Source organism: Humulus lupulus, chromosome 5 (genome assembly GCF_963169125.1).
Source record: "Humulus lupulus chromosome 5, drHumLupu1.1, whole genome shotgun sequence".
NCBI classification, from domain to species: domain Eukaryota; kingdom Viridiplantae; phylum Streptophyta; class Magnoliopsida; order Rosales; family Cannabaceae; genus Humulus; species Humulus lupulus.
This window is the reverse complement of record NC_084797.1, coordinates 243,207,038-243,267,985: the sequence shown is the minus strand read 5'-3', so window position 1 is coordinate 243,267,985 and position 60,948 is coordinate 243,207,038. Positions and strand designations below refer to the sequence as shown.

At 34.7% G+C, this 60,948-nt stretch overlaps 2 protein-coding genes across 2 annotated transcripts; one reads left to right on the top strand and one right to left on the bottom strand.

Annotated features, from left to right (window-relative positions):
- Positions 1 to 1,249: 1,249 nt before the first annotated feature.
- LOC133778676 (uncharacterized) lies at positions 1,250 to 5,668 on the bottom strand. The gene is made up of 9 exons (XM_062218680.1): positions 5,459 to 5,668; positions 5,217 to 5,356; positions 3,667 to 4,884; positions 3,442 to 3,532; positions 3,194 to 3,351; positions 3,052 to 3,103; positions 2,777 to 2,856; positions 2,577 to 2,670; positions 1,250 to 2,486 (listed from the first exon to the last, which is right to left on the bottom strand). Exons 2-9 carry the CDS (start codon positions 5,226 to 5,228, stop codon positions 1,903 to 1,905), a joined length of 2,289 nt encoding a protein of 762 aa, XP_062074664.1. The 5' UTR covers positions 5,229 to 5,356; positions 5,459 to 5,668; the 3' UTR covers positions 1,250 to 1,902.
- Positions 5,669 to 25,621: 19,953 nt separating this feature from the next.
- On the top strand, positions 25,622 to 27,882 carry LOC133778675 (dof zinc finger protein DOF4.6). The gene is made up of 2 exons (XM_062218679.1): positions 25,622 to 25,858; positions 26,319 to 27,882. The coding sequence occupies exons 1-2, from the start codon at positions 25,835 to 25,837 to the stop codon at positions 27,276 to 27,278; spliced, it is 984 nt and encodes a 327-aa protein (XP_062074663.1). The 5' UTR covers positions 25,622 to 25,834; the 3' UTR covers positions 27,279 to 27,882.
- The last annotated feature ends 33,066 nt before the right edge of the window (positions 27,883 to 60,948 follow it).

Here is a 60,948-nt window from a genome sequence, read left to right as displayed (position 1 = left end):
CCTATATGATTGTGTAGTAGGGCGCAGTCCTTTGATTGAGTTTATTCATGTCTAGTATGTGCTTTATTATGCTATGCATGCATATGTGTAAATGTTCGGCAAGAGCCGGGAACGGCAAGGGGCCGAGAACGGCGTTAGGCACGTGGAATGCAAGGCCGAGTGCGGCAAAGGGTCGGAAGCAGCATTTAGCACGCGGAGTGCGAGTTGCTAGGGCGAGACCCTAAAGGATACCTGGGATATCCTCACAGTGTGGACCATGAACCTAGGGCCTGGTAAAGTGCTTGGGACGGCATGGCCGTATGTGTTCAGCCTATTGATGGCTTGTTTATATGTTAAGTGTTTGATATGCATGTGTTATCTGCCTGTGAAGGTTTTCTTGCTGGGCTTCGGCTCACAGGTGCTCTGTGGTGCAGGTAAGGACAAGGGTAAAGTCGATCAACCGTGAGTATGGAGAGCGTGAAGCGGCGCGTACATGTTTGGCCTGCCTGACTGCTACGGTCAGAAGTATTTTGGGAGATGATTGTACTAAACCTAGATTTTGTCGTTTAGTCGACTGTAATCATATTTTTGAATTGTAAATATTTCTAAAACTGTATTTTGGGATCCCCAATGTTAAACACTTATGATTTTCAATGAAATAGAATTATTTTCAAATATTATAACTCTGATTATGATTTAATTACACTTTTATCTTAAAAACCTCGATTAGTGAGTTGATTACACGTTGTTAAACTCACTTAGTAACAACTAAGATAGTAGGGCGTTACATATAAGGTCTCTATTTTATGATAATTTAGATTTTGCAACAAATCCCTAGGCTGCATTGTATTCTTGTTCTTATTTTTCTTTTAAAATTACCCCAAAAAAAGGCTAAAAGTTTAAGTAACATTAGTAGCATACATTCAGTCTAGAAACTTTTATGTATTACTACAAAAACCACATATTACAGAATCAATAATCCAACACAAACTAAAATTTATATGAAGCAATAACATGGTAGGTAGGTAGGTTCTTGTTTGGACTTTCTCAAGAAGAGAGGAGCTCCTACCTGTTCTTGTCAAAAATTTGACTAGAATTAAGTCAAAGATTATTTATGATCTATTATGGTAAGTATAGGATTTGTTCTGGAATTTAAAAAATAACAAAGTTATATAATGATATTCAGTTCAAATTCAAAGGCATAAAATGGTACATACCCTTACAAAAAAGAGTGCTTTCACAGTTCACATTAATAATAACTAAACCAAAATATTATAATATTAAATATGTCATATAAATAATGTGTCTGTTGAGATCAGAACAGATGCCCCATCTCACAAAAGAAGTTTGCTTTCATAAAAGAAAGTTCAAACCCAAAAATTACAATCTTTTCTGGATATAGGCTCTGAGGACAAGCCCCACAGACAACCTCTATTATACACAACTTTTTCTCCTTTCTTCTTTTTTATACAAATTACAAATCAAAAGGGGCCATTGCCACATGAAACTCACCTAATATGGGCCAACAGTCCTTAAGAATAAATCAAAGAATTGTATAATTGACCTGTATATATTATATCAGTTCAAACCAATGCATACAAATCAAAAGCAATCCCCAGCCACTGAATCAATTTGATACTGTATGGGTGACTGCAGTTGAATTGGCCAAACTCTTGCTTTCTGCTGTGACCGTACTGAACTATATAAATAAATATTATGCCCTGAAATCTCTAGGGGTCCTCCAAAAGAAAACCCCTATATTCCAACAAATTGTTATATATATTTGCATATTATGCATACATACAGCGCAATTTGATCCTAAACTAACCTGTTTTTGCAGCAGTGTGAGAGCAACTGCTGCTGTTCAAGAAATGACGATTCTGAGGGTGACCAGTGTGCGTGTGTGTGTCGCTGTACAAGGTTTCAAACACGGAGAGGGAGCCCGTAATTAAGGAAGGTCCTGATCCGTCCGTCCCAACCAGCAGTTACTATCACACTACCCCACATGTGAGGAGAGCCAGACATACTCTGCAAAGCGCTCCTCAAGAACTTGAACTTGGATGAACGCATTGATGGAGAAGAAACAGCCATTGGACTCGAGCTGACAAGTTTTTCTTCGGGCCAAGTTGCTGATCCCTTTGGCAAGGACTCCAAAAACCCACTTAAGGAGAAACAATCAGGCGACGAGAGAGACAATTTCTGTCCTGAATGGTCATCGAAATTGTTATGCTTTTGACCATTCTCAAATCCGTTTCTTCTCGCATCACCATTTTGTGTAGGGGATGGGATTATTTCTTGAATACCTTTTGAACCACACCATGGTATTGCAATTGATGCATTGTGGGATGGGAAACTTTCAGAAGACCAATTGCTTTTCGTACGTGAAGAAGTCTTGTCCTGGCTAGTGTAATTCCATACGTAAACATTTGAATCCTCGGTTGCTGCGACTATGTGCTTCCCATCTGAGGTGAAAGATGCAGACATCTGGCTTGCTCCATTTCGAATACCTAATGATTCGAAAACAAAACGGTTTTACATACATCTTGATTGCACGTAAACAAAAATTAGAATCCCGAATAGGCGAATTTGGCACATACCTTTAAATTTGCAGATTACATTGTTCTTGCAGAGTATACGGACTAATGAATCAGCAGATGTGACCATGACTTTGCTTGGATCACTAGGAGTGAACTGATCAAAAGGCAAAAGATTAGTATATGGAAATACACCATAAAGGTGCAAAAAATTACTAACTTACTTAGCATAACAAAGGTTTATATGAATATATTCAACTTACCTTAAAGCCAGTTATTCTCTTTCCTGGAGATTTCCTTTTCCCTTGTAAGCAAATTTGAGTATCGAATTCCAGCCGATTATCTACAAATAAAGTTAACATCTTAGTCATATCTTATCAACTTATCATTTCAAAAAATCTTTTTCAACAAGTTCAGAATATTGTCTTTAAAAATCAGAATCCAGATAGAAGAAACAATGTCTGTTCACAAACCATATGCAACTATTCAAAATTTCTAATATTAATAAATTTTGGCTTTGGACTCTGTATATTCATACCTATGATATTATAGAAAAGACAGGTGCCAGACATGGAGCCTACAATTCCTCCCTGCAAGAGTTTCAGTGACAATTTTAGATGATCAAAATCCATAAAAATTGTAGCTTAAATTATTACTGGCAACCAAAAAGCTTATCGTACCTTTCCATCGGGACAATAAGACACAGCAGTGACTATTTCTCGAATATCAATGTAATCAACAACCCGACAGCGACGGACTTCCCAGATTCGAACTTTCCCATCTATTGAACCACTGATGAAATAGTTATCATCTAGTGGGTTGAAATCAACACAGGTGACTGCATCAAAGACAGCAGTTAAATAAATAATCAATGAGAAACCAAAGCAATATTGATCAACCAAAAGTCCTAAGGCAGCAAAAATCTCACCAAAATTATTATGACAAAAAACTCTAAGACATCTGTTGCATCCCAGTTGCCACAATCGAACGGTCTTATCAGTTGAGGACGATAGAAGAAACTGTGGAGTAAATAAGATGAAAACGACATCAGAATCGAAAAGCTCAGCAACTGACTTGAATTGAAAAACAGCTATTCAAGTTACAGAAGTGAAAAGGATTTCACGTATAAATGAACCCAGAACAAGATACTAACCCCTTGGCTTGACCATGAAAGATCCAAGATGTCACCACTATGTCCTCGGAATTCATGCAGAGGCTTGTCCACTAAATTGAATATTTTTGGTGGGAAAATGGCACATGCTGAATCAGATGATTTCCTCAATTCGTTTACTTTACCATGTTTCCCATTATCAACATCCAGAGGACATAGCTTTGAAACGTTCTCAATAGCGAAACATTGGGAAGAACAATCGCCAACAATGTCAAATTTGTTTGATCTCTCATCTTCACTCACCTTCCACACACGCACAATACCATCTTCACCGGCACTTGCCAAGTACTTTCCATCAAGACTGAACTTCATCGTCAATATCGAACCTTCATGTGCTTGAAACTCTTGTCCAGCAAAGAGGGAAGAGAGTTCCTTGCTTCGTTTTCGATACAGATGAACCTGAACTTTTTGCATCCCCATTTCCATTGTAGCTGTCGTTCCAAGAGGACGGGGATTCACAACTCCATTTTTATCAACAACACACATTCCAACACCAAATCTTCTTAGCCAACCTCTCTTAATAATCTTTTTAACATGGAAAAAGTATCTAGCATCCTCAACCTCTCTTGGCCTCAATGGCTGAACCTGAACCAAAGGGGAAGGTCTGTGATTTCCCTGAAACTCCTTAGAACTAATCAGTTGACTGGAATTGGCCACACAAAATCTGCCAAGCATTCTATTTTTAGCTAGTTCCCCCTGAAGAAACTCAGATCCATAATTTGAGTTCCGCGCTTCGCAGATGAAACTTTCAAGCAAAGCACCATTTTCTAGTGACTCGGGAGTTTCATTCAACGAGGAAGACATGCTCGACTCGCTCGAAGAGAGCCCTTCTTCGGAACCCAAGCTTCCCAGAACTGCCCCACTGTTTTCTGTAATCCTATCCATATCTAGTTCAATTTTATCATGAAGAACATTTTTTTTATCGACCATCAATGTCAAATCCCGATCCAAACCCGTACTCATCCATTTCAAGAACTTACTGCGTCGTTCAAAGACATCACCCAGGTTCTCAGCCCAAACCTCGTACCTTAACCTACCGGAAATACTAGAACTACAATCCTCAGCTGCACTATCCGAATCCCAATCCGAAACAGAAGAAAGGTCCTCACGAGCATCATAAAATTGATCTTCTCGCTCATCACTGAAATGGTTCATCTTTTCACTTGATAATTTTGCTCTCATCCCATGAGATCGGATATTCTGACTCATATAATTTGAGACCACAGTTAATTAAAAAAGCTAATATCTTCTAAAAATCTAGAAAAAATGGATAAAAGGGTTCTCGTTTATTTCCTCTTTTAATAATCCAAAACTAAAATAGCAAAAAAAGCAAAAATCCCAAATAAAGATCTTGCCCAAAAACCACTCCTAAGAACAATCTAATGACTTTCCTAAAAGGGGTTTCATATCAAATCAAACATAGAAACAAAAACAAAAAAATGAACCACAACAGCTTGAACCCAAAACAAAAACATCAGAAGATATGGTAATTAGAGTAAAAAGAAAAACCATAAAGGTGCAGTTTTTCTCACCTGGGTCACCATGAAATTTTGGTCAAAACCCAGAAATCCACTCCCCGCATAGGGATTTTCGCTTCTTCTTCTTCGTCGTCTTCTTCTTCTTCTTCTCTCTCTTTCTCTATATGTTTACTCACATCTACAGAAGCATCCCACTTGTGGAGGCAAGCAAAGAATATTATTATTATTATTATAATTATCATTACAAAAACTCTAAAAATAAATAATAAATCATTAAAAAAAAAGCAAAAAATTACCTGGATATCCGTGTCAGAAGTCACAGGAAGAAAGAGAGTGAAAAGTGGTACTTGGTTATGTTGTGTCTCTCTAGGAGTTCGAAACTCATTTTCCTATGGTGTCTGATTCGACCATCTACCGGTTGGTACTGAAATGTTGGTTTTTTTTTTCCTTTTTTTTTAATAATAATAATTTAAAAATTGGTTCTTTGCTGTTCTAATTTGGGTTCTGAGCTTCGAATGAATTTCCATAGTCACAAAGCTCCAACGTAGAAATTTCTACTTTAGTCTAGTGTTTATATAAATATATATTATATTTTTTTTTTAATTCGACTCTTTTTTTTTTCTTATTATAATTGAAAAGCCGTTTATTACTACTAAATCAAAGTTAACCTTAATATATTTTTCTTAGTTAAAATCGCCAAAATATAAAATTATTTTATTTCAATTTATAATAACTCACCTTAATAAGATTTTATTATTTCTTTAATTATTTAATATATGTACAATGATCCTACTATTTTTTTTTTTTAACATTTTAGTATAATATAATTTTTTTTAAATTAAATATATATGGACCCTTCCTATAATATTGTGAAAAGAAGAAATCGAGTTTAAGAATTAATAAATGGAAAATTGGTGAAAATTGCTTCTTTCTTTAATTGATTTTGTATTATGATTTACTTTTAATAATATTTTATAAAATATTATCTGTCTAAAATTCGATCGGATGTCTAAAATATTTAACTGGTTATTTGAATTTTTTAATTATTTATCTAAATTTTCGACTTATTATCTAAATTATGAAAAATAATTTTGCAAAAAATTAGTAAAATTAAGCTAGAATGTAAAATGACTTTAAAAAATAAGTCATTTTATCCATGGATAAATTTAATATTTATATTTATCTCATAATCTATTTTTAAGTATATTATGTAATTGAGATTAAAGGTTCCTAGTCATTTTTTAAGTATAGGTGATCCAAATGAAGGTTTTTTTTTTGGTAAAAATATTTGATAAATGGTTTGACAAAAAAATGAATTTGAGAAATATTTTACCTTTTTTTTTTTACATGATTAATCATGACTTTTCTTCTTTTCACCCATTTTTAAAATAAAATAATAAAAAAACTATTTAGAATTAATTTCCATAAATTAGATCAAACTAAAAATAAGTAGTTATGTCACAATTTTAATAAATTTAACAAAAAAGGATTATGTAACACATGATTTTTTTTGTCTTTGTTATTAATTTTTGGAAAGCTACCAAATATATCTTAAAATTTTGGACGGTGGTTCGTTGTTATCATCAATACAAATTTCATATCATGACAACTACACCAAAAATATATAATATATATAAATAAATAAAAATAATAATCAAAACAAAATTACAATTTTTTCTACTCTCCAGCTTGGACTTTGAGAGTTCCCCAATAAAATCCATCCATTTTTGTCTTTTATATACTTTCTTTTTTTTACAGCTAGGGTTATTCGAGTATTTACTCCCATTCGTAACAAATGTAAGAAGTTAACCCGCTCGATATTCTTATATTTATTATATGGGACACTGTACTCCAATATTTCTGGTGACTATTTTTTTGGAGAATTGCTAAGGGGTATTATTATTGGCGTAATCCAATATCGGGTCTAATTTATTTGAATTTAATAAGTATTATGAGATATCGCTAACTAATCATGAGTTGTCACCTCATGTGGTGTTGGACACCTTAAGGTGTCAAATAGCAGCACTCATTTTTTTGCTCACCAATCTTGAATCACTGGATCACAAGTAGTCTTTTTCAGCTCACTTATTTTTTTAGATCGCAAGTATCTTTTTGCACTATGTAAATTTCATGTAGCTTAACTTACTATTTGTATTTGGATCTCAAGTGTTTTGTTGCACTATGCGGATCTCATGCAGCTTACTTTTATTTATTATTATTTTTTTAATTCGGACTATTTGAATCATAAAATTTCAACTAAAAATCAATTAGTAATCAGCAAAATTTATTGTATTCTTATTAATGACCTAATATTCTTACATTTGTTCATCGGGGAAAAATATACTACAATAAAGGTGTCTTGTTAATTTATAATATTATAAAATTAAATTATTAATTACTATACAAGGTTACTTGTTGATTTATATGTCACATATATAATTTTTAATTATAATTAGGACAATTTACAGGCAAATCGTTAGAGTCGATGGCCGGTTACATTGTTTTAACTTTATCATGTGGTATGATCAATTGTCAAATATATGAAATTTTTTAAGTACAAACAAAAATAAAATATATTTCCAAAATTAAAATAAATAAAAAATAAGTGGAGAGAAAACGTAGTTGACCCGCGAAAAAAAGAGTTATATAGAAAATTACAATTAGGTGAGTTAAAGAGAGAAGTAATTTAACGAGTCAACCTACGAACCTCTTTAACTATTGACTTTCTAAACCAACGCGCTTTTATAACGTAATAATAGGGATTGAAATTTTTCATTTTTTATTTTATTGTGTGCTGTCCCATTAATTTTTTTTTTCATTATTTTAGAGAAAATAACACTTTGGGTCTTATATTTTGTTTGTTTCATATATTTTTTTCCTAGTAGGTGATCGGTGAATGTGTTTTGTTAAATGTTATTTTGTGTTTTATAAAATAGATCGAAATAGTACTTTAGATTTGATTTTAGTTAAAATACTTTCGTATATAATCTTTCATTCTGAGTTATTCAACTATCTTATCTATTACTGTGAACTTATCTCATTTAATCTCAAAAGACTCAATAATTGATATTATAATTAAAAATATTTAAACAAAAATTAGATATTGGTATTATTTTGACTTATTTTGTAAAACGTGAATCGTCATTTAATATAATATATAAGTCGGTTACGGGATAAACATAAGGGTCAATATTTTATTATATGTATATATATTGTATTTAATATTGCATTTTATTTTTTATTTTTATATAATATATATTATAATTTAAAATTGTGATTTGGCTAATATATATATTTATTGTATTAGTTTTAGTTTTAAATAAATCTCTTTATTTTTTCTTTCTATTTTACACAAATGAATCATTCTTAGCATGAGTGAACATGGGTGAGATTTTTGGGTTTCAAGTGCATCGGGTTCGGATTTTGCAGATTTCGGGTAAGGAAATGTGGTACCAAACCCGCATGAATTTTTCACATTTTTGGGTAATTTCATGTTTCAGGTGGGGCCGGGTCGGTGGGAATAGGTTTTGGGTTGGATTGGGCCAAAAATGGATTTTGGGTCGTTTATGGGTCTTGGTAAAAGTTTTTCAAAAATACCATTTTTTGACACATCTTTTTACTTTTGACGTGCTTTCTTACTAAAAAAAGATAGAAAAAAATTACAAATAAAAATATCAATTGTTTTTTGACAAGCTTTTTTATTTCATTCAAAAATTATGAAAAATGCATAATTTGTAGTCTAAATTCTAAAGGCTTGATAGTAGATTTAAAAAAAATCACGAAACATAAGTTATAAAAAAGAAATATTGTGATTTTAATGCATTTCAATAAACAAACTACAAAAGAAATATAGTTAAAAGTGTTAAAACTTAAACTTAAACATACTAATTAATTTTAGGGTTTCACACGTTTTATATTCATTTATTTTTAAAATTATTATTATTATTTAAATATATATGTTAGGGTTCGACTGTATTCCTTACATTTTAGAATTCGACCCCAACCTGACATATGTCGGGTTCAGATCAAGTTAGACTTGAATTGGGCGGGTTTTGTGAAAAAATGGGTCATCAAGTTGCAGGTCGGGCGTGTTGTGCGGGTTTTATTGGGGACGCGGACGGGGACAATGAAGGTATTCTCCGTACAATCTTCACCCTGTTGTCATCCCTAAATCATTATATACATTTTTAATTTTCAATTTATATTGCAAGTTAAATACGGCTTAACCACCATAACAATTTCACAGTAGGTATAAGGTTTTAAGATAATATAACTTAATCATGTTGATACTACGTAAAGCTAGAAACCAAATTAAAAAAAAAAAAAGACAAAAAGATACCAACTTCTATTTCGTCATTAATAACTTTCAAACGTACGTACGTTATTAATTAAAGAAAATACCATTAAAGTAAAATTATATATGTACTGTATTTGATTCACTAGCAACAAAAAAAAACCCCAATTAATATTGTCTAACATAAACTACTTTATGATTATATATTCTTTTAATAATTAATTTTTTCTAATAATATAATCATATTATATACATACAATATGACTTGAAGAAGCTTATGAACAGGTAATATTAAATACTTTGTAATATTCCTATTATAAATGATGAATATTTTTTAGCACATTAAGAGAATAAAAACAATTATAAGTGGAAAAATTATCAAATGTCATCGCCAACTTTCATCGGTCAAGTGCGATTTTTATGTCACGACGATGATGAAGGAGTATTGGTTTAGCGAAACGACTATCTGATTGCTAACTACTAATGTAAGTATATTTGAACTTTTTAACCAAATTAATATATTTTTTTAAATTCTGATATTTTTTATAGAATTTGTGTAGTTTGATAAGAAGACTAAGAAATAAATGGCCAGAAATTATTCTTCTTAAGTGGATGACACAAGTTAGCTATATGTTAAGAATATATTTTAGTTATTACAAGTTACTTAGATTATGTGGCTAAACTCAAAAGTCGATTTATTATGTAAATTAACTTAGAACTTAGTTTGAAATTAAGTTTTTGTATCATGATTTTACTTGATTTTATTGGTTGCAATTTGTATAAAAGTAATATTTTGAGAAAATATTGATTTAAAAAAGAGGGAAAAAAATTCTCTATTTTCTATGCAAGCGTCCTATATGAATCGTCGGTCGACCTAAAATCGAGTCTCATGTTATTTTTCTAATAACGATGGAATGGAATGAAATCTATTAATTTTATTTCGTTATTTTGTATAGAAGTTAATTCTCGAAAATTCCAATGTGTTTTTGTTTGTCATAACATGTATTAGAGACTATTTTAACCAATCTGTCATTTTAGGAAGCTTGTACTTAGATTTCGAGTAAAAGAAATCAAAGGTCTGGTTGGCACCGATTTTACTTATGCGTTTTACTTGTAGAAAAAACACTTTGAGAAAAATCACTATTAGAAGAGCTTTTAACTCAAAAGCTTTGTGGATTCAGTTAAGAACTGTTAGAAGAATCCTTCTAGAAAGTATTATTAACTCTTTCTATTTTTATATAAAAGAAAGATTCTCTAATCTTGTTTATGAGAGCTTTTCATGTCAAATTTTCCTTTTTTTTTTGTTTGTATGAAGCTTATATTTATATAGGTTTTCCTTTTCTTTATAGCAAGCATGGTCATATTGTTTTCTTTAACTAATTAATTTAATACAAATTTGAAGAGAAATGAATTCTATATAATTAATTATCTTTTTCCTAATTTGAATAACACTGTTAGAATATGTGTCATTTTAACTTTCAGAGGTAGAGTTTTCTATCTTCTTTGTACATAACCCGATTTTTTTTTATATATAAAAAAGTGTATATTGTAGTTATAAAAATTATTTCACTAGTTTTCGAGAAATTCCAGAATTCAACTAATAAACTAAATATGTGTCTTTTTGTATACGTGTGTAAAATATATTGTTTTAACATTGATTCTGACACCATAAATTATTTAAAAAAATTTAAAAACTGGTAAATTTTTTGTTATAAGTGCAATATACACTATTGTATATATATAAATATTATAACTTGTCTAAATATCAAATTTAGAAAATATTCTACTAATAAAAGTTGACGTACAATTCTTCTATAGGGGCTTTACTTTAAGCCTTATCGTTGAGGCTCTCAGTGTTTCTCGACTTGTGAACAGTTTTCGGCGCGAATTTTTTTATGACTGTGTATATTGTAGCTATTTAGAGCATCCTGCAAAATTTTCAGAAAATTTTGAATAGTTTACAGTACCGAAAACTAGGTTAAAAAATGTTGCTTTCCACGCGTATAAAAGAAATTAGTCACGCGTGCAACAACATGTTTGAACTTAGTTTTCGGTACTGTAAACTATTCGGAATTTTATGAAAATTTGCAGGATGCTTTAAATAGCTACAATATACAGGGTCATAAAAAAAATCGCGTCGAAAACTGTTATTGGGTCGAGAACACTGAGAATCTCACCAGTAAAGTTTAAAGTGAAAACCTATCAGAGAATTTCCCAAAAGTTGACTCCTTTAATATAAAATTGCCTTATATATAAATATACTATACTAGACTTGGAGTACTCTATACATATAGTAGATAGGGATATATTGGTCACCACCACCAAACACTACTACGTCAGCTCCAACCACTACTTACTAAGGTCGACTTTGAATTTGAATACGCCACACTCAAATCACATTTTCCATTTTTTTTAAAACAAAATTGCCTTGAAACTCACCTCAATCTTCATCATCTTCTACATACAATTTCTTTGCTTTTCTTTGCAAATATCCATGTATTGGACTAAGTTGACCTTTGACCCTGCATTTGGCTTGGCAACACAAAACACTACACAATATTTTTATATATATAAGAAGAAAAATCCCATGAGCATGCTAGCTAGGGTTTTCTATTCTATAAACATATACATATTTATTATTTAAATGAATTGATAGATACTAAACAATTTGGTGGGATTTAAAGATGAGATGGTGACTATTGAGAAATTTTCTTGGTACAACTTATTCAAAGTACCACGGCTACTGATATTTTTTAATAGTAATTATCTCAGTGGAGGAATCGTGACACTAATGTGACACTGTATTTTACAAGAGTGGGCTTCGTCTGAAATAAATATGATTAGTTAAAAGAAGTTATCACGTCAGTTGTTATAATGTTTTGGTACATAATTTTAGTGTACATATCATTACTATTTTTATTTAGGGTTTATGTTTTTTTAGATATTGTGTTTTGTCTCATTATCTGTTTGGACTCTGTCTTTTGACAAATTACTTTTTGGACCATATGTTTTCTAAAATAATTCAAATAAACCCCTAAATCTAATTTTGATCAAAGTTTTTTGAACTAAAATCACAAATAATTCATCAAACTAACAAATCAGAATAAAAATACAGTCATTCTGACTAAGAACTGTGTTGCTATATTTAATTTTTTGTTTATCAAAATCAAGTTTAGAATCATATTTGAATCATTTTACAAAATACAAAGTCTAAACAGGTAATGAATCAAAATACAAAATCTAAAAATATATAATCCCTTTTTATTTATACATGTAAATTTATATATGTATATATATATATCATATAATTAGTAGCTAAGGTTTGAAATTGAAAGCTGTTTTTGACATCTTTAAAGGCAAACAACTATAAAGGTGGTGGTGCCATGGTGGACCATAAATTTGATGCCCTATTGCTTCTGTCTCCCAAGCACTACCTTTTTAGTATGGGCAACCATTGTGGCTTTAATTTTATTTTTTTGGCCTTTATATAAACAAATGCATATGCACACACACACACATATATATATATATATATATATAAAATAATCAAAACCTTTCCAGTCAATCATATATATAAATACAACAAACACAATATTTTAACTAATAATAATATGGCAACCGATTTTGTCAATTTTGTAAAACACATAATTCATTTATTTAAATGAAAATTTAATAAATTCTCAGCTTATTAACAATCGTTCGATGAATTCAATTATTGATTTGAGAGTTATGGGTGAACATAATGCATCTGTTGACGAGACAAAATTAACTCTCACAATAATAATATAGGTCTCATGGCAAAATGACTTATTTTTTAAAATCACTTAGTATTCTAGCATAGTTTTAATAATTATTTATAAAATGATCTCTCATAATTTAGACAGCTAGTCAAAAAATTCAAACAGCCGATTGAAAATTTTAGACAGCTAATCAAAAAAATTAGACAACTAATTGAATTTTAGACAATGATCATTTTACAAAATATTATCAAAAATAAACTAAAATACAAAATTACTTAAAAAAAAATGTCATTTTTATAGAATTCTCTAATAATATATAATTATAGATGACAGAATATTTTTTTATCAAAAAGCAAAAGTTCATATTATAATATATTATTAAGTAATGGGCCTTAGCCTAACTTATATGGGGTGTGTATGGTGACCTATACAAACTATATATTATTATATTTTTTAATTAAAAGATTTTTATTTGAGATAGATCTTGTTACATTTGGCATATATAGTAAGATGACTTGAACTTATTGAAACCCATTATTAATTATTTAGTGAAGAATTCAAGTGCCTTACCACCTTACCTAAATCCTTATCTATTACTTATAATAACTAATCCATTGAATTCCCACCACTAATACTTATCTCATTAGTATTATATAATATATTGCAAAACATATTTAGATTAACAACTACTACATTAATATTTTTTTTGTTTAAAATGTGGCTTATCATGAGTTTCTAAATTGACATTTGGAATCTAGTTAGAAGTCTTAGATTGTTTTTTTTTTCAATGATATTAATAGTTATTGTTATGAACTAATGTGTTTTGTGTTTTGTACATTCCGAAATAACAAAAATAAATCATAATTTTTTTTTGAGTGGACATAAAATGACAAGATGATCATCACCAAATTAGATTATATGGATGTGTATATAATTTATAATACAGTCTTTTGGATTATACATTAATTGAACAAAAAAGAGTTTCACAGTTGGACCGGGCCCCAATTTCAAAAAGTTTCGGGCCCAACTTGATTGACAATGGGCCAGACAAGAGGCCCATACAAAACCAATTCAAGCCCCTATCTCTTTGTCATTTTCAACCTCATGTATATTCTTTTTCTTTAGACAATTTAAGAGGACCAATTGTGATATATTTTTTTTTTTCTAAAGAGAAACCCTAGTTAGAGCTTTAGTCATATCTGTGCCCTGTTTGGGAAGACTATGGGGTTCAATAAATTTGGCCTAAGTGTTGTGGTGAGGCCCTCTTAGGGTTAGGGACCAACCTTGTGGCTATGCTTTCTTTTGTATGATTGCTCATTCATTGGTTGCAGAGTCCACATCTCTAATGACCTTTCGTTGCCTCTAGTAGTCTTGTATCTTCACTTCACTTTCTCATCTTTTTTCTTTTATTGCTAATTTTTGTTCTCAATATATCCAAACAAAAACTAAATTTTTTGAGTTTTTAGTGTCACAGGTCATGAACTATAAGGGTGTTCATCGGTCAGTTTGATCGGGTTATAACATATATGAATTAACCTAATGTAAAAATTTGATTGCAAAAATCCAATTTTAACACGTCAAATTAAGAAGAAAAAAAAGTTTAACTCGTCCAATATTTAAGGCAGTTTGGTAGGTTAACTCGCCCTAACCAATCTTAAGTTTTTTCAGAAAAATGTTCAAATAATTAGATTCAACAGACTAAAAGTATAGTTCTTAAATTATAAACTGCAGTAATTAAGTCTCAAATTTTATTAATCAATGACGACTATGTTCTTATATGAGAGTTTTTTTCGTCTAATTATTCATGAAAAAAGTAATGATATGGAGATTTTGGGTTCATCATTTTGTTTATGATGCTTTGGTTGATATGCACAATTTTTTTATTTTTTAGAAAGAAAGATTATGATGTTAATTAATTGAGACAATGAATTTTATGTTTTGGCCTTTCTATATTGCCACTTTGGCACTAAGATGTCAACTTTTCCATAAAAAAATTAGAGATATAAAAATGTAATTGCTACTATTTAATGAAATTAGAGACTTAATTGTTATATTTTATAGTGCAGGCACCAGTTTGATAAACCACGTATAGTTCATTAGGGTTGTGTAAAAGTTTTTACAAACCGCCCAACCTGAATAAATCGTCCAAACTAAATTAAAAAAAAACTGACAAAAAATACAACACGAACAGTTTAGGAATTATACTAACCCACTCAATATAACTCGAATAAACTGATTAAAAGTATTTTTTTTTTTCATTTATACATACATATACTACGTACATTATTATATATAATGTAATATTAAATATATTTTTTTTAAATTTTTAACAAAATATTTAGAATAATGTTTTAAAGTTTCAATTTAGAATAATATGTAGAATAAACTAATTTGAAGTTTGAAGTGATCACTATTGGTTGTTGATAGAGGTTTTTGTCAAAAAAATTTCTTCCATAAATAGTAAAGATTAGAAATTCATAAGGTTTATGTCCACTTTTGTTTTTTTTTTACAAGAGATTATCTCTTAGCACTTTTTTTATATAAGTTCTTCCAATCCAAGACCTATTTATCTACTTTTTTCTATTATTATTAGTAGGATCTCCATCAGGGTAAAATATAATTGAATAAGTTTACATTTTTTTTTTATATTGGGGAGGGGATAATAAGTTTACATTATTGATCACATGTGATCTAATACAATTTTTTTTTTATCTTATCTCAAAGTAAAAAATAAGTAGATAAAAGACATATTCACTGTCATTACTTTTAATTCGTTAAAAAAATCTACTTTTTCTCAACAAAATGCAAGCACTTTTATGGTGTAGTTACATAATTAACACTATATTTTAACCATTTATTGTATTTGTTTTAATATTTATTAATGAAAAAAACAATCAACCTACCAAATTTAAGCTTCAAAATTTGACAAAACAATTTAGAATAATATATCTATATAGCCAAATATCAAGAAACAAAACACCAAGTGCAATTTTTGTTTTCACTACCTTAAAAAAGCCACAATTATTAGTTTGTTTAAATATTTTCTTTTTGTGAATATGGATGGTGAAATTGTGTTTTCACTAAATAGTAGTAAGATATTTTGAAGAAAAAAAACAAAGTTAAAAAAAAAGTCATTAGTGAAAATAGAAAGGAGGCTATTATGCCATATACCCCTTTAAAAGTACATTTTAATTGTACTTTTTCAAAAAATATTGAGAAAATGATCTAAATACATAATTAATTACCAAAAGAAAAGATTAAATGGTTTATATATTTTTTGACCTTGTATTTTTTTCCATTACCTGTTTGGATTTTGTGTTTTGACAAATTACTTTTTGGACCATATGTTTTGTAAAATAGTTAAAATAGAAACCTAAACCCGATTTTGGTCAATATTTTCTCAACTAAAATCACAAATAATAAAATCATTCTACTTAAAAACTGTATAGTTATATTCAGTTTTTTCTTCATCAAAATTAAGTTTAGGGTTCTATTTTAACCATTTTACAAAACATAGGATCCAAAAAGTAATTTGTCAAAACACAAGATCCAAACAGGTAATAGGGTAAAACACAAGATCCAAAAAAAAGTATAAATCTAAGATTAAATTTTGTTAATAAATATCTAAATTGAAGAATGGAGCTAGTTTTTCATAATGGCCTACTCAAATTGGTTAGTTTCCTTCATTTTTTTTCAGATGTGAAATGTTCATGAGAATCTGTCCTAGACAAAGGACATATAATCCATAATATCTAAATGAAAACAATTTGAAGTTTGAATAGTGAAGTGATTGATGTTGATACTTTTTCTTCCAATCTAATTTTAATGGTATTGATTATTCAAATCAAAGTTTAATTAAATTTTCAAACACTTAATTATAGAATAATGTCACCTAGAGAAAATATATATAGAAATTCTCTATTGAGGAAAAAAATGACATTATACATTATATTCTAAAGGTAGGTAAGGTACATGTGGTCCCTTTTCTTTGTGGTGCGCCGGCCTATGCCTATTTCAATTATAGCCACCAATGTCTCATTTTCTTTTATCTAATTAATTAATTAATTTACTTAATTTTTATTTTGTTGGGAATAAATTTCATTTCAATTCAGATTGGGAAATGAATTTTCTCTAATCAGCAAAATTTATTGTTTAGCTAAACGACATCAGCTAATCCATCGACTGCTATGTTAAAATTGCGACCAACATGAGAGATACCCTCGAAGAATTAGATAATAAAATTTTTATGTCAAAACAAATTATTCTTAGTTCATTTTGGTAATATGAATTATTGTTCTGTGCGCTATTTATTTCTAATTTTCAATCAAATTTGAAATATATTGTATTATTATTATTATTATAACATTATTGTTATTAGTGTGATTTAGTATTAATTCTCACATATTTTAATTTATATTTAATTTAATTGAAATATATCAGACTCAATTTAATTTGCGTCAATAGCAGTATAGGGTGTTGGACACCTAAAAATGCTCTTTAGCATTTTTCTTATCATGAAACCCGCTTCTAAATTTCCATAAATCTCATATAAGTTAGTTCTAATTTATAACATTCAAATGACATTTTCACTATTTTCTTCCGAAAATAGGAAAATATGTCAGTCTGATAGATAATTAATACAATTTTTTTTCACACGCATTACATTTTGTTCATATTCATATTATTATTTTGTTTTTATTACTAAACGTACACTTAGCTCTCAAGCTTGGATTATCTTCGTTTAGTAATACCTAAATGCATGCATTTCAACTTTCAAGTATATTGTTAATAAATGCATTTTATAACGAAAAGATGATAGTAATTCAATCAAATCTCCACCAACCGTTTGAAAAATAAAATGAGAATTACAATTTAATTATAAACAAAGAATTTATCAAATGGTACCTATTATTATCAGGATTTATATTTTTTTTAGACAATGTGTTTTGTTTAATTATTTATTTAGATTTTGTATTTTGATAAATTTATTTTTGATTTTGTATTTTGTAAAATTGTTCAAATAAATCCCTAAACCTAATTTTGATGAAGATAAATTGAATATAACAACACAGTTGTTATGCAAAACGATTTTGTTTTTGTTTTAAATTATTAGTTTGGTGAATTATTTGTAATTTTAGCTCAGAAAATTTTGACCAAAATGTATTTTAGGGTTCCATTTGAACTATTTTACAAAATACAGGATCCACAAAATCATTTGTCAAAACACAAAATCCGAATATGTAATTGGACGAAACACAGAGTCCAAAAAATTATAAACCCTTATTATTATTATTTTAAAAGAATATATTATCTTTGATTTGAGGATCACAGCATATAATAAAACGTACACAAAGGGAATTTAAATGTTATTCCCTTACCTTGTAATTCACTCACAAAGTATATACAAATAATATTACAAAGAATACTAGTGTGCAACTAAGATTTAGTGGGCCCTATCAAAATCTTTCTTAGCTGGTTTTTTCAAACTATTGTGGCCCAATCCGACGGACGAAATTGACCAATACTAAAAAAATATCACATTTCTAATTCCATTTTAAACCTCTTTAGAATCTTAGATTGACCAAAACCCACATTAGACTTCGAAAGTGAAATGTATAAAAAAAAAAATTATTAATATTATGATTTCAAATTTCATAACTTAACCCCTCCAAAACTCAACCAAACCAATCAAAATTTTACTTTATTTATTTGTCGGTCATATCTATGCTGATGTGTTAAGCACTCTCTCATGCAGTCCATGTGGAGATACAACCGATCACATGGTGTTATGAGGCTAAGAATAAGGAAAAGCATTCGATTGATCAGACATCTATGTTTTGATGTTGTGGGGCCAGGGCCGGCCCTAGGCATAGGCGAGCCAAGCCTGTGCCTAGGGCCCCCAAATAAAATGTTACCATTTTTTTAAAATGTTATTTTTTTTCTATACAAAAAGGCTTTGTAATTTTACAAAAATACTATTTTATATATAAATATTGTAAAAATACCAAAATTTTCCTTGGACCTCCAATACTCACGGGCCCGCCTTGTGTGGGGCCCACAGTCCAAAATATAGTGGGCTCACACACAACTCATTACCACCACCCATTTTACCAGAGAAGGGGGGAGGAGGGAAGAAGGAAGTGGTGGTGGTGGTGACAGACTTGATGCTCAAAATGGGCTTTTGCGTGGGTTGTTCGTGGGTCAACGTCATGGCGGGTATTAGCTAAAACTTTAAAAATTCGAAGAAAGAAGGTTTTTGACCCTTCCATTAGTTAAGCTAAAATAATGCTCTATTTTACCTCAACATATTTCCAAATCTCTATATGTAGGGATGTTTTACCTCTATTTTGAACAATTTTATATACTTTTTTATTCCTTGTATTTTGTTTATTTCTCTAAATCAATTATTTTAATTAATAAAAATATAATATTTAAATAATATAAAGAACAAAAAAAGAAAGAAAAAGAACTAATTGCTGCTATTGTGAATATGGTTATTGCTGCTGTTATATACAACATCTGGAGAAATAGAAATAGGTGTTTTCATGATGGTTATTCTTTGACTGTTGTGAATTTAGTACAGGAAGTAAAATACACAACTAAATATAGGCTTTACATAGTGACCAATAGTCAGCTGTCTGTTAAAGACCAAGTGTATATTCGGAACCTTTAATGTAATTAGTTGAGTATCTTGACTGGTTTGTAGTTGGCAGGTGTTCTTGTTTGTTTTTGAGTCTTTGACTCTCATTTGTATTGTTCATTTGTTCAATAAAGTTTATTTTTCTTTTTGATAAAAAAAAATATATATATATATAAAGAAGTTGATGTATGATGTAATGTAAAAATTTGAGATAAAAAAAAAATAATAAAGTAATTTGAAAAAAAGAGTAAAACATCTATTAGCACTCTAATATGCTCCAATTGTCGGTAAGTATTACATAAGTTCCAATATATATTTATTTATAATATAAATATATGTTAAATTAAAATCGATTCATAATCCACAAATGTCGTAATAAGCTATTTAAGAAGTTAGGTACAAATATATCCTTTCAAAAATGACTCTGAATAATTAATTACATTAAAAAAAAAAGATTTTATTTGGAACAAGTTATTATGACACAAGTCACTTCATAATAACTTGAGTGCTTCAATGAATAAAAATATATATTTTTTAACAAACAAAAACCAATGAATGCATTTTTCTTTTTATTTTCTAAATTCAACCAGAAATAGTAAGCATTTATTCAACAGTCAACTAAAATAGTGTAATTGAAAAAAAATAATTGAAAAGAAACTATTAAAACACTCCAACCTCAAATAGTCTTATACATATTCAAGCTTTTGAAAAGTGTATACTTATTTTCATTGAAAAATATAAATAAATAGTTAAAAAAATATTGTTGGAAAATGATGTTTATTTATTTATTTATTCATTAATTTGCTTGTTTTAGCTACAAACACAATAAAATCTAGTTTAGTTTCAAAAAAATGTGTTTAAAACTTTTGTGTGGATAAATGATTGGTTGACAATGTAGGACAAAATAATTAGTAGCTTTTTTTTTTTTTTTAATATTTGAGAAAGTTAAACTGTGACAAAATAGGATTTAAGGTAGTTGGGATAAAGAGGGAAATTGTCTTCAAATCATAGTTAAGGATCACACCGTCCAATGATCGCCACGTGTAAAATGTTGAGAAAAAGCACCAAGTGGGATCTCTTACAAAAGTTTGGTAAAGCCAATGATGTCATATATAGGAGAACCCACGTGGGCCTCCACTATCGATGTAGATTGGGCCCATTTAGATCAATCAAAAGATATGATTGTAATGACAAAAAGTGAACAAATCAGAGCCGTTGATTCAATATCTCTCATTCATGGTGTCATCTAACAGGGTGGCGCACGTGTCACACACACCCCATTTCGAATCTTAAGTGACAAGTTAATCATCTGCTTTGCATGTGAGTGGTTAAGGCTGTGTTTGGCTCAAGATTTTCACATCATCACCAAGACTATGTTTGGATAAACTCGTTTTCTATTGTGAGTACATCTTTTTAGGTTAGTTTTAAAGCATTATTATTACAAAAACATAAGAATAAATAACATTTTTGTTCCTGAATTATGACTACTATATGATTATGTCTTCTAAATTATTCGTGATATTAAAAATTCCATCTGAACTAAGCACATTACTGAAATATGTGACTTATGTTAGCTTTTGTCCTAGGTGGCTAACAGATTGATGATGTGGCATTTTGCTTGAACAAGAGCAATACTTAGAAAGATAGCTAACAAGATCCACAAAGAAAGAACAGAGTAGTCACTACTACAAATATAGGCTTTCTCTGCGCTTTTTTTATAACATTAAATTAAAAACGCAGAGAAAAGGTTCAAATGATTCTGAAACACGAATTTGGAAAAAAATAGACTTTTCTCCGCGGTTCCATAAAGAAAACCGCAGAGAAAATGGTACCTTTCTCTGCGGTTTTCTTTATGGAACCGCAGAGAAAGCATTTACCCTACATAAAACCCTCGACTCACAACATTTACTCATTCTTCTAATTTCTTCCATTTTGGCAGACCCGAGAGGAACGGCGCAAACCCTTATTCCCCAGCCACGGTTAGTGCTCTTTTCACATTTTTTTTAGTTTTTTTTTTCATTTTCTTCCATATTTAGGCTACAACTCATGTAAATATACATATATATTGATTTGTTTTGAAGTTTTAGGGGGAAAATGAAGATATATTGATTGAGTATAATGTGTTTTGAATGTATGTTTATAGTGTGATTTTCAAGCTTTTTTCCAAAGTTTGTGAAGGAATAAAATACATTTTTATTGTTTAAATCATGTATTGATCACTAAAACTTAACTTTTTGTTTTTTTTTAATTATTTCACTTTTTTGTTATTTTTATATTATTTATCTAGTTTATATATATTTTGATTATGTTAATATTAATTATGTTTACTCCTTAAAATGTATTGTATTTTACATAATTTTTTATGAAATGTATATATATAATATTGAAAAATATTTATCAAATTAGGTTATAATATTGAAAATATATATAATTATATATAATCGAAATTGAAAAATAATTTTTTTTTATTAAAATAGCTTTTTCTGCGGTTGTATGAACAAAACCGCAGAGAAAGGTACCCTTTTCTCTGCGATTGTGTTGAATAAACCGCGGAGAAAAGGGTACCTTTCTCCGCGGTTTTTTCAACACAACCGCAGAGAAAAGTGTGGCTTTTCTCTGCAGTTTTCATGCTACTTTTCTCTGCAGTCGAATACACTGCGCTTTTCAATACTCTCGAAAACCGCAGTGTATTAAGTAAAAAAACCGCAGAGAAATACTTTTTTTGTAGTAGTGAGTGGTGAGACTGAGCTGAACTCGATATATTACTTTCTAGTTTGAAAACCCTAAAACTAAGATCGAAAACTCAATGCAAGAAAAGATTCAAGATTTTTGTTTTTTTGGGTGTAAAAAGACATGTGGTCGGGGGGAAAGCCATCAAACGTCTTACAGATATGGCTCGATCCAACTCTAGTGATTCTTCTTTGATCAACATGCACGACAATGTCAGTATTCTATCGATTTTTAAAAAATTATATTGGTGTCATTAGTATAAAAGAAAGATTGACATTCAAAATATGTCTACCATAAAGACCAAGCATTATAAGAAGTTTTGATAAAATATAAATGATGGGAAAAAAAAATAATATTACCCATTCATTATGGATTATAAAGTTTATTAAATAAATGAAGGAATATATGGTTTTGCAACCGTCATCATATTATTCAACGTCTCTTTTGGTTGACACAACATTAGGTTCTTTAAATTGCAGCGGTCAAAACTTTTTAAGAAAATATATATACATGCATAAAGATAAAGTTGTACCTTTTTTTTTTCTTTCATACTATAAGAAAATGTGTGCTATAGCTTCTTCTAATATGAATATATTATAGTATACATATAATTAACATGCACATGTATATATATAATTAACATCTAACACATGACGCATATAATATACATAGGGTAGCACTTCCATAGGGTAGCACTTCGGTGCAGCTAAGGTACTGTTTCAGCACTTGAAAAAAAGAAAAATAATTTTTTTTATGACAATATACATCGTTATTATTTAAAATATTTTGTAAATTTTCAAAAAATTTTGGATAGTTTATGGTGCCAGAAACAAGATTGTTGCATGTGTGTCTATTTTTTGTATATGCGTGTAAAATTCAACTGTTTGAATCTTGTTTTTAGTACGGTAAACTATTTAGAATTTTTAAAAAATTTATAAAATATCTTAAATAACAATAATATATACTTTCATAAAAAAAAAAAAAATTATTTAAGTTGGTTTAGCTGCACCGAAAGTCTTGCCCCGTATATATTTATATTGTGTGTGAATAATATGATAAGAATAATTATGAGCAGTAGCCCCAAATTCTTATACTTGGAGTAGAAGTTTTGACTTACAGCACATATATATATATAGGTGATATATACAAATTACAAGAACATCATTGTAACCATAATTGTAGTAGAGCCAGCTAAGTTAGTAGTCTCTATACTATATAATCAATTCCAAGCCACTTCACATAGTTTTCTTTTTGACAAATACTTGATTGGGACAAGTGTTCCACTAAAACAGTGATTACAGAAATGAAGAAAATAATGAATAGTTTAACCAAGAAATTATCTTTTTAATCGATGCAGGATATTATTATTGATGTAATTTAATATTGAATCCTATTTATTTGAATTTAATAAGTAATCTGAAGTATCGTCAATCAACCATAAAATGTATGTCACCTCATGTAATATTAGACAACTTAAAATATCAAATAATAATCATAATTTTTTATTTGATGAGTTTGGTTTGGTTATTAGTGCTAATTAATAACTTTTTTACAAACTATGATTTTTACTCAATAAGGAAATTTAAAGCAGCCCAGTATGAAACTGCATGCACCATGTTTGGCTAGAGCAAGCAAATTAATAATGGAGTTCTTATAAAGTTTGGATTTTTAAAGAAAAAGAAGTAAAAATATTTCAGTCAAGTCTCTCTCTTTTTCATGTTCCTGTAAAATCTTACATACAATTTTGGGTCTGAATTTATGGCCTCTCTCTATCTCAGAAAAAGGATCTGAAAATGAGTAAATGGCAAAAACAAACAGCCAAAAATATTAATAATACAAATATATACACTCATATATATATATATTGGAATTTTGGTAAAATTTTATATATTTTTTTATTTATTTTATATCATAATTTTATTTTGATAATTTTTTTATAAAACCACATACTAAATACTTGATACTCCTTGAAAATTGAGAAAATATCATAACAAAAGCTTCTCGGTAAAATGACTTATTTTTTAAAATTATTTTGCACTCTAGTTTAGTTTTAATAATTTTTTGCAAAATGATATTTCATAATTTAGACAGGTGGTTGAAAATTTTAGACAGCTGGTCGAGACCATTTTGCAAAAAAATTTCAAAAGTAGGCCAGAATACAAAAAAAAAAAAAAAAAACTATTTTCACTAATTTCTCTTATAATAATAAATATACAAAAATATTATTTTGCAAAATATATTATAAATTCACACACAGTACTTCACATAATATATGTATATATATATATATATCCAAAATACATGTTTTAAAGGGTTTTGGAGGGAGAATAATCAGTCAAATGGGATTCTCATTATGTTTCATCATTATTATTTTTCAGTTGTATAGACCAAATTGGCTTTTGTTTTTAAAATTTGACAAAATTTACTACTTCACTAGACAATTGAGTCCCATTTTGGCTTGTTTTGGTCCATAAAAAATTGACACCCCATCATTTGATTATTTTAGTAGTCAGTTTTCAAAATGAAAACAATTTGGATTGGATGAGATTGAAGTTTAGTCAATTTTATGGAGGCAGGCACCATCATTATCTCATGTAAATTATTTTTCTCTTTTTTGGGAAATTAAAAGACTAGTATATATTTGCTTTAATTATACCATATATATATATGTACACATTGTTTATATATGTGTATATATATACACACACACACAAGAACAAGCCAAAAACTCAAACTCAAGATCAATCTCTAGAAACCAAATAATACTTAGAGATATCTGACCTAACCCCAGTTTTTCTGCACCATGAGTGGTGTATGTGCATATATATATATACATGTATATATATATATATGTGAACATATACAAAGCCTTGTAGCCACCCACAAAGTTTCATATAAAAACTTTTTAAATGTGACAATCACATTAAACTATTAAATCTGCAGACAAATATTCCCACTCTGAAGTTTAGAATAAAATAATCCAAAATATAAAAAAATAAAATAAGAAAAGAATAATATTATTACAATATATGTTATAGAACACAAAATAATGTAGGACTCTCTCTCTCTCTCTCTCTCTCTCATACTCACAACTCATAAAGCAAGGGTCATACTAACACAATAGAACGTCCACGCAAACAAACCCTTCTCTCAAAAACATTCCTTTCCAAGCATTAGAACACCTCTCTCCCAAAAAAGAAAAAAAAAGTGATCTTTTTCTCTCTTTCAAGATTTACAGTGTCTCTCTTCTTCTTCTTCAGTTTCATCCATGGATACAGCTCACTGGCCACAGGTATAGAGATCAATTATATATATATATCACAATTAAAGGTGGTTTTTTTATGAACTTTTTCAGCTAAAAATTTGATCTTTCTTCGTGGGATTTTTAGAGTAATATCTTTAGAGAAAAGGGTGTTTTTTTTTTTTTTTTTTTCTTCTTCTGCAAAAAGATTATGATGTTCATAAACAAGGGTTGTATAGATAGTGGAAGAAGTCCCCACCTTGAATTGGATTTAGTTTTTATCGATTCTTCTTCAAAATACAAAAACTTTATTATTAACTTTTGGTTAGTAAGTGATAAAAAAAGAAAAAAAAAAGAGTAATCTCCTTTTTCAATTTCTTTTCTTTTCTTTTCATTTTTTTACTAATCTAAAAAGCAACTAAATTTTTGTTTGTTTGTCTGTCTGTCTGTCCTTCTTTCACATGAGTTGATCAAGTTCTTTTCATATTTTTTTTTTGGTTTGTGATGATAGGAAATTGTGGTGAAACCACTAGAAGAAATAGTCACAAACACATGCCCAAAGCCTCACCATCATCATCATCATCTTAATCAAGTACAACCTTCTTCTTCTTCACAAGGTTGCAGTTTGGAGAGAAAAACCACTACAAGGCCTCAAAAAGAACAAGCCCTAAACTGTCCAAGGTGCAATTCAACCAACACTAAATTTTGTTACTACAACAACTACAGCCTAACCCAACCCAGATACTTTTGCAAGACATGTAGAAGGTACTGGACTGAAGGTGGGTCCCTCAGAAACATCCCAGTTGGAGGTGGCTCAAGGAAAAACAAGAGAACTTCATCTTCATCACCATCTTCATCACCATCATCATCAAAGATCACAGCTTCTAGGCTCCCTGATCTGGTACACCCTCATCTTCAACAACACCAATTGAGCCAAGCCCAAGATCTCAACCTTGGTTTCCCACCTATGATCAATAACAACAGCATTGAAAAACACCATATCTCACCTTCTTCTAATACCTCTCCAACCAGCACTACTACTAGTACTACTACCACTAATAATAATACACCAACAACAACAACAACTCATTTCTCAGCTCTAGAGCTTCTCAATGGCCTCACTTCAAGAGGGTTCAATAGCTTCTTGCCAATTCCAGTACCAGATCCCAATAGTAACTCAGTATATAACACTTCAGGGTTTCCTCTAGTACCAGAATTTAAGCCAAGCCTGAATTTTTCTCTTGATGGGCTTGGAATTGGAAGTACCACAGCAGCAGCCTATGGGAGCCTGCCAAGTGTCCATGATCAGAATAACACCAGTAGTAGTAGTAGTGGGAGGCTTTTGTTCCCTTTTGAGGATTTGAAGCAAGTTTCAAATGCCAATTCTGCTGGGATTATTGACCAGGATAATAACAAGGAGCAAGGTGACTCAACTGGGTATTGGACTGGAATGTTGGGTGGAGGATGGTAAAGAAGAAATAATTTTTTTTTTTTTTTGGTTTTTTTTTTTTTTTTTAAATTATTAATTTTCTCATTGTGGGTATGCTTGTTTGGATTTTCTTCATCATAACTAGCTAACAGTTCATAGGGTGATACATGGGGTTTCTTCAATTTGCTTTCTTGATTAGTTTTTTCTTTTTTTGATTATCTTTTTAATTAGTTTGTGAAAAACATATGGTGGGATTTTGAAGCTTATTTTAGATTGGCTTCAGAAAATGGCTGAATACTACTACTACTATAGCTACTGATCATGGAGAGGTATAGAGTACAAACTCTATGAAAGGATTAGAAGAAATGGATTATCTCAGCTCCAAGGTCATGAACCCAGAAATTTTTTTTTAGGGTATTATTATTATTATCATTATAAAACTTAGTTATGTATGTAATTTTTTTCTTCTATCAAGTTGTACTATAGAGATGTAGTAGTAGATAGTAGTAGGTCAATGGGACAGTCCCCCTATTATGTGTCATTATTGGTTGGCTTTGGTATAAGAAAAAAATTTAAATAATAATGTATAATGTAAAACTTTTGTATGGAGAGTTTAATGGATATGCATTAATGTACTTTTTTACCATTATTATCTTATTATTAATATAGCTCTTATAATAATAATAATCGTATCTAATAAACCAACTTGGCTTTGAGAGAATTCTACTGCCATTACAGCAAATCTCCACATGAACCATGTTTAAGACTTAATCTCTAAATTCCAATCTTTAATTTTCTATGGATTATGCATTTTTAGACTTTGTATTTTGTTTCGATATATATTTGGATCTTATATTTTTATAAATTATTTTTTTAATTTTGTATTTTTTAAAATAGTTTAAATAAATTATCAAATTCGATTTTGATCAAAGTTTTTTGAACTAAAATCATAAATAATTTATCATATTAACAACTCAGACAAAAAATGGTCACTTTGCTTAAGAATTGTATCGTTATATTTAATTTTTTGTTCGTCAAAATTAAAATTAAAAACTTATTTGAATCATTTTTACAAAATACACAGTTCAAGCAATGAATCAAATCGTTATAAGCCCTTTTTCTATTTTAAGAAAAGCTACTAAGGATTTATAATGAGTTTATACATATAATCCAATCCAAACCAAACCAAACAGTTTAATTAGAAGACTCACTCACTCACTCACTGATCAAAACTCAACCATTATTTTCCTCGAATGATCATTGCTTTCAATGCTCTCTTTCTCTTTCTCTTCTTTCTCTGTTCTGTAAGTGAAAGAAAGATTGAGAAAGATCTGACAAACCCTACTTTCAATGGTCCTTAGTTGGGTCCCACAAAACATTCCTCTTGGCAAGTGTGCTGAAGAATAATACACCCCACTAAGTTGATCCATCCAGATCTACACCTTACATTTTTAATATTTTATATGTTTTTATACACATTTTTTTTATATATGTATATTTATATATATATATATAAATGTCTTTGGTTCTTTGCTGTAAGCCACTTAGCGTGCATAATAACCTATATATGTAACGTTAGATGTACTACCACCCTCTATCATGGAGGTCTTTTTCCAACCCAACTTAACTGTTCATCTATATAAACCCTTCTCTTATATATACTATGCTTTTTTTCTTTTTTTTTTCATTTTCATATCTATTATTTTCTACTATTTGCTTTCTTAGAATATATATTATATATTCACAAAATATCCAACTAGTTAAGCCAACCATATGTATGTATGATGTTTATATATTATGTACCACACTTTTTGTCCAAGTTGACAAACTATATACATTTCATATTCCTTAAACACCAAGAATAAAAAAGCATGCATAGTTCTATAAAAAGCTACCATTTGCCTAGAATTTTAACTCTCTCCCAAAATGATTATTTAGGTAAAATCTTGGGTGCAGTCCCCAAAAAGAGGCACATCGGTGCACTCCTCTTTAGTTTTTTGTTCGAGAAGTATTTTCGGTGGATTTTTTTTATAGCAGTGTATATTGTAGTTATTTAGAGTATTCTACAAATTTTTATGAAATTTTAAATAATTTACTGTAATGAAAAACAAAGTTAAAATAGATTGTTGCACACGAGACTATTTTTTTTTATGCGCGTGAAAAAGTAGCTTATTTGAACATTATTTTCAACATTTTAAATTATTCGGAATTTTCTAAAAATTTATAAGATATTTTAAATAACTATAATATACACGATCATAAAAAAAATTACGCCGAAAATACTTCTCAATCCAAAAATAAAAAAGAGGATGAACCGGTGTGTCCCTTTTTGAGGAGTGCAACGAAGACTTCTCTATATTATTATTATTAAAATAATAATTTAAGGATAGGAGAATACCACGACAAATATACCAATGCTTGCAAGTTTCTTGCTTTTGAAGATAAAATGGAAATATTTGTTTAATGAACCGACGATTTGATAAGCTTAATTTATTATTATATAATACTAATTGACGATCAAATTAAAGTACTTAATTATTACAATAATGTTTATCTATATGGGGCTTCTTTATATGGACATATGCATGTGCCATGTGTGTATGAATATATATATATATATATATTTATAACTTAGCATGGCCACGAATAATATTAGGATTATGCACTTTCACATCTTCTGAAGTTTAGGTGATAAGAGAGTTGTAATTAAATAGTCATTTATATATAAAGAATAATGATACGTGTACTAAAATTATGCACCAAAACATTATACCAATTGATGTAATACTATTTTTTAAAACAATGGATCCTGCTTGAAATAAATTTGATTGGTTAAAATGAAATTGTCACGTCAGTTGGTGTAATGTTTTAGTGCATAATTTTTGTGCACATATCATTACTCACATATAAATATAAGGAGTTTATTGGGTGAATAATGATATATGCACTAAAACATTACACTAATTGACGTCATACTGTTTTTTAAAATAGTAGGTCCGGCCTGAAATAAATTTAATTAAATGAAATTGTCACGCTAGTTTGGTAATGTTTTTGTGCATAATTTTGCTGCTCATATCATTACCAAATAAGTAGGGGCAAATTTGTTTTTATGCTTGTAGAGAAATTATATCAAATTGTACGCTCTGATATTCAGTCTAGGTCTTTTATGCAGCTCGAGTACAGCTGGTTAGCTAAGAACAGTATTAAAGGACCTACAAGTTGGTATCTCCTCTGCGAAGGCAGTGCGACTCCCCATGTAATAACACGAGCTGAGGAATACGATGTATTAAGACACGAGTTGGAGATGCATGTGAAGCACAGCGTCCTTGACACGAGCTGAAGTTATGTTTAGGTCGGGGTCGCTATAGATCTGTCATTTTCAGGAACCTTTATAAACCCGAATACGTTATATATAAACGTTCGTGATCAGACATCACATGTCTGTTTATCCCTGAATTCTCGGATACGTAATATAAACGTGCATAATCAAATATCACATGTCCAATTATGTCAGACTACCCATGATCATTTTTACCTAATGACTAGACCATACCTTAATGTAAATTATAATATTCATCATTTGTCTAAGAATGGTGACATGAAGGATTTATACTCACGTGATGACCCCGATCCCTATCCTAGAATGATTCTTCTATAAATACTAAGACCTTGGATAGGGAGGGGGTTGAGTTTTTTCTCTGTAATGCAATACTCTGCAAAAATTTAGAGAGAAATATAGTAATAACATCGATTCGTGGACTAGGTGGATTTTAAACTCCGAACCACGTAAAAAAGAAACGAGTATTCTTGATATTTTATTTCTAACATCCTTAAGCACTAATTTATTCCAACTAATTTCATAATACACTGTTAGCGAAAAAACGCGTCAACACAAATTTATTTGGGATAACATATCAAGGGATAAATGGGTGATTTGATTTTTATTTATATTTTAGCAATTATAAATTAGTGTAAATATTTTTTTAACAAATTAAATTTGTATTTTTTCACGGTTTTATTTTAGTAAATACAATAAAAGATACATTTTTTAAAGAAAATAAATTTAGTATGGTTTTTGCACTATCGTGTGCCAATTTTGTCTATTGGTAGAAAAGTACATTATAATATTAATTTACATCAGCACCCACATTATATTAATTAACTTATTTATATTATAATATACATTTTATTAATTATATGTAAAACATAATTTCATTTGAAAATATATAGCTGTAATGTATTATAATGATTTTATTTCCTTTTTTATAATAAATTGTTTTTTTAATTTTTTAATATTACTTCACTGATAGCCGTTTCCTTTTTTATATTATTTGTCTTGATTAAAAATATATTTTATATTAAATTGATGAAACAATCAATTTTAAATGGGGTATATGTTGCCTTTTTGCTTCTAAAAAATTAAGTAATTAAAAGAATTATATTTTTTCTCTCTCCGTTAAATAAATATTTTTTTCTTCCTTAATAAACTTAATATTAATAAACAAAAATATATTTAATAAACATAATATTGATTAAAGAATAGGATACTAATTAGAATAGTATATTCTATTATTATGATTATTATCATTCGCCCAAATATTAAATCCTTATTTATCATACTTTTTTTTCTGCCTTTTTAAAAAATAAAAAGATTCGGTATTTTTTTTTCACTTTTAAAGATTGATCATAATCGAATGTATTTATGTATTTTAAAAATTAGATTGACATGAGCCAAGTTGTTTTTTTATCTTATCAAAAACTCAAGAATTAGTATTAACAAAATTAATCTTTTTGTTAAAAAAATTATAAGATTTCCATATTTGTCTAATTTTTAATGTTGATACATTTATATAAATGGAAGCTTCTACAATTTTTTCCGGTGTGTTTGAGGAATAATTGATAATTACCATATAAATATATATATATCCATATAATTAAACTCATCAATTTAATTTTTTTAAAAATATATTAAATTATTTTGGATAAATTTTCTCTACAAATTACTAGCTTGTAAGATTCAGTGGGACACATATTTACTTTTAAAGATTGATCATAATCGAATGTATTTATGCATTTTTATTATTGGTTTTATATTTTTTTAGACCCTGTGTTTTGTCTCATTATTTGTTTAGACCCTGTGTTTTGACAAATTAATTTTTGGACCATGTGTTTTCTAAAATAGTTCAAATAGACCCCTAAACCCGATTTTGATCAAATTTTTTTGAACTAAAATCCCAAATAATTCATTAAACTAACAACTCAGAACAAAAATACAGTCATTCTACCTAAGAACTGTGTTGTTATACTTAGGGGTGTGCACGGTGTGGTTTGGGCGGTTTGAACTCTTTTTAATACACCACGCCACAAGTGCGGTGTAGTAGCCAGAACACACTGTGCGGTGTGATTTCGTTGCACCAAACCGACCAAACCAAACCATTTTTTGCGGTGTGGTTTGGGTGGTTTTCTACGGTGTGAGTGTGTTAAAAAATGTATGAGATAGAGATGGTGATAGGGAGGAGGCGCAAATGAGATGAAAGAGGAATAAGTTGTTGTTGTGTATGATGTGTTAGAGAATAAAGTTATACCCTAGTTTAAGTGGGCTCCTAGTTTCATATTGGGTTACTAAAAAATGGTATATATGTAAAATTTAATATTTTTTAACAAATTTGTAAGTATACGGAGCGGTGTGGTGCAAACCAAAATTTCACACCGCCAAACCGCGCACCGCACCGCATCGCATCGCGCGGTTTATTTAAGATACAAACCATACCGAACCATTTCATTGTTGACACCGTGGTTTGCGGTGTAGTATGGTGCGGTGCGGTCGGTCGCCGCGGTTTGCTGGTTTAGATGCTCACTCCTAGTTATACTTAATTTTTTGTTCATCAAAATCAGGTTTAGGGACCTATTTGAACTATTTTACAAAATATATGGTCCAAAAATTATTTTGTTAAAACACAGGGTCCAAATAAGTTATGAGGAAAAACACAGATTCTAAAAAATTATAAACTCTTTATTCTTTAGATTGACATGAGCCGAGCTGTTTTTTTATCATATCGAAAACTCAAGAATTAGTATTAACAAAAGTAATCTCTTTGTTAAAAAAATATTGTAAGATTTCCATATTTGTATAATTCTTAATGATGATATATTTATATAAATGGAAGCTTTTACTATTTGGGATTGTTTTGCAGTGTGTGAGAGGAATTAAGAATAATATTTACCATATAAATCCTTACAATTAATTCTCATCAATTTAATTTTTTTTTAAAATTTAAAATTCTTTTGAATAAATTTTCTCTATAAATTACTAACTTGTGAGAATCAAAAGGACACATAACAAAAAACTATTACTACTGTACAACGTTTTTTTTGTTTCATCAACATGTTGTCCAAGCAAAAAATGACTATTGTCTTTCTCGTGGTGTTCTTGATTTTCTCCCTAGGTAACTATTATTTTTATTCATATATATATATATATAATATAGATGTACTCACAAATATTCATCTACTTTTCTTTTAAATATGTCATATTTTAATAGTACGTTTTCATCTGAAAATAAAAATTCATGATTTAAAAAAAAATTAATTAGTCTTCTCAATTTTTTTCTACTTTTTGATCCATTTGAATTCAATAGTTTTATGCCTCTTTTCTTGAATTTTGCTATTATTTTATTTTCATATTATTAAGTAATTAAGGTGGTATAAACTTATATCATATGTGATTATAAAAGATAATAATTAATCAATTAATCCATATATATAAATATATTGGTTTTTCAGGAGTGGAAGATGCAAGAGGAGCAGATTGTGTATACCTTGATCATCAATGCAAAGATAAAAAAGAATGTGGACCACTTTGCAAAGCTAAAAATTATAGTGAATTTGCTGTGTTATGCGAACAAGATCCATCTAAATCACCTAAGGCTAGTCCGTATTGTTGTTGCCTAGTTGATGCACCATAACTTTTACACGTTGAGACATGTAATAAGTTCTTATGAACATTTCAAATTGTGTCATGAATGATATATTTCCTCGTACTTTATTTGTTTGTTATATTTATTTTATAGTCTTTCGGTGAAATGATTTATTTTTTGAAGTCATTTTGTACTGGTCAAATTTTGGTAATCTTTTGCAAAAATTTTTGATAGAGAGACTATTTTGCAAAAAATTATCAAAACTAAACCAAAGTGTAAAATGACTTAAAAAAAATGCTATTTTCACAAATTACTCTTATTTTATTAGTAGTGATTTTCTTTTCTCTAATGATAAATTATGAGTTTTTATCACAATGTTGATCATAATAAATTCAAAGGATTCCATTTTCTAATAGTTGGATTGATTCAATAAATTAAGAATTTTTTCTAGATAATTTTAAATTTATATTTAGTATAGCTTTTAAAATTTACAACAATTATAAATATCTACAAAAAAAAATATTAAAAAAAAAATTTGTTATCAAATTTGTGAAAAATATTTTCTAGTAATATTTTTCCTTAACGAAATCTTAATGTTATGAAATTTGTCGACATTTTCTTTTATTCACTAGTGTAATATTTTATAATACTGAGAGCCCTATGCATCCATTTGCTTGAAATTTCAGTTCAAAATTGACTGGTACAGAGTTTAAAGCCATTAGCAAGATTTCAAACACACTAGACATTTTTCTAACATTTTTGCAAAATTTATATATTTATTTACTTCCTATAAAAAAATGTGTAAATTGATACATTTCGAACACATTCACTTTAGCAAAAAAAAAAAATTATAAAGAATTATGAAAAAATATACATCATTTTACAAAGTAAACATGAAAAAAATATCTATTTTTTATTCTACTACACTCTTAACTTAATAACAAACCTTTAATAGCAAATTCTCTAATAATTAATTATGAGTTTATTATAATGCTGATTCTAATTTTTGTATTTTCTCTTGTTATATTATCACTTATTCCACGTTATGTAATTTTTCGCCACTTCTTGATCATTTTGCTTATCCATCAATAAATACTTTATAATGAATAAACCTGCATTAAATATGATATAATTTTTTGTTAATTTTTTTATAACGTATAAATAACATTGAGTAATAAAATGAATGAGAGAATAATAATAAAAGAGTTCTGTCACGTAAAAAAATGATATCAATGAACAGAGGAGTGAGATTTTTCGAGATTAGCTCGTATAACCAGAAAATGCATTGAAAATATTTCCATGTGTAACTTACAGCTAATGCTTAAAAAAGAGGAAAAGCTCACTTCATTAGACATGATATATCTCTTGTAACATCCCAAATTTCTTAATGTTGCTTAGTGCCTAAATTAAGAGGCTGGGAGGCAATAATTTAATTGTTATGTGAATTATATTATAATATAATTATGCTTGCATGTTAAAAATATTAAATATGTATTTATGTGATTGAGACCACAATATTATGTGGATATGTTTGGGTTACTCGACGTGAGTCGATCCTGATGAGCAAGTTAGTGAAAAAGTCACAACGGGGTTTTATACCCGGCTCGGGGTGAGCTTGGGGATATTTTTAGTGATTTAGTACATTATTGGGAGTTAGTGGGTAATGAGAAATTATTGGTAATCATGTGAGAATATTGGAGGTAACATGAATCATATGACGTAAATTGCGGATAGCGGGGTTTGAGACAAAGGACAAAATTGCCCTTGAGAGCATTTGATGAATAGGTTAAGGGCAAGGGGCAATTATGTCATTTCCATTCAATTTAGGATGTGGTTGGCTGGAAACCCCTTAGAAGACTTAGGAAACTAAAGGAAAAAAAGTCTCAGCAGCTCTCATTCTCTTCCATGTTCAATATTTCATCTCTTGGAGGTTTATGTGGTTTGGGTCAACTTAAAGGAGATTGGCTTGGAAGGAAGCCTTGAAACTAGGGAATTGGTGGGAGCAATTAACACTTTAGTCATACAGCTGAGGTAAGGGTTCTGAATTGAAGTTCTTATGCTAGTTCAGTTGAGTTATTTAGAGCTATGGTGTTTTGCATGTTTGATAGTTGGGAGGTTGAGTTTTGAGAATTTTGATGAGTTTTAATATGGTAATTAGTTAGGTCTTGATGCTGGGAAGGGTTGTGTTGATTGTGGGAATTCAGTTGGAAGATTGGGAGAGAATTGGGTGGTATTTGGTTGGGTTCAGCTAAGGAAAAAACCCAGAAAATCTGGGTTCGAAGGGCTGGGCCGCGGCCTTGTTCTTGGTATGTCGCGGCCCTATGACGCAAGAGGGAGCTAGGAGGGCTCGGAGGAAGAGGCAGGTCGCGGCGCCTCAGGGGTGCACCGCGGCACGTGTTGTTTTTCCAGGGAGGTCGAGCCTCTGACTTAGAGGCGAGCCGCGGCATGGGTCTCTAGGGTCACGACCCTTAAGGGGATTTTTGCCTTAATGATGTTTTTAGATCGGGAACTTAACCATTTGGGCTCAGGGTCGGTTCTACTTCCTTGTTGGGTGGAATTTGATGTCCCGGAGGTTAGGATTTGGTCTGGAAACTTTTATTCTCCAATTGTTGATGGAATTCTTAATTATGGTTGTGACTAGGGCTACGCTAAGGGCTCGAATCGGGGATTGTACTCAAAGGGCGTCGCTGGTAACTTGCATTCGGATCGTAGGTAAGAAAACTGCACCCATTATGTGAATGTGTGGTCAGGGCTCAGTCAATGATGATTATAGTTGATTAAGGCTTTGGCTCTGTTGATGAACATGATTATAATTATGTTTGTGAATGTCTGAATAGGAACACTAGAATGCGCATAATTAGGGTTATGCCTACGACTGCTATTTGAATGTATTATAATGCATTGCAATTGTTGATATGAATGCTATATATGATAAGTGGTTGTCTGTTGTGACCGGGAAGCTCGGTTTATAAACCAGAGGGTTATTAGGTTGTCAAATGGGGATCGACTTATTAGTCGAGGGCATATTGGACTCGAGAGACTCGTCTTGTGAGTAGAGAGTCCTAAAGCTTCGACTTACAAGTCGGAGGCATGTGAGACTTGACTTATAAGTCAAGGACTTAAAGGACTCAGTTTATAAGCTGAGTGTAATGCCCCAAATTTCCTAATAAGGTTTAGGATCTTGATTAGGAGGCCGGGAGGGCCATAATTGATTTACTATGGTATTTAATGATTATATGCATGTTTACGTAAATTATATTATTATATGATGGTGAATGCATGCATATGGGAGTATTTATTATTATAAGGGTATTTTGTTAATTTGGCCGCTGTGGGCGTAATTGTGTATTTTGGGTGCATGGTGGTGATTAATTAATATAGCCACATTATAAGGTGGATTGGTGCGAGCTATTTGGCATGCGACGATCATGAGATGTAAGTGTTCGGTCTAGTCATAACGGGTTTAAGTTCGGGGCTCGGGGTGAGTCTCGGGGTCATTTTGATGATTAGAACATTACCAGGAATAAAAGGGTAATGGGATATGGTTTATTGGTATTTGAGAATATTGAGAATAGCGGGAATTTGAGAGCGTTAGTTATAATTAACGAGATAAGCAGGAAATGACGATTTTACCCTCGGAAGTCTTTAGAGGGATTTATTTGGCTTAGGGGCATTATGGTCTTTTGACCTTAAGGATTTATATCAGCCTTTGAGTTTTAGAAGGCTGTGGAAAACAGAACAAAACAGAGCCCCATCCTCATCTCTTCCTTTCTCTCCCGTACAAGCTTTTCCCTTCATTTTTCCTTTGGATATTGAGAGCCCAAATTGAGGAGTTAAGATACGAAATCAAAGGTGGAAGCTTAGGAACTTGGTTCAGCCATTGAAGGAGGTTCAAACTCGGATTTGAGGTAGGTTCAGCCATAAGTTTCTGGTTTATACTCTGTTTTAGTTTAAGATTTCAGCTTGTGAATTCTTGGTGGTTAATTGGAATTAATGGGAGTTAGGTTGATGTTTGATTTGGGTTTTGATGAGGGTTTGATATAGATGTTGTTTAGAGGTTGAATTGAGTGTTTGGAGAAGGTTTGGAACTAGTTTGAAGGCTTGGTTCTAAGGGAATATGCAGGGGAGGTCGAGCTGGTGCGTGTTGAATTTTTGGCTGATCTGGGTAATGAGCCGCGGCCTGGCTTTAGTGTGCTGCGGCCTAGGGTGGCTTCTGAGGCAAAAATGCCTTTGTCAGGGAGATGAGCCGCGGCATGGCTGTGGTGAGCCGCGGCCCATCAGGGCATTTTTGGCCAAAATTGTGTTTTTAGCTTAGGGATGCTTACCATAGGCCTCGGGGTTGATCCTACTACTTGGTTAAGTGTGGATTGATGTCCCGGAGGCTAGATATTGGTTCGGGAACTTATGTTGATCATTTTTATTGATGGTATCCTATATTTGGTTATGACTAGGTGACCGCTAAAGGACTAAAAGCTGATCGTTCTCAAGGGTCGTTCTTTTAATCATTCTACCTCGACTCTGAGGTAAGAAAACTGCACCCTGTGTATATGTGACATGCATGGCTGTTATTGATGCATGTTGGTTGATTATTGAGTATGACATGCATAGCTATTCTTGATGCATGTTGGTTGATTATTGAGTATGATATGCATGACTATTCCTGATTCATGTTGGTTGACTATTGAACGTGACATGCAGAGCTATTATTGGTGCATGTTGGATTGTTGAATATTATGCATGTAATGCATGAGAAACATGTGATTAGGACATGCTTTGAGTACTGTTGACCCAGATTTCGGTCAACCGACACGGAGTCAGAATATGCTTGATGTGAATGAATATGTTGACAAGAATCAAATGGCGAAAAGAATAAGAACACGATATTTTATAGTGGTTCGGCCTCAGGATCTGGTAATGACTTACGTCCACTTAGACTGTTATTGATATAAGAATCAAAGGAGTGATCAAAGAACAAGGGTTCAATGAGTTTCACTAACCTCTGAAGAACAATACAATATTCCAAGGAGAATTACTCTAGTCTCAAATAATTCAAAAGCCAAAAAAAGTCAAATCCTCCTCTCCCTTGAGCTATCTTTTACTATTTATAGGCTCAAGGGGGATTACATGATTTAGTTGCCGATATTATCTCCTAAATAATCGGATATTCAGGAGATTATGTGAGTTAAATCCGGGATCTATAAAGATCTTTACAGTAATATTACATTGCATTCGGAACCATCGACCAGACTGGTCGCAGGTAAGACTGGGCCGCTTACTGCTTCTAATGCGTCTTCTGGTCGATACACTAGCAGAGCCCTTCCAGGCGTCAGCCACGTGTCCAGGGATTACTTGCCACGTCATCGATTCCAATTTTTTGGATAACATTTGCCCCCTAAGTTTATTTATTACGAGCAATAGATAAAATTTTTGAGCGAACGACCCTTCGGTAACCCCGCCTTACGTGTTAGAACCCTTCGTGTGTTTTTGGAAAAAGTAACCTACTCCTGTCTAATCATGACTTTTCGGTTCCCCAGTAATAATTCGACGGCTATTCCGCTTCCCCATACTTCGAAAAAGGGAAACTGATGATTACGCCTTTTTTATGCCACAGACAAACTTATATAACATCTCCAACCTTCCCTTTTTCTTTTTACGCACGCCATTGCCTTCTCAAGAAACCCTAAAAACCAGAGCTTTAATCTTCTTCGGAGAACGTTTTTCTGCATTTTCAAGACTCAGTCCGAGAGTTCCTTAATTTCCGAAGACTCTTTTCCAATCTCCATGACCATTTTCTTGGTAAGTTTTTGAATCCTTATGCTTCAAATTTTCGTAATGCATGCTTCTGTATGTTGACTGTTTGAGTTCGTCTGCTTCTGGTTTGAGATGCTTGTGAGTAGAATGTCTTGTAGGCAAAAAAGGGTTACGAGTTAGTTTAATAGTCGGGATCATACTTTTAGGACGTAAAATCGAAGTAAAAATTCGATATTTAAGCTAGTTGGAAAATAGGTTTTGCCCGCCCTAAGGGGAGTTGAAAAAGCTTTTTTGAAAACCTTTTTACTTTCACCCTTTGATTCGTTTCTCAAACTGTTCGTGTGGAAAAATTTAGCTTTTTGTTAGAATGCTGTTGTATAAAAGCTTGACTTTTATACTCTACCAGCGCCATTCTAAAATGCCTTTAAAAATTCTCTATCCTCACCTCCCCATTCCTCTGTTTGCAGACTTTGATGCCAGATTTGTGGGGAGGTGAACGGCGAAGAACAACCGGCTGACCGAATCCACGAGATTCCCTTCTCACGATCCTCATCCAGACCTCGTCCTTCTCCATCTCAAATGGCCCGTTCCAAATCTGTAGGCAAGAAAAGACCTGAATCCGACGATAGTCCAAACCCTTCTGCCCAGCCTGATTCGCAGGCTAGGGTTCCCTCGACCAGCCATCGAGACAATCCTGTTCCTGACCCTAACATCCAAATTAGAGCTCGCTCTCGCCATCGAAATCTGCCTGATGTCGAGTGGTATATCTCCCCGACCAGCGTAGTGACCCTTCGAATGGTTGCTAACTATTTTAGGAAGTATCCTCTCACAGGGGTTACCATCAAAATTCTTGCCGCAGACCAAAGGGTTAACCTCCCCGGAGGTATATACAGCGCCTGGTCTCGATATCACATAAAGGCGGGGGCTTTCCTCCCTCTACACCCTTTTTATCAGGGGGTGGCTAATTATTTCGATGTCGCCCCCTTCCAAATTACTCCAAACGGATATAGAATGCTGGCCGCACTCTATATCCTGTACAAACTTAAAAAATGGCCAGAATCTACCCCCCACGAGGTCAATTATCTTTTTGACCTTAAATCCAACCCGCAACAATACGGGACGAGTTTCTTCCACCTTTGTCACCAGGAGACAAACCGTACTTTCCTGAGTGACACTACGCACATATCCAACGTGGGGCAGTAAAATAAGGAGTACTTCCTTACTCCGGACATAACCAGCAACAACCTGGCCTTCGCTCGATCTCTTACTGGTCGATACTTTTAATCAAAGAGTTTCCCTTTATTCTTCTCAGACTATGCTTTGTCTTTCAGGCCCATGGTTACGTCCGAACCCAACACCAGACATGGTGTTGAGGTCCAATGCATTGGCCAGGATGACAGACGCAGAAAAAAGCGTCAAGTCCCTGGTCACTGATGAAAACCTGAGGCTGTCTGGCCTCTTGGCTCCTTGCCATGAAACAATAGGATCCGTGGTAGCTGATGCCACTGCCGAGGGGGTTCCCGAACAGCAACCTCCCACGTCCCCTCCCCGAAGGAGGCCGACGGGGGTTACAATCAGGGAACCCACGGGCAATCCTTCCGCAGAAAGGCCTTCTGTTCCCCAAGGCAAAGGGAAACAAAAGGCCACAGAGCTGGTTGTGGACTTGGGGGATTTCTCTGATGAGAACGATAAAGTTATTTTGCTTTTAAATAGCTTGCCAATTCTCTGTCATTTGTTTGAAGGGGAGGGCAACTTTACATATACTCCAAATCTAGGGCCAGACTTCTTCGTGCCAGATAGTGAGTGTGTGACTAATAGAGTCAATAGTATAGCGACCAGTAGTTGTAGCTCGGGTATTAACTTTGTGACCTTCTTTTCTATTTTGATAAAGAGTCTTCATCTGCCTTTATTTTTACCCTTTGCATGTTTTTACTTGTGTGCAGATATGGTCACTCCCAACGTCTTGGACCTATACCAGGCTGAGGAGGAAGAGGAAGTTCCTCAGCTCCGGCGAAAGTCATCAAGGAGACACAACGGCGAGACAAGCCAGGGACCAGCCAAAAACAGTCGAGCAGAAGACCCTCCCAGGGATGTGCCAACTGGGCAAACTTCTGCTCATCCTCTGGCCCCTGCTGAGAAGGAGACTCCTCCTTCTCCAATGAACCCTCCTCCGGTTTCGCCCAGCAGGGAACAAAATAAGCGAGAAGAAACTCTTGGGGCCAAACTCTCGAGCCGTGCCGTACGAGCAGCCAAAGACCGTATTGCGCACATCGGGAAGAACGACCGCGTCAAGGATGCAATGGTTGAGGCAGAGAGTATGACGGTCGACCTAATTCTGAACAGGACGCTGAACGAAATAGCCAGCGTAAGTGCTTCTTTATCTTTTTGGCCTTAGTCTTTTAGTCTTTGCCACAGGTTCTAACTTTATCTTCTGTCCTCAGGCTTTGCTGTCTTTTAGTCTTTGTCAGGTTCTAACTTTGACTGTGATTTTAGCCAACGACGTAAGAACGTCTAATACAACAAGCCTTCAAGAGAATTATAAACGACAACAGACAGTTTTTATCAATGAAAGTAAATAACACGAGATTTTATAGTGGTTCAGCCCCGATAATCGGTAATAGCCTAACCACTTAGAGATTTTATTACTGTATTTACACTCAAGATCAGATGAACCAGTGTCAACTGAGTTTCTTCAGTGCAAATATTCCAGAATACAAAAAAGGGGTTCTCTCTCAGGGAAAAACATTTTCTCTCTCTAGAACACAGGTTAACTCTTAATTTTGCCAAAAGTCCTTTTATGATCCTCCCAACTCTCTATTTATAGACCTGGGATTCTCAACTGGTATCCCCTTTAGATAGGGATATTTTATTATTCACCTTATATTTATATTACAATAAATGTTTAAAATACCACTGATCCCTAAATTCGAGTGAGGAGTGAGAGATTCCCGGATGCCTAGACCAATTCTCACTGAAGTCGTTTCAGGAAGTTTGACGTAGTCTCACATGCATGTTGATTACTCCTTCAAGCTTTCAGTGGGTCAAAGGTGGTATATGCATGGCTCTCCTCGGACCAAAAATCATGTAAGTTTGGCTCTCCTCGGACCAAGGTGGTCCGAGGCCACTTCCTTTGCTCCTTACCTCGGGCAAGTCCGAGGTAAGCTCCTCCAAGACTTGTCCGATCGGACACAATGGCTTCCTCTTCGGTCTAAGGTGGTTCGAACCATCCTCTTTGGCATCCCACCTCGGTCAAGTCCAAGCCTTTTTCCTTCAACCAAGGTCCGATCGGACCTTGCACTCTTCTCCTCGGACCAAGGTGGTCCGAGCCATCTTTTCATGCCATCTCCTCGGACCAAGGTGGTCCGAGCCATCTTCTCCATTCCATCTCCTCGGACCAAAATGGTCCAAGGCACCTCCCATGGGCATGTCCGATCGGACATGATGCCCTTCTCCTCGGACGAAAATGGTCCTAGCCTTCCTTTTTCAACCAAGGTCCGATCGGACCTTGCAATCTTCTCCTCGGACCAAGGTGGTCCGAGCCTACTTTCCTCCTCCTTCTCACCTTGTACAAGCCCAAGCATACCTCTTCCATGGCACATCCGATCGGCCATTATGTTGCTTTCCCCTTGACTAAAACTTAAGTCTTAGTCATTCTCCTCAGACACGTCCAAGCCACTACTTAAGAAACCTTGAGAGGTTTACCTCGGACACACTCGAGCCAAAATATCAAGAGGCTCCTTAAGCTTAGGTCCGATTGGACCTGTTGCTTTTATCCCTTGAACCAAAATCCAAATCTCTCCTTCAATCTTCTTGGACTTGGCTTTAAATCAATTATTAGGGTCTTCAAACCTGGGGTCTGAGCCAAGCAACCCTTAGACCAAATATTCTCTTCAGTCGGGTGTATTTGACTTGACTATCTGTCCAATTTCTTAACTGATGTATTGGGCCATTGCTAAGCCAGATCACCCCACTAACTCATGCCATGTGCCAATTTTATTGCCACATCATTCTTTTCAAATTTTTGGGATAACATAGTGGATACCACTTAGATTGTGCCAGCGGGAACAGGACAAACTGGGCTAGTCTGTGAGTTTCTAGATATACTTCCAGGGGAGCCCTGACGTCCTAGGTGGGGGGAACTGAAGCAAGTGTGAATCCCTCCCGGGGAAAGAGGTCCAGGAAGGGACAAAATCGGGCCGAGTCATCTAAGAAGGGCAAGAGGGGCTACGAGCCCCAGTATTCGGAGTACACCAACCTGGCAGATACCAGGGAGAACATCTACTTGGCCACTGAAAGGGCGGTTCATTACCGAAAATCGGCCCCCATGTTCAAAGGAGGAAGGAATCCGAGGGATACTAGCAAGCGGTGCGCTTACCATAAGGAGGTGGGCCACATAACCAAAGAATGCCGGCAGCTCAAGGACGAGATCGAAAATCTGATCAAACTGGGACACCTCCACCAATGGGTCAGGATGCCCGTGGGAGTTCCGGGACTGTCAGAATTCCCCGGACAGTCCACGATCCCGGGCGCACTTGGAGCGTACCTGCCTCCTCAGGGAGGATACACAAAGGGTCTGGGAACACAGGCCCCTCAGGGGGCCCCCGCCGTGCAGGCGCCCGGACCCAGAATGCCATATCCGGCTGGGACTGCGCCCCCGCGGGTAGATGGTCACATAGCCACCATCTCGGGCGGGCCCCATCTAGGAAAACCGTCCTGGAATGATCAGAAGCATTACCTCAGCGAGCTTGACCACGACTGAAGGGTATGTGCTCTAGTCCAAGCACTGGCCCAACGCCCGAAGTTAATGAACCTCCCCATCACCTTCACGGAAGACGATGCCCGCAATGTCCATTTTCCGCCTCATGACCCTCCGATCATCGACGCCCAAGTCGCCATTAAGATGGTGTCCAGAGCGCTGGTGGACGACGGAAGCTTCGTCAACATTTTGTTCAAACCTACATTCATCGCGATTGGCTTGACCGAGGCGGATCTAGCGTAGTGCCCAACCCAGATCTATGGCTTCAATGGGGACTCGATACTCCCGATGGGAAAAATCCAGTTGCCCGTAACTCTGGGGAATGAGATGCAAAGCTCGTTCAAATATTGTATGTTCGTGGTGGTTGACTGCCCCACCGCTTACAACATCATTTTCGGTCGGCCCGCATTGGTCGAATTCGGGGCAATCACCTCCATCCGCCATCTATGCATGAAATTCCCTTGCGATAACAGAGGGGTGGGAACAGTCCGGGGAGATCAGAAGAGCGCACGGAAATGTTACCACGTATCCGCCCGACCCATTTGCATGGTCCGCGAAGCACCCTTTAAGGAAATCGTTGATCCAATCCCGCCCCCTCCCCCAGCAAGACAGATTGACCGGGAAGAGGACGAGCTGGACCCACGTATAGGGGAGGACCGCGTCCTAGAACCCATGGAGGAGATTGAAGAAGTGTGCATTAGTGACACTAAACCAACCAAGGTAGTCCAAGTCTGGAAGAACCTGAAAGCAGAGGTCTGGGCCGCAATCATCGCCCGGGTGAAGGAGAACCATGATGTCCTGGCCTGGTCTCATTTGGATATGACTATGATCGACCATAATATCATCTTCTACGCCTCGAATATAGACCAAGGTGCGAACCCGGTCCGGCAGAAACGAAGACCCCTAGGGGCGGAAAGGGCAGAAACCCTCAAACTAGAAGTTGAAAAGTTGTACTCAATCAACTTCACCTGAGAAGCTTTGTATCCCGTGTGGCTGGCCAACCCAGTTCTGGTGCCTAAGCTGAATGGGACCTAGAGGACATGCATCGACTTCACAGATCTAAACAAAGCTTGCCCTAAAGATTGCTTCCCGCTCCCTCAGATCGATCAGATGGTGGACGCAAAATCCAGGTATGAGATCTTGAGTGTCATGGACTTCTACTAAGGTTATAATCATATCTCCATGCATGTAGCAGACCAGGAACACACCAGTTTTCAAACCAACAAGGGGGTGTATTGCTACATCGTCATGCCCTTCGGACTCAATAACGCCGGAGCCACCTATCAGAGGTTAGTCAATAGAATTTTTCGGGCCCAGCTGGGACGAAACAACGAGGTATACATCAACGACATGCAGGTCAAGTCCAAAACCTCCGTCGAACATTCTGACGACCTGACCGAAGCCTTCACAATCATTCGAAGGTACAGGATGAAGTTGAATCCCAAAAAATGCACCTTCGGCTTAGCTTCCAAAAATTTCCTGGGGTTCATAGTAAGCTTCCGAGGAATAGAAGCCAATCCAGACAAAATCAAGGCATTGGTTGAGATGCCCTCGCCCCGGAAGCACAAATATGACAAAGCCTGACTGGAAGGATAACCGCTTTGGGCCGTTTCGTCTCGAAGGCCACGGACAAGTGCATCCCATTCTTCAATGTCCTTTGGGGAAGCCAACGGTTCGAATGGTTAGCCGAGTGCAAATAGGCTTTCCAAAAACTGAAAGTGCATCTATCCCAAGCACCGATATTGGCAAAACCGGTGGAGGGGGAACCGCTATACCTCTATTTGGCTGTGACCGAACACGCGATCAACGTCGTGCTAGTACGGGAGGATGGAAAAGCCCAGCTCACGGTTTATTACATAAGCAAGAGGTTATTGGATGCAGAGTCACGGTATCCATTAATAGAAAAGTTAACGTTTTGTCTACTAATCGCGTCCCGGAAGCTCAGGCCTTATTTCCATGCCCACGCCATAAAAGTTCTGACCAACCATCCTTTGCGGCAAGTGATGCAAAAGCCTGAGTCATCAGGAAGACTCTTGAAGTGGGCTATGGAACTAAATCAGTTCGACATTGCATACATCCCTAGAATCTCGATCAAGGGACATGCCCTAGCCGACTTCATCGTGGAATGCTCCGGGATCACTGAAGAGAACGATCCCGCAACGCCCGTATGGAAGGTGTTCGTAGACGAAGCCTCGAATGAAAATGGAACAGGATCCGGAATCATCTTAGTGTCGCCACAGGGGCACCAATTACAAAATGCCCTGCGTTTCCAGTTCAAGGATTCGAACAACGAGGCCGAGCACGAAGCCATGTTAGCCGGCTTGCGCCTAGCCCGGGAAGTAGGGGTAGCGATTCCCAGTTGGTTGTCAAGAAGATCTCGGGAGAATACCAAACTAAAGGGGAAAATATGGTTGCTTACGTGACTCAGACGTGTGAAATGCTTCAAACTTTCAAGAAGTACTCCATCCGCCAGATCCCCAGGGAACAAAACGTGTTTGCAGACACGTTAGCAAAATTGGCCACGGATGCTGAGGCGGAGCTTTTCGGGCTAGTCCCGATCAACCACCCCCCCATACCAAGTATTCGAACCTTTACGATCAATGTTGTCGACTACTCCACGTCCTGGATGGGACCCATCATCCAATACTTGACAACTGGGGGGTTTCCAACAGACAGGGCAGCAGCTAGGAAGCTTCAGTACCAAGTCCATAGATATGTCATGATGGACGGAAAGCTCTATCGCAGAGGATTATCCATGCCGTACCTCTGATGTGTATCCGGGATTGAAATGAGCGCAATTCTGCATGAAGTGCACGAAGGCTTTTGCAGAGATCTTATAGCCGGGCTCAGCTTGTCCAAGAAGATCTTGCGCCAAGGGTATTTCTGGGCAACCATGAAAAAAAACTGTGTTGATTACGTCCGCAAATGCGAGCAATGCCAACGATACGCGAAGATCCCGCGAGCCCCTTTGACGGAAATAACCCTAATGACAAGTCCTTGGCCCTTCGCGGGTTGGGGAATCGACCTAGTAGGATCGCTCCCAACCGGGAAAGGAGGTGTGAAATACGCTATCGTGGTCGTTGACTACTATACCAAGTGGGTCGAAGCGGAGCCCATGAATACCATCACCTCAAAGAAGGCCTTGGACTTCGTCATCAACAACATCGTGTGCCGGTACAGGCTCCCCTACAAGATTATGTCCGACAATGGGAAGCAGTTTGACAGCATCCACTTCAAGGATTTCTGTGAAAGACATGGTATCATCAAGAGCTTCTCTGCGGTCGCCAGTTCTCAAGCGAACGGGCAAACAGAGGCCGTCAACAAAATCTTGAAGGGGACATTAAAGAAAAAGCTTCAAGCCTGCAAAAGCAAGTGGCCAGAAGAGTTGCCCCGCGCACTATGGGCGTACCGGACCACCGAACAAACGTCTAACAGACACACTCCTTACTCCATGGTGTACGGGTTCAAAGCTGCCATCCCAGTAGAAACGGCCATCCCGTCTCATAGAAGAGACACGTACGATCCCGCCTAGAACCACGCCTTACTCCAGAATTCCTTGGATCTCATCAAATAGATCCGGGAGGAATCACAAGTTCAGTTGAAGATGTACCAGGGAAAAATCGCTCAACATTTTAACTCGAAAGTAAAAAGTCGAAGGTTCGAAATCGACGACCTAGTCCTAAGGAAAGTCTTTCCTGCAACCCAAGATCCGGGAGTGGGGGTTCTGGGCCCGAATTGGGAAGGGCCGTGCGAAATTCAACATGAAGTATGTTTGGGAGCGTATCGCTTAAAGCGACTCAATGTTACTGAAGTCCAAAGGGCCTGGAACGCATAACATCTCTGTAAGTACTATCAGTAGCCAGGTGAGCATGTTTCAGCTTTGTATTTTCTTTGTAAACAATGTACGCCTCAGGGCGATTTCCTGAAGAAAAAAAATGGCGTGTACAAAACGTCATAAAGAGATCTTATGAAACAATAAAAATTCTCATCTGCCTCCATAAGCAAGTGACCCAAGACCAGTCTTTGCTCACTTGGGGGGTATATCCATTATAAACAAGTCCGAGAACAAAAAAAAAAAAGCAAAGCAGGAAGCCAAATGCTCCAGGTTTGAACCAACCCAGACAACCAAGGTCTGGGGGTGCAAACCCAAATGGATGTAAGGCTCATGCCTAGTCCGAACCAGACATACGCGGTCCGGGGGTACAATATATAGGACCTAAGGCTCAGGCCTGGTCCCGGCCCGGACGTGCATGTCCCGAGGATGTAAAATACCTAAAACTTGGTTGCCCGTACGGGGTCCCAAATAACTAAATACCCGTCTGCGTCATTCCTACAATAACACAAGATAATTAGAACGCGAGCCCCAGGTATAAGTTGTCTAAAATTAATCTTAGAAACGGCCCAGATGGACAAAGTCCCTAATTGCACATTTTGCATACCCCAAATCCAAATCAAATGGGCAAAGCCCTAAAATCCCTAGTTTAAACACATTCCTTCATTCACACATACAAAAAACAAGATCAAAGGATAGAAATGAAAGTTTTTTCTTCATGTTCTTGGAAACCCATTACACTATCAAAACCCTCAAAACCCATATTCATATTCATGTCAAAATAGCCCCTTTTTCTTGAAATTCATATGAAATTAGAAGCAATTTCGGGTTGCCCATGCCACAAACATCATTAAGACAACAAGCAAACACATTATACAAAACATTCACAAGAATTTCAAGAACAAGCAATGCTAGAGGGTTCGGCCATGGCAGATTTTTCTTAGAAAATTTCTAAAAAAAAAAAATATAACAATATAAGAGGCATGGAAAAGAAGACTTACCCAAGGTTGGAGGACTTTTGGTTTGCTTGAAGGTTGCTTGAAGATGAAGAGCTCCCCTTGAAGCTTTTGGAATCGGCAAGGAGAATAAATCCTTGGGGATTTCGGCCAAAAGAGAAGATGAGAGGTTTTTTAGAGTAATTTTTGTATGTGTAAAGAAAAGAGTGTAAAGTGGGGATATTTAAAGGGAAAAAAGTGGGTTTTTTTATTTACTTTTGGACCTTTGGCATTCTGGGACTATTTTTCTCTCCACGATGATGGGTTGATTTTTGTAGTGATCGTGGGTCTGCTGCATGGAGATGAACAGTTATTATTTTTTATAATGACGTCAGCTGGAGAAAAAGTTTATTACGTGAATGAATCATATAATAAACTTGAGGGGCAAATGTTATCCCAAAAATTTGAAAAGAATGATGTGGCAATAAAATTGGCACATGGCATGAGTTAGTGGGGTGATCTGGCTTAGCAATGGCCCAATACATCAGTTAAGAAATTGGACAGATAGTCAAGTAAAATACACCCGACCGAAGAGAATATTTGGTCTAAGGGTTGCTTGGCTCAGACCCCAGGTTTGAAGACCCTAATAATTGATTTAAAGCCAAGTCCAAGAAGATTGAAGGAGAGATTTGGATTTTGGTTCAAGGGATAAAAGCAACAGGTCCGATCGGACCTAAGCTTAAGGAGCCTCTTCATATTTTGGCTCGAGTGTGTCCGAGGTAAACCTCTCAAGGTTTCTTAAGTAGTGGCTTGGACGTGTCTGAGGAGAATGACTAAGACTTAAGTTTTAGTCAAGGGGAAAGCCACATAAGGGCCGATCGGATGTGCCATGGAAGAGGTATGCTTGGGCTTGTACAAGGTGAAAAGGAGGAGGAAAGTAGGCTCGGACCACCTTGGTCCGAGGAGAAGATTGCAAGGTCCGATCGGACCTTGGTTGAAAAAGGAAGGCTCGGACCATTTTGGTCCGAGGAGAAGGGCATCATGTCCGATCGGACATGCCCATGGGAGGTGCCTTGGACCATTTTGGTCCGAGGAGATGGAATGGAGAAGATGGCTCGGACCACCTTGGTCCGAGGAGATGGCATGAAAAGATGGCTCGGACCACCTTGGTCCGAGGAGAAGAGTACAAGGTCCTATCGGACCTTGGTTGAAGGAAAAAGGCTTGGACTTGACCGAGGTGGGATGCCAAAGAGGATGGTTCGAACCACCTTAGACCGAAGAGGAAGCCATTGTGTCCGATCGGACAAGTCTTGGAGGAGCTTACCTCGGACTTGCCCGAGGTAAGGAGCAAAGGAAGTGGCCTCGGACCACCTTGGTCCGAGGAGAGCCAAACTTACATGATTTTTTGTCCGAGGAGAGCCATGCATATACCACCTTTGACCCACGGAAAGCTTGAAGGAGTAATCAACATGCATGTGAGACTACGTCAAACTTCCTGAAATGACTTCAGTGAGAATTGGTCTAGGCATCCGGGAATCTCTCACTCCTCACTCGAATTTAGGGATCAGTGGTATTTTAAACATTTATTGTAATATAAATATAAGGTGAATAATAAAATATCCCTATCTAAAGGGGATACCAGTTGAGAATCCCAGGTCTATAAATAGAGAGTTGGGAGGATCATAAAAGGACTTTTGGCAAAATTAAGAGTTAACCTGTGTTCTAGAGAGAGAAAGTGTTTTTCCCTGAGAGAGAACCTCTTTTTTGTATTCTGGAATATTTGCACTGAAGAAACTCAGTTGACATTGGTTCATCTGATCTTGAGTGTGAATACAGTAATAAAATCTCTAAGTGGATCAGGCTATTACCGATTATCGGAGCTGAACCACTATAAAATCTCGTGTTATTTACTTTCATTGATAAAAACTGTCTGTTGTCGTTTATAATTCTCTTGAAGGCTTGTCGTATTAGACGTTCTTACGTCGTTGGCTAAAATCACAGTCAACACACTACACTAGCTAAGAGTTCTATGCATCTCCCTGCAATAAAACTCTAGCTCTCCATACAGATGTCATAAACATACAAAATCCATACACCGAGCCAACTGTCACAGGCTTCCCACTTTCAAACCCAAGAGTTACTATCATTTCTTTACCATTTAGGATTGCCCTATACTTACTTAACCAGTCCATACCCCGGATCATACCAAAGCCAGTGAGTCATAACCAACTCATCAAAACCACTGATGAGTCCTTTTCACCATAATCCAACTCATCTCTTAAGTTGTCAGTAAAGTATCGCATTCCCATCACAACATAACCATGTGATCTGCATAGCATCTTTATGCTTCTCTATATGCAACAAACAAAGGAACAACATGACACCAAAATCAGTCAGCATAACTCAAGAATCACAACTAGAAACTGACCTGCCACCCCTGAGGAACTAGTCTCAATCTCAGACTCTGACTACCTCGGAATAAACACTCGAGTTGGAATCGAGCTGTCTACCCTCTTTTGCTCATCCTCTCTTAGCATTGGGTAATTCTTCACAATATACCCAACCATGTCACATGCGAAATATGCCTTTGCTCGGCATTCTCCCAGATGATGCTTCTTGCACCGAGTGCATATTGGATAAATTTTCTTCCAGCTTTCATTCTTGCTTGCTCCAATAAGTGGAGGTACCACTATCCGAGCTCCGTGCTCCCTAGCACTCTTCTTCTCATTTCTCCTGCTCTCAACAGCAAGAGCCTTCTCTACCATCTGAGCATAGGTAAAGATTTCATACACTGGGGCAACTCTAATACCCTGAGCTATTCCAAGATTCAGTCCCCGAACAAACTTTTCCTTTCGAGCTACATCTGTGGGTACCATGTCAAAAGCAAACTTGGCCAACCCATCAAATCTGTTAACGTACTCGGTTACTGTTGCATTACCCTGAATGAGATTCATAAACTCATTCATCTTAGCAGTCTTGGCTACATCACAGTAATATTTTTCATTGAACAACTGCCTAAATTCTTTCCAATCCATCACAGCTGTGTCTCGTGTCTGGGATACTAATTCCCACCACGTCCGGGCATCATCCCGCAATACAAATGTCGCACAAGCCACCCTATCGTGACCTACCAGCCCCATACTGTCAAGAATGGAACTGATCATGCCCATCCATTGCTTAGCTCTTAATGGATCTAGGCCTCCCTCGAAGACTGGAGGGTAATACTCTTTGAATCTTCCATAGAGAAATTCCCATCTGTTCTCAACCCTAGGCTGAGCCAAAGTTGGTGCCACTCCTAGCATAGCCAAGGAAGATGTGTTTCCCGATAGGTTCCGCTGTTGCTTCAAACACCTAATCTCTTCCTCATGCCTCTGCAATCTTGATTGCAAATCTGTAAGCATTTGCTGGAAACTCTGAGGGGCAGATGACGAACTCAACCCATGACTAAAACTCCCAGCCTCAGTATAACCACCACCAGGCCTCATTATCTGCCTTGGATATAAACCTGCTAATTGAAACTGTAGTCAATAACTTGACCCATTAATCATGATGAGCATATCAAGAGCTTTCCCCACGAGAACAATCTTACCACACTACATTTACAAACCACTTGCAGTGCTAAAAAAAACATGCCCATGGCATTCATACTTCAATCATAATCCCTGCTCTTCTATCATTCACATCATGCCTCCAACTCCAACATGCATATATCACAATTATATAATCATGGAGCAGGTAATCATATGATCACATTCATACATGTATTCACGGAGCATATAATCATATAATCAAGAGCCAGGCTCTATCAGAATCTCATGCCCCCTAATACAATGTGCAGGTAAAGCATTTACATTCTATTTAAGCAGTTAAGCACATAACTACAGAAATAGTTACCATTCCTTGAGTGAAGCTATCTTCAGTGGCGAGTGTACATGCCCAGCTTGTCTTCAGGAACCATAAACCTTGCCTCGCTCTGATACCAAGTTGTAACGCCCTAAACTCCAGGGACCGTTACAATGTGCCTTATAAACAGTGCTAAACTCGCTAATCGAGTTATTTGGCCAAAATCGTGCAACTAAGAATGATTAGCGGTTTATGGATTAAAAATTTCGGTTAAGATATAACGTTTCATTAGAACGTTTACTGTATACATTGGGATCCCAAAAATATAATTTAAATGTCTATTACAAGAAAATATTTACAACAAGTCGATCTAAGCGGCAAAATAGGGTTTAACCCTAGTTCCTCTTTCAACCCTCGGCCGTGGTGGTCGTGCAGCTGCATATGTACACATCGCCACCTAAGCTCTCCAACTCAAGGATGGTCCAACTTTCTTTTGCCTTTACCTGCACCACATAGCACCCGTGAGCCGAAACCCAGCAAGAAAACTTAATATGCTCATGATTAGTAATAACATGTCATCAAATCATAAGGCGCACGCCTAGAAAATATAGCCCTATTCAAGCAGGCAATTGAGTTCATGTAATGATGAATATAAAACATCAACCGATGATCATAATGATCATCCAGGGCTTTTAGCCCTAAATAGAAGAGTGACAGTAGTAATAGTCACTAAGGTGGGTTCCGTTCCCATTAGCCATATGACGATAGGGTCACAAGGGCTTTGTAAATAAGTGATCATTTCTCTAGCTTAAACAAGATAGGTGCTCGATGAACTAGTCACCAGTATAACCTATCGCATGACCATAGAGTCACAACCATGGGATTCCGCTCCCTGGCCACGTGACAAACCGTCACCTAGGCCTTTGGCCCTGGCTCTGAGTAACTAGTCCTAGACTAGTCAAGCGCTTGTAATTTTCATCGACCTTAGGGTCGGTCCAGCATCAATGCTCCCAGAGTCATTCAACGTTGATATCGATTAGATCTAATCTTTTATCGGCCCTGCATTCATGACGCTTATGCCGTTTCTGACTCTCAGGTCAGTAATACGCGACCAGTACCGACCCTGACTAGTCAGTGCTATACACAAGAATGCAATTATACCAATCATATATCATATGTCAAATATCCGCATATAGGGCATTCAACATGCTTACTTAACAATTGCTAGCATAATTAGGATCATGTATAAACACAGAGGCTCAAGCTCTGAACAATCTCATATTCAATATTCATGGTATGTCCTAATCACATGTTTCTCGTGCATCACATGCATTACATTTAAACATCAAACATGCATCAAGAATAACCATGCATGACACATATACACAAGGTGCAGTTTTCTTACCTCTGGTCCGAGCGAGAATTGGAATAAAAACGACCCTTGAGAACGATCGATCATTTAATCCCTTAGCGGTCACCTAGTCATAACCATATACAATCTCTGATTAATGAAAATCAACAATAATAGGGTCTTGATCTAAACCCCACTCTCGGGACCCCGAAATGTACCCACACGGTGAGTGGATTCGATCCCGGGCCTTAAGGATTGAAACCCCGAGCCAAAAACCCTTAAAAACACTTAAAACGGGGATTTGAAGAAGCAGGGTAGCGCTACCCCCCCCCCCCCCCCCCTAGCGCCCCAGCGCTCAGGACAGAACCAAAACCGCCCCAGAGTCACATCAGGTAGCGTTATAGCGCTACCTCCAACTTGAAGTTACCCAGAAACTTCTCCCTTCGACTCCACCATTTCTAACCCAAACCTAAAGCTTCCAAACATCAAATTAAGTCCCAAGTGAATCCAAAAATCATCCCCACATGTCCTAGGCACCACAACCCCAAGAATCCTAGCCAAAAACATCCATTGAAACTCAACTTTCCAACTCAAAAACCAGCTAAAACTCAACTAGGAAAATAGAGCAAGAACAAGAGTTATAATGGCTAAAAACTCACCTCAATCTCAACAACACACCCTCTTCAATGGTAGAGCTTAACCCTAGCTTATCACAGCTTGGTTCGTCAAAAAGAGCTTGAAAATTCAGAGAGAAAAATGAGGAAAAATGACCATCGGGAGAGAAGGGAAGTGAGGCTCTGTTTTCTACAACTTTCTACAACCTTAAAGGGCTGTTATAAATCCTTAAGGGTGAAAAGACCTAAATGTCCTCAAGTCTAAATAAAAGCCTTAACAGCCACCAAGGGCAAAATCGACATTTCCTTTCTATCTCGTTAATCATAATTAACACCCTCCAATTCCCGTTATTCTCAATATTCTCAAATACCAATAAATCATATCACATTACCCTTTAATTCCCGGTAATGTTCTAACCATTAAAATCACTCCGAGACTCACCCCGAGCCCCGAACTTAAACCTGTTATGACCAGACCGAACACTTGCATTTCATGATCGTCTCATGCCGAAAGGCTCGAACAAATCCACATATAATGTGGTACCATTCATAACTCATCCACATGCACGAAAATACACAATTGCGCCCTCAACGGGCCAAATTACCAAAATGCCCTTATAATAAAAAATAAACCCATATGCATGCATTTATTATCATATAATAATATAATTCACATAAATATGCATATAATCATGCACTACTACAAAAATTACATGATAAGTCGGTTAAAAACTGACATCTGAATGTTCATAAGTCGGTTGGGAACTGACTTCCCATGCAGTAACTTATGATGTAAAAACGTGGTAGGTCAGTTGGCGCCAAACCGACATCTGGTGTAAGACATGGTACATCGGTGGAAAACCGACATCTGGTGTAAGACATGGTACGTCGGTGTCAAACTGACCTCTAGTGTAAGACATGGTAGGTCAGTTGTACACCGACCTCTAGTGTAAAACATGATATGTCGGTTCACAGCCGACTTATGGTGTAGACATCTATTGTCTGTTTTAGTAGAACCGACTTATGATATTTTTTTCTTAAAAAGTGTATTACGCCAAAAACAAATCATGCTTTTTATACAAACAAACTGAACAAAACAAAACATATATCAGAATAATATAAAATACTAGAATTTGAACTAAGTATCTAAAATAACGAGTCTTAAGTGTAATAACCAAGTTTTTATTTTATTATGTAGAACCCAAGTAGCCTAGCTAACTGATTACTTGTCTGTTATTTGATTATATTCTGTTCAGGAATTTTGGTAGCAATACTTTTAATTGTGGTATTATTTTGAGTAATGTTAGAAAAATAATTGCATAGAGTTGTATAAAGTTAGTTTATTAGATAAATTAGTATTTATCTTAGTCTATAGTTTATTTATTATTTATTTTTTTTATTATTTTCTTGGTGGGTGTATAGATTGTTAATAATAGTGATAATTGCCTGTAATGTAATATTGTAGACGTGTGGTGTTTATTTTTAAATAGATTAACTTGTTTTATTTTATGTATTAGATTATATGAAGAAGATGAGTATGATAGTGCATGGTTGATTCGGTCAACTTTTGTGGGCTAAGATTTGAATGTTAGTTTTTTTTTAAGTTTTGGTTAACAAAGAAGTAGGGAATCAGGTTGTAGTGAGATAGTTAGTATTTAAGAGATAAAGCAAGAGACTTATTAGGTGAGTATTTTAATAAGAAAATAATGGGGATAGTATATATATATATGTTATAGGATTTTTAGAGTAATCTGTTTGAGGAGATATTTAGGTTAAAGGATTGATATACGTGTATTCCTTAAATGGTGGTAAGTATTTAGACTTAAGTTTATTTAAAATTTATATAGTCAAATAGTTAGAGTTGATTGGTGATACTCTTTGTTGACCGAGAGAAACAAGGTTGGTAGATATTTTAGGGAATTTCAAATAGATACTTTTCTAAGGTTGATACATCCTTGGTCTATATATAGAGCTTTCAAATAAAATGAGCTTTCAAGGTGATAAGAAATGAAGAGAACGTAAGTGACATTTGGTGCTTCAGATTTAGCCTAGTAGAATATTCAAGGTACAATTTTGTTATTTTTGGTGATTTATAAAAATATTTTAAGAGAGTTACTGATGGTGCTATTTTTGCATTAGAGTTCAAGAGATTAGTAGCAAGGAATAATTGTGGGTATTTTGGTCACATTAAGACGAGGGTTGATCTTTGCAATCACTTGCGCCAGTTTTTGATTTCTTTGAGGTAAGGAAATTAGGTAGTTATTTATGTTAGAATATGCATGTGTGATATGTTGGTATGGAATATGTATGGCTAACGTTACAGGGACAGGATGGATTTTTACGTGAGGTAATGTGGCTCTAGTTTGCCTATTACGGTTATCTCTACCCTCATAAACTGTCTGTTTCGTTATTATGTATGAAAGGATATCCTTGGTATTTCTAGAATCATGTTTGGATTAAGCTATGATATTAGTAAGGTTATGTATGATTTTGTATGGCTATGTTAAACATGAATATGACTATGATATAAAACATGTTTAGAAATTCTCTGCTATGTGTTGTATGATTGTTATGCCTATATATTTGTTTGCATTTCCTTACTGGGCTTAGAAGCTCACTCCTTATGTTTTATATATGCAGATAAAGCTTGGTAGAATGTTAGAGTACAAGTTGATTCCAAGCAGCAATGTGTGTATCAGTAAGGATCATATAGCTGATGGTGTCAAAATGGGCACGCGCGTTTTTTTTTTAGCACTTATTATTTTAAATAAGATATTAATAAATGTTGCTTCGTTTTGTATTACTTTATGCATTAAAAATTCTAAAGTACATTTTCCTTTTGACTGGGTACCCTATTGCATTGTTTATAATAAAAATTGCAACATTTATTATTTTATTTTCAATGTTTAAATTATTATGTGATGTTATTGTATAAAATGCGGCTGTGACATTAAGTTAATTACAAAATGACTCATATAAGCATTGTAAACTATAGTTGGACAACAAAAGTGTGTATATCATCAAGAAAGTCTAAGTTAACATTGTAAGTATATCTCATAAAAATTCTAAGTTAACAAAAGTGAGTGGACCTATGTAGTACTCATAAAATCCATGATGCATTGTGCCCATTCTTCACGTACTTCATTGATCTCATCCTTTGTGTAATAGTTTTTCCCGCCACACTAAAACAAAATTCATTGCATGAGTTGAATTAATATACTTAATCTTAAGGTAAAGCTAGAACTTTAATAATGAATATTTTCACTTACGTTACTAGTTAGCCATCACATTGAAAATTCATTTGTCACAAAGTCCTTCATCATCCTCATAACATAGAATCCACATTATACTGATTGTAATGGTTGACGAGGACACTTAACTATTCTCCACGCAACTTCCTTAGTTTTCGCATTCTTTGTGTGTAAATGTTGAAAGACACTAAATAATAATAACATAAACATTTAGATGTTGTTAATTTTAAATGAATTTAAGAGTATGTAGTAAATTGGTTAGATTTTTATCGAGAAATGAGAGATTTGATTTCATCTGGTGGAAAATTGTGAAGAGAATCCAGGAAATAACACAATTGGTGATCGAAATCAATTATTATAAGCATCCAATGCTTTCTAACAGAAACACAAAAACATTTCATTATTAATATTATATATATTCACTAACAAAATACTAAAAGTAAAAAACTTACCCCTTATGATATGGCAACAACCACATCTAACTCGGATTTGAATCAATCATACGCTTTGATACCCATTCAACTCGTTCTTCTTCAGTGGATCCAACATTTGATAACCAAATTGGCTCAACAAAACGAAAAAAGTGACTGATCTCTCTTTTCACTAATTGGAAGTATAAAATCCTTCATAAAAAAATATATCTCTGTTAAATTTATAAAATAAGTTATGAACAAACTTATAATTATTTTAAAAATCTTTGATACCTGATATATAACGATACACATGATGCTCCAATCTCTTCCATTAAGCCAACGTGGACTATATCTTCTTGTGAGATATATGTAACGACCCAAATTCGCTAATAAGGCTTAAGGGCCTTGATTAGCGTGCCAGGAGGGCATGATGGGATTGATGTGTGATTTTAATTATTTAAATGCATGGTTAAGATTTAAAGCATGTTATATGACTATTTGTTTATCTGAGATGCATGACTATGTAAGTTAGTGTGCATGTAGGCCTGGATCGTGTTAGAAGGGCATAATTGTAATTTTGGCCATGATTGGGCGTAACTGTATTGATATGTGTTGATTGTTGAGGCCACAGTGGTATGTGGATGTATCTGTGCTTTGTGACTCGAGGCGATCCCAATGAGCAGGCTAGCGGAAAGTGTTGACAGGAATTTATACCCAGCTTGGGGCGAGCCTGGGGGTATGAGCAGGAATTCAGAGAATAGATTGAGATTTATTTTGATGATGGGGAATATTTATTTGGTGGTTAATCGAGTGTTGGAAAGCAACGGGAAAATATTAGGGACACTTGAGGATTAGCGGGAATTTGGTAAAATGACTAAAACGACCCTATTTGGACAAAAGGACTTAGAGTTAATAGGAAGGGCATTTTGGTCATTTGGCTTTTAAAGATAGGTTTTATGAGGCTTTACACTTAGTGGGATTTATAGAGAGTGTTGGCTGTGGAGAGAAAGAAAGAAAAGAAAGAAAAAGGAAAGAAAGAAAAGAGGGAAAAACAGAGGGGTTTTCACAAGGGTCGGTTTGTGCATTTTTGCACCTTTCCGCTCCATTTTTCTTGGAGCAAAGCTTAGTGGAGAGCAAGGATAGGCTGAGCATCAAGGATCTTGGGTTAGACTTGAAGATTTGGCAAGAACACATCAATGTTTGAGGTAAGTTTTAGAGATTTTCGGTTTTAAGGGTTTTGATGGTTTGAGCTGTGTTTTGAGCTGGATTGATGGGAATCTCAGGGGATTTCTGGGCAAGCTTTGAGGGAGAGCAAGCCAAGGAGGCCTAGGGTTGATTCAAGGTCGAAATTTGCAGCAATGGTATGATTTCTAAGACTTTATCTTTGTGGTTTGCATGAATTTCTGGTTTAGGGTTGTTCATGGTAGATTTTGAGATTTGGGATAAATGATCTTGGGATTTGAGGATTTGGGATGCTTGGGATGAATGGAGAGTGTTCATAAGCTTGATTTTGAGTTTGATAAAGATTTGGGGAAGTTTGGTTTGAGATTGGGTGAAAGAAATCGCAGAAATGCGATTTTGGGATTTCTGGGCTGCAACTAGCGCTACAGCGCTAGTCAGTGGGCGCTGTAGCGCTAGTCCCTGTTTCTGGAGGGGTGTTCTGCTTGTAGCGCTACAGCGCCCTCTTTAGAGCGCTGTAGCGCTGCACTGTTCACAGAGGGGAATTTTTGAGTTTTGATGATGGATTTTGACCTAGGGTTCGGGGCTTGTTTCCGCCACTTTGTTTTGGGGAATTGGGACTTCCCGGGGGCTCGGGATTGGTCCCGAGGCTAGGTATTCGGACTTGGGGTTCGGTGTTGACTTTGACCTATGTTTGTGCCTAGGTGTGCGCTAAGGCTCGGGTGGGATCGTGCTCAAGGAGTCAGGTGATCTAAGCTATTGATTGGAAAGGTAAGAAAACTATAACACCCGAGGTTAGGGCATGGCCCCAGATTGTATTATGTGCAAATGTTTAAACCTTAAATGAATCATGATGTGTGTGAATGATTA

Bases quoted from the DNA above. Each gene is read 5' to 3' on its own strand.
- LOC133778675 (XM_062218679.1), top strand. From the start codon at position 25,835: ATGGATACAGCTCACTGGCCACAG. The intron at 25,859-26,318 runs GTATAGAGATCA...TTGTGATGATAG, and splicing joins ATACAGCTCACTGGCCACAG to GAAATTGTGGTGAAACCACT.
- LOC133778676 (XM_062218680.1), bottom strand. The intron at 3,352-3,441 runs GTGAGATTTTTG...TCTTTGATGCAG, and splicing joins TTTTTGTCATAATAATTTTG to TCACCTGTGTTGATTTCAAC. The intron at 2,857-3,051 runs GTATGAATATAC...CTTTATTTGTAG, and splicing joins TCTTTTCTATAATATCATAG to ATAATCGGCTGGAATTCGAT.